The sequence below is a fragment of the Phragmites australis genome, chromosome 15 (assembly GCF_958298935.1).
Source record: "Phragmites australis chromosome 15, lpPhrAust1.1, whole genome shotgun sequence".
NCBI lineage: Eukaryota > Viridiplantae > Streptophyta > Magnoliopsida > Poales > Poaceae > Phragmites > Phragmites australis.
Window position 1 is genome coordinate 6,034,783 of NC_084935.1, and position 71,394 is coordinate 6,106,176.

General features: G+C 42.5%; 6 protein-coding genes and 1 pseudogene across 12 annotated transcripts; all 7 read right to left on the minus strand.

The window, feature by feature from the left end:
• Positions 1-473: 473 nt before the first annotated feature.
• On the minus strand, positions 474-1,661 carry LOC133892600 (uncharacterized). Its single transcript, XM_062333470.1, has 2 exons — positions 1,538-1,661; positions 474-1,440 (listed from the first exon to the last, which is right to left on the minus strand). Exons 1-2 carry the CDS (start codon positions 1,543-1,545, stop codon positions 756-758), a joined length of 693 nt encoding a protein of 230 aa, XP_062189454.1. The 5' UTR covers positions 1,546-1,661; the 3' UTR covers positions 474-755.
• On the minus strand, positions 1,576-6,221 carry LOC133892598 (adenylyl-sulfate kinase 3-like). 5 transcript variants are annotated; one of them, XM_062333466.1, is made up of 7 exons: positions 5,804-6,221; positions 4,492-4,638; positions 3,502-3,651; positions 3,249-3,367; positions 3,076-3,160; positions 2,409-2,455; positions 1,576-1,985 (listed from the first exon to the last, which is right to left on the minus strand). In XM_062333466.1, the coding sequence occupies exons 1-7, from the start codon at positions 6,159-6,161 to the stop codon at positions 1,887-1,889; spliced, it is 1,005 nt and encodes a 334-aa protein (XP_062189450.1). In that variant the 5' UTR covers positions 6,162-6,221; the 3' UTR covers positions 1,576-1,886. The 5 variants fall into 5 exon arrangements, with proteins under 5 accessions (XP_062189450.1, XP_062189449.1, XP_062189451.1 ...); XM_062333465.1 differs by having other exon boundaries at positions 4,492-4,641; XM_062333467.1 differs by having other exon boundaries at positions 1,576-1,998; positions 4,492-4,641.
• A 1,386-nt stretch (positions 6,222-7,607) lies between these two features.
• Positions 7,608-8,664, minus strand: LOC133893382 (uncharacterized). The gene has a single exon (XM_062334387.1). It carries the CDS (start codon positions 8,563-8,565, stop codon positions 8,029-8,031), a length of 537 nt encoding a protein of 178 aa, XP_062190371.1. The 5' UTR covers positions 8,566-8,664; the 3' UTR covers positions 7,608-8,028.
• A 10,407-nt stretch (positions 8,665-19,071) lies between these two features.
• On the minus strand, positions 19,072-20,106 carry LOC133893209 (small ribosomal subunit protein uS15z-like; annotated as a pseudogene).
• Positions 20,107-23,095: 2,989 nt separating this feature from the next.
• On the minus strand, positions 23,096-26,302 carry LOC133892370 (probable serine/threonine-protein kinase WNK1). Of its 2 annotated transcripts, none has more exons than XM_062333098.1 (7): positions 26,015-26,302; positions 25,870-25,907; positions 25,559-25,786; positions 25,195-25,388; positions 24,903-25,060; positions 24,354-24,795; positions 23,096-24,257 (listed from the first exon to the last, which is right to left on the minus strand). In XM_062333098.1, the coding sequence occupies exons 1-7, from the start codon at positions 26,087-26,089 to the stop codon at positions 23,302-23,304; spliced, it is 2,091 nt and encodes a 696-aa protein (XP_062189082.1). In that variant the 5' UTR covers positions 26,090-26,302; the 3' UTR covers positions 23,096-23,301. The 2 variants fall into 2 exon arrangements, with proteins under 2 accessions (XP_062189082.1, XP_062189081.1); XM_062333097.1 differs by having other exon boundaries at positions 25,168-25,388; positions 26,015-26,301.
• Positions 26,303-42,070: 15,768 nt separating this feature from the next.
• LOC133893458 (O-fucosyltransferase 36-like) lies at positions 42,071-46,059 on the minus strand. The gene is made up of 3 exons (XM_062334483.1): positions 44,740-46,059; positions 42,625-42,874; positions 42,071-42,527 (listed from the first exon to the last, which is right to left on the minus strand). The coding sequence occupies exons 1-3, from the start codon at positions 45,960-45,962 to the stop codon at positions 42,351-42,353; spliced, it is 1,650 nt and encodes a 549-aa protein (XP_062190467.1). The 5' UTR covers positions 45,963-46,059; the 3' UTR covers positions 42,071-42,350.
• An 18,903-nt stretch (positions 46,060-64,962) lies between these two features.
• Positions 64,963-66,653, minus strand: LOC133893654 (uncharacterized). Of its 2 annotated transcripts, none has more exons than XM_062334743.1 (2): positions 66,248-66,653; positions 64,963-66,156 (listed from the first exon to the last, which is right to left on the minus strand). In XM_062334743.1, the coding sequence occupies exon 2, from the start codon at positions 65,932-65,934 to the stop codon at positions 65,083-65,085; it is 852 nt and encodes a 283-aa protein (XP_062190727.1). In that variant the 5' UTR covers positions 65,935-66,156; positions 66,248-66,653; the 3' UTR covers positions 64,963-65,082. The 2 variants fall into 2 exon arrangements, with proteins under 2 accessions (XP_062190727.1, XP_062190726.1); XM_062334742.1 differs by having other exon boundaries at positions 64,963-66,163.
• Positions 66,654-71,394: the final 4,741 nt, after the last annotated feature.

Sequence of the window (71,394 nt, forward strand, 5' to 3'; positions counted from 1 at the left end):
ATTTTTTCTTTTTTCCTGAATAAAATAGGATTTTAGGCTAATTTTAGCCCCTTTTATAGAAGAGACCGGAGAGGGTGGAGGCCGAGCGGCGCGGGCGGGAAGGGCCCCTACCCGCCCCCTGAGGGGACGGTAAGGCGTCGGACACAGACGGGCAGCCCCTAGCCGTCCTCAGAGGGCGGTTAGCTGGCCTAACCGCTCTCTCAGAGGGCTGCAGCCCTCTCAGAAGGTTGCAGGTGTCTAGTTTTACAATTTTTTATACGGAGAATCTATTTCTTTAAATTTTTAATCCAAAAAATATAAAAAAAAAAAACTCAATGAGTACAATGCATTTAGCCTTTTAACAGGCATCAATTGGGCCTGATGCTTTTCTTTTAAAAAAAGGGACCAGATACATACGGATTGCGAATTATGGCAAAACCATGAATCACCCATGCAAACTTAACCATACGAGAGGAAAAAATCATTTAAATATCTAGCTGACATGGATATAAAACTTTTATTTTCGAAATTCTGACACATAGATATGTTACAAAGAATTAACCGATCAATTCTATGAAAAGATACATTGTACTCACTCGTAAACGGTGAACATACCCCGGACACACCGGAGCCCTTCCAAGCCCCCTAAATTTTTGGCATTAAAGAGAAAGAAGGGAAGACAATAAAGAAGAAAGTAGAAGAGGGAGAACCCCTTAACCGGCGACTCTGGATCTGCCAGAGCTGCAACAAACAATTACAGCTTTCTTGAGTCCTGACTAATAGTAGTCCTCCTCCGACGAGGACATCGACGACGTGTAGGATGAGGACGACGACGAGGAGACCGAGAACGACCTCTGGTAGGTGTACAGCGCCGCGCCGGGCACACGCGCCACCCACCCACCGCTGCGGCCGGACCCTGGCACGTAGTACTCCGGCAGGGGCAGGCAGAAGAAGGCGACGAGGCAGTCGGCCAGGCGCCCGAGCTCCCGCGCGGGCAGCAGGAAAAGCGCGCGCAGGACCTCGTCCGCGCGCAGCCTCCGCCGCCCCGGCCGCTGGCACAGCTCCGCCGGGACGCGCGCGGCCGCCGCCAGCCACGCGCTGCTGAACACCATCCCTTGATTAACCAATCTTCTCGCGCGCGGTGCTTCCTTCGCCGGTCGCCGCGCCGGTCGATCGGTGGCTTTCGTGTCGTCGCGTTGCGTGCGGTGCAGTCTACTCGGGTTTTGGTTGCGTGGAGTGCCGGCGCAAGGAAGCCGGTCTCGAAGTGGCGGGGGTGGGGCAGCGGTGCTTCGGGGGAACACGATTACACGAGCGCACGGGAGCACGTTAAAAAAAAGCTGCACGTTTCGGCACACGCTGTCATATAATACTATCACGGGTAAACCGCTGATCCTCTTACCATTCTCTAGTATTGAGTCAGCGTAGTTTCTGAAAATACAACCATATAGTAGTACTGGTGACCTGCCACATGCAACACACAAATGTCTCGATGTGTCAATATCCAATTCCGGAAATGGTACTCATGATCTAAAAAAATATAATTCCGGAAAGGGTATACCTACTCATCACTGCAAAAAACAATTGAGCCGAAGATGCTTCTCTGAATATTTGTTGAACCTTCCTGACAATAACTGCCACATCGATACTAGATACCACCCTATGTGGCTAGATTGCATTACAAGTTAATTAGAAGTCAATCAGATTAGGAACCTTCTACACTATTCTGAATGCCATGGCACAAAGCTTTGTACGAGGGCGGGAGAGGTAGGGGGGAAGAGGAGATATAGGTAGCTAGATCAATGCATGCGAATCATTCTACACAAGAACGGAAGACCCTGCCAGCGGTTGACTTATTTCACACTAGTATTAATATAAATTCCCCTCATCGACCGCCTAATGGATTCCACCTACTGATGAAGAAAGCCTTTCTCCTCAAGATAAGTAGCAACTTGACCCGCCATGTCACAAGGTGAAGGGCATACACCATCCACTTCCTTTATCTCAATCTGCAAGAAAGCACTAGAGTCAACGCTTCTAGGTCAGAAACACTGTTAGCTTGATGGCAAGTTAGAAGAGATATCATATGATGAACCATGATTTAGTTCTTATACACAGACGTATTAGTAAGACTACTACAAGGATGGTCAATTTAGCTGTCTTCCATTTGTCGAAAAAAATTAGCTGTCTTCCTCAGCAGTAAATTTGATAATTCAAAATTAGGACGCGGTATAGATACTAAAGATCATCCTATCCATTTGACTACTATCCATCCAGGCAAACATCCACCTAGCATATATTATCATTCTCTATCCCGCATGTCAAGCAGGCTGTTAATTCTACATGATTGATTGTGTTGCAATAAAAGAAAATGATCCTTAACGACACACACTTTGAACATGTGAGACAACAAATCTAAAATGATGATGTACCTCGCAATTCAATGGTGGTTCATAAGGGTCATCAATTCCAGTAAAACCTGCAACAAAACATGATTAGAGCTTGATGCATGACTGAACTATAAATGATTTAACAAAGACATGCTGAGCCAAGTATCGTTAAGACTATTGACAGAAATAAATGGATAATTAATTGATTCCTTTCCATTTCTCAAAGAGGACTCCTTAACCAAACTTGCAAATGCACATACTGACACCCAAGACAACTTTTACACTCCAAATAAACCAGTTCAACTCTTTTTGGTTTAGCATTAGACATAAGCCACTAACTGTGCAATAAGAGCATAGTGACAGAATTTAACCTAAAAAGGATGCTCACACACTTTCTAGGCATAAATATTACACAAGGAAGTATATGGGAGAACCTGACCACTGTAGATAAAATCATAGTCACCTGGGCAGTATGTGCATCATCAAATTTTGACCATTGCCGCAAATGCAACTACAACTTATGGAATTGACAATTTTGATACTTGAGAAATGGACATGTTTTGTTTCATATTCAGGTGTTGCTTCCTTAAAACTAGTACAATATAACTCAATTTGATATTTTAATTATTCAAGTCAGACTGCGATTCTGAACTTACGTGAAACACTATTATTTCTGTTTTCGACATAAAGAATTATATGAGAATCTCACCTTTTATTTTTCCTGCACGTGCAAGCTTATAAAGGCCCTTTGGATCCCTTGCTTCACACAACTCCAATGACATGTTCAGGAAAACCTATAAAAAAATACACAGGTGTCAGTTGGTAAAACTCATGACATAGCCCAGTTCATTAAAGACCAAACTAAAAAGAAGGATCACTTACTTCAATAAAGCTACCATCTGACAATAATGCACGGCAAGAGTCACGGTCTCTCCTGTATGGAGATATCAAACTTGCAATACATACAAGGCCTGCATCCGCAAATAACTTTGCTACTTCACCTGTTCAAAATAATTGAAACTAAATGTCAACTACAAATGACTGAACAGCACAAGCATGATTTTGTTTATCATTTGTTTACCTTCATGGGAATTTACTAAATTATTATAAAATTCCTGTGTCGGGAGAGACTTACCGACTCTCCGTATATTTTCGGCACGATCTTCAGCTTTAAAGCCAAGATCCTTGTTTAGACCATGTCTTAAGTTATCGCCATCAAGAACATATGCAAGCTTCCCTCTTGTGTGGAGCTCTCGACCTAATGTACATGCCAAGGTACTTTTGCCTTGACACGGTGTAAAATAACACGTAATTAGATCAAAACACAATAAGGCATCATTAAAACTAAAAAACTTGATTGAAATATGTGTGTATCATGTAGAAATTGTCCTTCCAAAGAAGGGGAGATGGAATCTGATTTATTGCAAATTTACAGTGTTAGGTTTTGAAGCTAGTGTGAAGAGAGAACAAAATAGTAGTGAAAATAATGAACATCGACCATATAGCTAAGTAAAAACATTATATGGCAATGATCTTGGAAACATTGCAGATTTGTCCTTCAATAAACTGAAATTTATTTGCTAGAATTCGTGGCAAGTGAAAATAAGTTATGCCAAACAATTTGTCCAAGCCAAAATAAATAGGTTGTTTATTTACATTACTGACACACACATACCAAATTGACTGTTTAGAACAGAGCAAAACTGTTTGAACAGAGTGAAACTGATTTAAAAATAATGTTTAATTGAACAGTTGAATAAGATTGAATCCAATTTGACAAAGCGAAAAATATTCAGAGGTTACCTAACAGACAATAACAGTATGAACCATTCAATAACTAAATTGTGAAGGCACTAAGAATTTGTATACTCTAATATGATTGAAACAGTAGTCATAACATTTGGCTTAAAGTGATTTCTAGTGTGCGTCTTAGGGTGTGTGTTGGTGTGCGTATGTAGGGTGTGGTGTGTGTTTGGACGTGCATTCAGATATTACAACTTGTACTCTAGTGTTGAGGCTTAAAAAAAACATTTTGCCTAAAGTGATTTGATAGGACTTAGCAATTGCACTGACAATCCAACAAGCACACAACACAACAGTTTGACAGAACGTAAGGTTTACTTACCTGAACCACTAAGGCCTGTAATCCAAACAACACAACCTTTCTGCTTGATTAGCTTCTGACGATCAACCTTGCCAACTGGGCAATCATGCCAGAAGATATTTGATGACTTTGGCACAGTGGACGTCATTTGTGAAATTTTATCCTCAACTACTATGTACAAATACCATCACTCAGACAACAAGGCTCCATAAAAACAGAAAGTTCTTTTGAAACAAACGGAAGCTAATATATTGTCTTCTTAAATACTAGCTGCTCTTTATTGAGTTCCATGAAGAATAACAAAACAGGCTGTGCAAACGATTGACGGGGCACATTCCAATTCCTCGGTCAAAATTTACCGAAGTACAATTACACCACATATTATATTCCTGTTGCAAGTCACCCCTCGGACGAAGAGCTAAACCTATTAAACAGGAACCTAACAAAGTATACGTATGTGTAATTCATAAACCACCCAAAGCTATAGCAGAAACAAATTAGTTGAAACCACAAACCAGGGGTAGAGGGTAATGAAGACCAAAGTGGGTGTCACATGGCGAATCAGTTCAGTTGAACCAACCTTGAATTTGAAAAGTAAACTAGTAGAGGGGATTTGGATTTGATGGCTCACAATGCCACAAAGAAAGGGAAGACCAGAGCAACACTAACTCAACAAACAATCCATCCGAGTAAGCAAGCTGGGGCTTTGTTGCCATCAAAAGAATAAATCGATCCAACTCCATCTGGATGTTCACTTCCAGTACCATCGGAGGGGTGGAGGAGGACGGCAACAACTACTAGAGAAGAATTCAAGGTGATGTGCTTCAGTGGAATGAGATTCAGAGATGTCCTCCAGCTCCCTCCGTCCCATCCTTCTCTTTCCCTACTATCGCCACCTCCCTCTCACCCGGCTACTCTGCCGTCCTGTCCGCCTCTTTGGCCCAGCTGCATCCCAACTCCGTTATGGCCTTGTCTAACGAGCCAACGGTCTGGAGACGGCGGCAAGGTGAGCGTAGAGCGCTGACAACGCAAGGGCACCTTCCCCGCCAAACATGTTCGCCGCCGTCGCGATCCAAATTGAGGCCGAAACCGGCGAGAGGCGCATTTCGCCGCAACTAGAAAAGATAAGTGCTAGGAAATCGAAGGAAGAAAGGAGGCAGGATCGGCTCCACGACTCCGCAAGGGCCCGCAGAAATGGGACGGAAATCCCGGCCCACGATTACACGCATCGGCATTCCTTCGTCGATCAAACAGCCGGCAGCCGCATTGCATCAATCAACCAGGAGGAAAGTAAAGCAAAAGGGGAGGGAGACGGATACGTGCCTAGACCGACCTCCTCCGTGCCTCGAGCGCTCCTCACGAGGTGGGCCGCCGCTGCATTCGACGACGAGGCGGGAGCGGAGGCGGGGCGAGCGTCCCAAACGGCCTCTGTCGCCTATTATCCTCCTCCAAGCGGGTGGGGATGGCGACGGGCGGTGGTTGCGGAGCGGATGCAACCCTAGATTCGCCGGGATCCGGTTCCGGGGCGCGGCCGCGAGACGCGGGCAATGGCCAGGGGAGGCAGAGCTATACCCACCGCTCGAAGCGGCACGAGGGTCGCGAGGAGGAGAGCGCCACGACCACCGGCACCGGTGCGGTGAAAGCAAAACGGGAGGAAGGCGGGGACACGCGAGGCAATACGCTGCTTCCATCGGTGCTGACTGGTGGGGTTCACTGAATGATGGTTACCACGTGTTTTCAGGCTTTGCTGTTCTGACGCCGCTGGCAACGGTGTCCGCAGGGCTGCTCCAGCTTTTATCGATAATGCACCAGCATTTCACACACGTGTCAATTTAGATATAGCAATCTAAATAACTAAAAAAATAGAATAATAGAGAAAAAAATTACATATACCATCTAAGAAATCCGACGATGTATGTGAAATATGGGAGTTAGCGTAAACTCTGGAGAAACCCACGATAAATATATGAAAAGAAAATATTAGATATTTAGATATGTGAGATAAATAAAATGAGATTAAATATATTTTTAGAATATATAGAAGACAAATATTATATGTCTAAGTATGAAAAATAAATAGAAAAGTTTAAATATATTTTTGAAATTTTTAGAAGGAGAAATAGAATTCAAACTTTATATGACGACCACTTAATTAGCTTGAGTAGACAAGAAATATCGATTGAATCTGTTAGGTGCATTTTATATTATCCATCACGATGTTGTCAAACAATTATAAAGGCAATAAAGTACAGATTGAGAAAAATGAGATCATTCCTTGTTCCATTAATTCGATGTTTATTTATACATAACGAATCGACATCCGTTTCTCAACAGACGGGCATAACTGTCTGCCGGTTTCATCATCTTGGTACTAACACGAGGCAAGTTTCAACCTGGCCGACCGCGCAGGGCTCCCAAAATTAGGGGGGCCAAAGTTTAGTTTGTCTGTAATTAGTACTTAGTAGTAATTGATGCAATTAGCAGCACAGCTTAAGTGAAGGAACAGTGTAGCAACGTTTACACCCAATCTCTCTCTCCACACATCCCTTTGGCTGCTCCCTCTGCTCAAATTCAGTTGTTTTACTGCCGAACACAACTCTTGATCCTTGGATTTATCCTCTCATCGGTGGCAATAGAACCATCGATTCCATTTTCATTTATTCATGAGTATTATCATTTGTGAACTAATATGCATGATTTGTTCAGTTGGTTTCTATGCTGCCACAGTTTTTGTGACAGGCAAATTGTGTGACACAATTGCGACAAGTGAAGCAAGAAATTAGCATCTAACAACCTGAACCCATGAGAGAAAAAGTTGGGTATACCAATGATCTAGCAACAAACCAAACAATAGCTACAGCCCTCAAATTGTCTGCCTAACGTTTTTGACAGACTGTGACCACGAATTAAACACGCTCTTAATGTTTAAAGACCGCCTTTACGTATCAACGCGAACATAAAATTTGTATTGTTAGAAAAAATGATCTTATAATTACATAATTAAATTGAACAAATATTATCGTTGTTCAAAATTCTCAAATTTAAGGCTTAATTTTATATTTAGCATAGGCTCCCAAATTCTCACTTACAGGCCCTGTCCTCCATCATCTGGTCCAGTAGCAAACAAGCGAGCCGACATTTCTGACCGGTCAATACGGACTCTGATGGAGCACCTACTCCTGCAGGAGAACGGTAAAAACGCGACGAAGAAATTACTGTGGGAGACTTGCACTTATTACACCACACGATGACGCTAGGATGTGCCACCCCAACATGAACATGTATCATCTGAACAACAGCAAAAAAAAGAAAAAAAAGAGCGACCAAAGCAGATGAAACTAGAGCAAGAGCTGGCGTTGAGCGTTGATCTCTACGCTGTGCAATGCATTCGTTTCTTGCCACGCTGGGAGGATTACCGACGCCCGCTCCGTGCCCTCGCCGGCCCGCCCCGCGCGCGCGAGCGCGACGTGCACGCGCGTACGCCGCCCTGATCAGGCTCTGCAAGCAGTCCGCGTGAAGGAGAGCCGCAGGCAGCTGGCTCGGCACGCAGCGGCGTTGCTACTCGGCGGGGCCGTGGTCGAAGTTGAGCGCGTAGCTCCTCGAGTCGTAGCTGAACGCCGCCGCCTGCTGCTTCCTCCGCCGCGCTCCGGTGCCGCCGCCGCCCTTCGCCATGATCTCCTGCGCCGCCGCCTTCCACCGCAGCTTGGCCCGCGCCGACTGGGCCGCGCGCTTCCCCTCGCCCTGATCCCCCAGAGACCCGTACTCCAGCCGGCTCGACGACGACGACGCACGCGACAGCGAGCGGCCGAAGCAGGTGAAGCCCTGCGGCACGAACTCTTCGTCGCACTCGTAAACCATCGCCGTCGCCGGCATTGACGCCTGGTGCAAGAGGCTTGCCATGGAAGCGCGATCAGGAGAGCGAGAGCGATGGAGAAGAGATGTTTCAGAGAACCCGCGAGATGCAAAGACCGCTGCTTGCCAACTGCTTGGACGATCATGAACATTTATGCAGATTTGCAGGGCTTGCAAGTTGTTAGATTCAGGGATATAATACTCGGCGATGAACTGTCCGATCAGACGGCGCCATGGCAACATGTCCTGAGATCTCTTGTTTATTCAAGCGCGATCCTTAAAGAAATGGCGAGGTGTGGCATCCAATTCAATACCATGGCAAGTGTACAAGAAACGTCCTTGTTTATCCTGCATTTGGCGGCATCAGGGAATTCTTGCCCGGCTTTGACCGGAACATGGAAGTACGTTCTCAGTTATTTTTCTCCATGAGACCACATCTGAAGCAAAGCAGTAGATGGCATCTCGATCCATCGACTTGAGATGAACAGCACACAAAAACTGCCCATCGGATCGGTAACATGTGCAAGCATGAGTGGTAAAGCATTCTCTATCAATAAGATGAAGTATCAAAGCCATCTTCAGCGATAAATTAAGCCGACCCGAGCAATCACACGGTGATGGTAAGCTAGTGGTGGTCCAATGCCCAGAATTATGTTGGACAGCATCTCTCCCTCAGAACTAAACTGCACATCCAGTACCATCGATATACGATTATATGTAACATACTCTACCAACTATCCAGCTTGATTGAATCATTCAAGTTGGATAGCTGGTTTGAATGTAACAGTTCAAACCAATTGAAACCAAAGAGCAAATGTAGGCCCTGTTAGGAAGAGTTTTACATTCGACATTAGCCTCTCAAACGAAAAGAAAAGAATGAATTACACAAAACTATAAGTATTGTATCATTTTGTAACATAAAACCATAAGTATTGTACCTAATAACATAAAACTATAAGTATTATGCACTAATTTCACACAAAATCCGATTTTAATTAGATTAATTCAAAAATAGTCTTATATTTATCCAAAAATCCTAGATTTTTTTACGTATTCCATAATCAATGTGCAACCTATTTTAATTGGATTCACCCAAAAACCTTATGTAAATTTAAACTAAAATTCTCCAAAAAGACTAATTTATAACCTCTAACAATTGCTAGGGCATAAAATAAAATACCAAAAATATAGGAAATTCATTAATATTCTTATTATATGATGGAATAATTTCTAAAATTAATTTTACCCTAGGTTATATAGTGAAAAAGTGAGTTCCTTTGTAATGCTATATTTATATGCTCCATTATATACTTACAAAGGAACTCAATTTTTGACCATATAACATAGTTCTAAAAATAATTTTAAAAATTAATCCATCATATAAGAATAATATTGGTGAATTTTCTCATATTTTTGGATTTTATTTGGGACACTAACAATTATTAGGAGTTATAAAGTAACTTTTTTGAAAAATTTAAGTTTAAATTCTACATAGGCTTTTTAGGCGAATCTAATTAAAATAAATTGAACATGGATTATGGAACACGTACAAAAATTTCTAGAATTTTCGGAGAAATATAAGACTATTTTTTGAATAAATCTAATTAAAATCAAGTTTTGTGTGAGATTAGTGCACTATCCACAATACTTTAGTTTTGTGTTACAATTGACACAATCCTTATAATTTTGTGCAATTCACTCAAAATAAAAGTCATTCAGTTAAGCTATAAAGCCAACTTTGAACAAGACAGAATCAGTTACCAAAGCAGTCCAAACACTAACACTTCGAATCCCTGTCGAACAGCTTTACACATAAAAGAATCACAAAGAAATCCACACAGCAAGTGCAGACGATATCTGAAATCCATCCAAATCAAGCATCCAACTGGATTAAAAATCATGCGGCATTATTATGACCAGCGGCGTACATGCGACAACAATTTCCAGCGCCACAAGCACCAGCCAACAGGCCGTCCACATGATAAAGCGTCGTTGCTTTATTTGATCAATCATTGTAAAGCATGGATGGGGTTAGCCTTTCTAATTGGTCATTACTATTTATATTCAACCACTAATATATGCACAAACAACTAATGACAAGATGTCTGGTTGGTACATGTGAACTAAAGGGATTGGGCATCAGATTATCAGATCTTGTTTGGAATATAATCACAAACCACTGCTCAATCTAATTCGGTGCTTTCTTCCAGATCCTAAATCATTATGGGCCAAAGTTCACAAAGGAAGCAATTTCACCAACAACTCCTAGTGAGATGTTAGCAAGCAGAGATGCCATCTGTTATAAGCAACATGTTTGCTGGATCCTTAACAAAGGAAACATCACAATCAGGAAGTAAACCTGCCCTGGGCATGGATAAATCACTAACCGGAATACCTCATCACAGGAACTCACCAGGTGACCCTTGGACACTATGACATGAAAGCCAGAAGCCCAAAACAAAGAGAATTAAAATCTTGCCACCCAGTAGTGTTAGCTCTACAATGCAAATATGAATGCTCACTCCACATCATCATTCAAAAAAAAAATGCTCACTCGACATTGCATTATCATCTGTCAAGGAAATACCACCTTTCACGATCACTAAACTAAATTACTCTTGAGACAGAAATAACCATTGCATGATCGCCTGACATGGACCTAAAATTAAGGGCACAGACAAACAAACAGGAACAGAACCACCATTAATCTGAAAACTATTGTCTTTGGAAACTCCTTACTGGTGCCCCTCTCACACGATGAACAAGAGTTATAGTTCACCAAAACAAAATTCAGTCTTGTACTATTTATTTGTGAGAATGACACTGAGGGATAAAATGCAAACACATCATTACCTAGTTGCTGCTTCATCGAGATGACAATACATAACTAGAAACTAGGGACCACTACCTACCTACAAAAGATTAGTTGGAGGCATTTCAAATCCATAAGATTCAGTACAAATTGGGACTAAATCCCAAAACCCCCCAAGGAAAACACCCTCTTTCGCCCCTGAATGCTTGTAGAACTCCTAAACCAGTACTTCAAGACGGACAACAAAACAGTACACATTGCACAGATCATTTGAAAGTCTGGAGTAACAAAACTGACAATCCTAATTCTCGATATCCCTTTAGAGGCTTCTCACTTAATACTGTCGAGATAACTACTGGATAACTACCATATCCGAACACCTCAGAGTTTTCTACAATTCTCGGGACATATCTCTATCTCTGGATGAGGAATCTTTAGATGAAAGAAAACTATCCGTAGGTAACCAAGGGATCCCGTAAACAAGAAAGTTTAACTTCAAAAATGAAAATAAAGACTCCAAAAGACGTACGATGCCCCAAAATATATACGAAACCTGTAGCAAGGTTTGAAAATTCATTGATTATTGGTTGATAATTGCGATTACCGAGCTTACCGGTCTGCATCGTTTTCATAATGCGAACACTTTTCGAAATTGAATTCAAAAAAAAAATCAAAAAAAACCTAAAAAAACTAGAGACGATTCTAAGCCTTTCTGTGGAAAAAAAAATCATAATGGCGTTTGCATCATATTCTATAGGGAGAAAGTTGAAACTTGCAGCTCTTTTATCAACTTATGTTAAGAAAAAGCTTAACATACTAGCACTTTGTGTAGGGCGTACCTTAAGAGGATATTTAAAATTAGTTTCACTTTATTTAGAGTTTATTAATTTCTCCATGATTTTTACAAAGTTCACAAACAGAAAGTGAATATATTAAGAAACAACACTGTAATTAATTTTTTCATGTCTACCATTATTATTTCTACATAAAGCATAGTATAAGGAAACTAGTAAAAGTGATTTCATTAATTTTGGAGGTGTTATGGATTAGTTATGAATTAATCTAGTTGCAACACATTTACACAATCATGCATATTACAATAACTATTCACGAGTTCATGTATTTTTAAAAGACGTAGGACATGTAAAAAGACTAACAAATTTGGTTTCATGATTTTTGGATTAGCAAAGAGTTAACTATGCATTTAACTAGATTTAGCAAATACATTTTCTCACATAAAATATTTAACTTTTTTATGAGTATAAATACTTTTATTATGTAGATCATGTTACAAGGAAACCAACAAAATTTATTTCACTTGATTTAAAACTAAGATGAATTAGTTATTGATTTTACAAGGTTAAGCCATTTTTTTGGTTTTTTGTTGAACTTCACCGGTTAACGAGAAATGCGCTCGGTAAATCGAAAAATTCGATCAGTTACCGGTGAATGCAGTCAATGCGAGAAATGCGAAAAAAACGATCGATAAATCGGTCGGTTCCTGGTGGAGTTCAATCGGTTACCGTTTGATCGATTCGGTCCAAATTTACCTCGAATTGCAAATTTGTCCAAATTTTGACCGGTTTTCGCGGTAACCGCGCATTTCCTGTTACCGCCGGGGACCGATTTTTGGGGTCCAAACGAATTTGTGAACCTTGACATGGAAACCCTCTGGAGGAGAAGACACACCCAAACGAAGAGATAAAAGCCTAAACAAGTCGAGACAGGCAACACAAAGTCATTAGAAGCCATCAAAATTCAAGGAGAAAGTCACTAACTCGGTTTAGATCCATCTAGACTAGCAACATTCTTCTTGTAACAAGCTCAGATCAATACAAGACAAACAAGACGTCGGATTATTATCCTCCAGGAGGCCCGAACCTGTCTAGAAACACATATATACCGCTCGTGATTCGTTTACTTAAAGCATCCCTTAATTCTTCAATAAGTTCGTTAGATCGATGATTCAACAATCGTTGATAACTAGCGTCGTCCGTGGGAATCATGACAATAGGCATTGAAAATTCTACACGGAACATGTCGTCGATTTCGCGTGCCGAGGACCAATTTCCCGGACAAGGGGTTCTACAACAACTTCACCCCTCCCACTGACGAACCGGCGATCGATCAGGTGAACTTCGATGAGGAACTTTCCAGTGACAATTCTAGCGATGATGTAAGTCGCTTTATGGATCAATGCGTCAAAGATTACGACATCAAATTTGAACCACTCAGCTGCCAAGACAGCTGTGAATGCCTTATTCACCACAAGCCGGAATCTTCCCCCGCAATTTCCGACAACATGGATTGTCGAGACACCTATCCAGAGCAATTAGATGAAAAAAATTATGATGGCTCTGCCATCAAGCCAGATACGCAAGCCTTCCACGACATAGTACTTAAATCTTTGGCCACTCCTATCAGCCAGATATCGCTCCCCGTTACCTTCAGGAAGCATGACAACTTTCGGACAGAAAGATTTTGTTTGACGTGGTCGACTTTGAGACAGCATACAACGCCATTTTGAGAAGACATACTCTTGCCAAGTTCATGATAGCCACCCATTACATGTACCAATGTGTGAAGATCCCAGAATCCGAAGGTGTCATCACTATCCAGGATTGCCCAAAGACAGATCTCTATTGCGACAAGCGAAGTCTCGACATGGCATATCAACACTAAACAAGTAACCTAAGAATTCATGGATCACGTTAAACAAGAAGCCTCAGTCGTATCATGACCACAACGCCTCGAGACACAAACCCAAAAACTCATGGGCTGGGTTCCACGACTAGTTCGGAACTCATGTAACACCACCTACGCTATCCCGAAGTAATAAGGGTCATTGTTTATCGACTTAATCTAGTATGTGTCGTTTAGGTTTAAAATTTTAGATTACAATAGCTCGTGGGTTATCAATAAGCTCTATAAGTCACAAGCGTAAGTACTAAGAGGACATTCATAATAATAAATATCATATTGCCTAGAAAGTCGATAGAATTCATTTCATGCCTTACTTTTCTTTCTGTGCATCCTCATGTCCGACAATGGGATAAGCCGCTTCTCGGGTTCCACATCCCAAACTCGCACCCGGAGCGACAAAAAGCTTTTATAGAACCAAGCGTAATATGATCTCTTTTATCTTTATTGTGTTTTCTATTTAGACTACCTACCCGAAAAATTCTTTCGGGCAAATAGTCGAGGGCTTAACAAGTACTAGGTGCTGAAAAACGAAAGCGATATATTTTGCACCCTCTAAAAGCAAAATCCAATGAGAAGGGAATGATCGTTACGTTGCGAATTCGAGTTACGAAAAGACTCCTTATTGTGTTCCACAAGTGACCGAAGGCTATGATACCTCCCACTCAAGCGAACCTAAGGCTAATCATAATAAGCGTTGCGATTAGTGATTAACACGTCTTGAACTAATCAAAGGAAGAAGTCAGTAAGGAGATCACGATATGCTATCGAATGCATCCAGTACGAAATATTCCCGTCAAATACAAAAATCGTTTAAATTCCTACAAGTCTAACAAATCTCATTTAAATTCCTACAAGTCTAACAAATCTACCAAGTTATTTATTACAGACTGCAGGGGAAAGTTTTAGAGAAATTCTACGATTTGCCATCGAATAACCACCGATTCTACGATTTGCCATCGAATAAATTCCGTTTACTTCTATACTATCGAATAAATGATTTGGTTCCTTATCCGCCATCGAGCCATCTGAATTTCGAAACTACCCTCCACGGGACTCGTTCAGCCCATTATAAACAGTACCCGAGAGCTAAAAAAAGTCAAAAAGAATATATCGATTTTTGTGCACGCTCTATAATTCATAATCAACCCATTTTAACTGTATTCACCTAAAAATACTGTGTAGAATTCAAACTAAAATTCCTCAAAATGTGCTACTTTTGTAATACTGTGCATTTGAAAAAACTCACTTTTTCACCGCGGGAGATAATTTTAGAAATTATTACATCACAATAGAGGAATATTAGTAAATGTTCTCAGATTTTTTGTAAATTTTTGTGAGGCTTAAAAATTGCGATAAGTTACAAAAGTAGCACATTTTGAGGATTTTTAGTTTGAATTCTACACGGTATTTTTTAGTGAATGCAGTTAAAATGGGTTGATTATGAATTATAGAGCGTGCACAAAAATCGACATATTTTTTGTGACTTTTTTGAGCTCTCGGGTACTGTTCATAATGAGTCCAGCGGAGGGCAGTTTCGAAATTTTTTAAAAATCAGATGACTCGATGGCGGATAAAGAACCGAATCATTTATTCGATGGTATAGAAATAAACGGAATTTATTCGATGGTAAATCGTAGAATCGGTGATTATTCGATTGCAAATCGTAGAATTTCTCAAAGTTTTAAGGCAGGACGATCTCAATGTCCTTGAGAAAAAAGGATGAAAGTGCTGATAAGATCGACGTGGTACTAGCAAGCTCTACGATGCTACCACGACCAGAACGTTCACAAAAGACCCTTCAAACCCAGAGATCTGGTTTTACGACTCGTACAAAACCAGAAAATCAGCAACAAGCTATCTCTGAAGTGGAAGGGTCTCTACACAGTGGTCGAATCTTCTCGTCCTGGGTTTCTTAGCAATGGAGGGTGGATGAGTCTTCAATAATTCTTGGGACGTCGGTCAACTCCAAAAGTTTTATGTGTAAGTATTAAGAGTCAGTTTACACTAGTAAATGTTTATATTTCTTGTAAGGTCGTTTGAATCTCTTTGTGCTCTTTTTTGTCTTCCCTAAACTCAACGTCTAGCACCCGTAAGACAGGTAGACTGGCAATAAGCTGCAATCCGGATACTTTTACGTATCGCGCACACCAAGATAAGCCCGAACAAGGTCACATGGGAATCGACTTTAGGAAACTCTTATTTCTACGACTAAAGGGGAAATATGAGTATTCAATTCTTTTCTCTTACCCTCATCGGCTAATTCATACTGGTCGGACGATAATTTATCTTATTATCTCTAAGCTTTCTTCCTAGATAACCAGACGAGGGCTGGATGAATATAGTATACCAAGAGCTAACGACAACATATTGTGTGTGTGCCAAAACGACTTCCTTTGCATAGGGATGATGTTCTAGGGTCCCATCGCATTTTCTGTTCGAAATCTCTTCCGGCGCATGCGGGGGCTGTTGGTACAAAAGACCATGAGAGTTAGTGCACTACAGCGATAAATGCGCTCAGTTTCTGATCTTTTGCTAGAAAAGGAGGACAAATAATCTCTTCACCATGTAAAACTTTCGCTGCAATGGTTCAACTTTCGAGCCTAGCCAACGATGAGTCTTATCTCCCCAGTCCTTTCGTGGGGATGGGAGGATATTTTTGGGCTAACTGGAAACCCTACTCAGATGGAACACCTTCTCGAGAACTCGAAGGCGTTCAAAACCATGCTTTTTAAGGCGTTGCCGACACCTTGGCATCTGGACGGGCTGCAGCCCTAGGCGTTGCCCTCGCCTTGTTGTCCGTAGGTATGGCGTCCGCCTGAGCGTCCGTGGTGGCACCTAGGCACGGTATGGCGTCCCTAGGCATCAAGCGGACGCCATTCAACAAGCCAACGTAGGTGGGCAGGCGCGTGCGGGAATGGTACAGACACGCCGCGCGGGAAGAAAAGGGAGGGACAGAGGAAAACTCAATTAGAGAGAGGGAGAGAGGGGAGGGGGGAAACCAAGTTGCGATGGCGTAACTTCAAGAACTTGGAGGCGGCGGCGGCTTTCCTCCGGTCCTTCGTGCGCTCCGCTCGGCGGGTTGCGCGGCGGATCTCCTCCGGTCCTTGGCGGCAGCGGCTCTACTCCGATCCTCAGGGGCGGAACACGTCTGGTTCTTGGTGGGACCTAGAGTAATTATAGGTTAGGATGTGAGTATGGCATTGCCTTCCCACGCACCATACTCGCCTAGGCGGCTGGAAGGGGGTGGGTCACCTCACCTCGACTTACCGCCTTAAAAACCATGTTCAGAACCCCGAGTAGATGATCCCATAACCTAGAGAACCCGGTTTGACGCATCATCCTAGTCAGGAACCTAAGTATTACTCGATGATACAGTCGGGTAGAATGCTTATCTTTGCTGGCCAAGCACTTGACCCATCAAAGCCTCATTTCAAGTATTGGTGAGAGGTTTGATGATAACTACTGGATAACTACCATATCCCAACACCCCGGGATTTCCCACAATTCTCGGGGCATATCTCTATCTCCGGAAGAGGGATCCTTGGATGAAAGGAAACTACCTGTAGATACTCAGATGATCCCATAAATAGAAAAGTTTATCTCCAAAAACGAGAAGGAAGACTCCAGATGACGTACGATGCTCCCTATATATACGGAACCTAAGAACATTATGGAGGAGAAGACACACCCAAACAAAGAGACAAAAGCCCAAACAAGTCAAGACAAGTGACACGAAGTCATTAGAAGCCAAGGAGAAAATCACCCACTATGTTTAGTTCCATCTAAGCTAGCTACACTCCTCTTATAACAGGCTAAGATCAATATAAGACAAACATGATATAGGGTTATTATCCTTCGAGAGGCTCGAACCTGTCTAAAAGCCCATGTGTGTTTTCCTCATGATTCGTCTACTCAAAACATCCTTTAAATTTTCAACAAGTTTGTTAGATCGGCGGTTCACCAATCGCCGATAGCTGCTCTCTAGCATCTTCCCAATCAATGTAGAATAGCTAACTAGCAAAGTTATACCAAAAACAAATTATCTTGTATTGATCGTGCAAACACGATAAAAAGAGGAACAAACGCAAACAGAATACCCAAGTCTCATGCTTTCTGAAACTTTGGATAAGCATAAGTCAATTAAAACTTTGCAAGAATTCACAAAGGGAACAACTTACCCAAGAGATCCTAGTGGGCTATTAGTGAAAAAGAGATATCATCTATCATATGCAACCGTGTTCGCTGGATCCTTAGCAAAGGAAACACCCCAATCAAGTAGACATCCTTTGAACATGGATTTATCACTAACCGAAAAACTTGACCATAGGAACTCACGAGATGACCTTTGAACACTACAACATGATAGTCAGAAGCCCAAAACAATGAAACGTCAATTAACTCTACAATGCAAATATGAATGCTCACTCCACATTGCATGGTCACCTGACATGGAAATGCCAACCTTCAAGCTCACAAAATAAGTTATACAACTCTTGGACCTAAAATTAATGGCATAAACAACCAAACAGAAATGGAACCACTACTACTCTGAAAACTAATATCTTTGGAAGCTTCTTAGTGGTGCCCCTCTCACACTATGTACAAGAGTTTAATTACACTAAAACAAAAGCCAGTCTTGTTCAAGAGTTAAATGACAGAAGTTAGGGATAAAATGCAAAAAGATCATTAACTAGTTTCTGCTTCATGAGATGACCACACATAACTAGAAAATAGAGAGCACTACCTACCTACTACAGACTAGTTGGGGGCATTTGAATCCGAATGAAATCCATAAGATTTAGTTCAATTTAGGATTATATCCTAAAACTCCCAAGGAAATCATGCTTGTCTGCACCCGCACCTGAATGCTTGTAGATCCTAAACCTAACAGTTAAAGTTGGACAACCAAACAGAACACATTTAAATTTGTAACATTGCACAAATCATTTGAAAGTCCGGAACAAGGAAACCGACATTCCGAAGTCTCAATATCTCTTTGGAGGCTTCTCAACTAATGCCGCCCTTCAACCTTTTCGCAATCAATGTAGAGTAGCTAGCTAGGTAAGTTATACCAAAAACAAACGATCTTGTATCAATTGTGCAATCACGACAACAAAGAGGAACAAACACAAACAGACTATCTTCCCAATATAGAATAGCTAACTAGCTAAGTTATACCAAAAACAAACTATCTGATATCAATTGTGCAACAAAGAGAACAAACACAAACAGAATACCACCAAGTCTCTTGCTTCATTCTGATTTTCGATAAGCATACGTCCATACAGAGTATTGCCAACCTACTCAAGGTTAAACCAGACTCCAAACCATTTTGAATAATCTAGGTCCCAAGAACTGAAACCTGATAGTCCAAAAAACTTTCAAGACACTTCTCTCTATATACATGAGGTAGATTTAACACTCTACATATCAAAAAGTACTATTACTTAATTTACTTAGGATCAAGGAAAACTCCAAAGCTGTCGAGAATCAATTCACAGGAACCGAGAAGCTCAATCGAACGAACCCATCACTTACGCCACCAGAGTGCTCGCGGCGAAGGAATCGTACTTAAAGGTGGCAGGGATCTTCTTGGTGAGGCGGTAGTAGCGGGCAAGGCGGTGGACCCTGCTCTCGGCGAGGATGAGCCGGAACTTGGCGTCCACGTCCTTCCTGTTCCTGTCCAGGTGCTTCCTGATCGCGACGTTGACGAGGGAGTAGAGGCCCTCGGGCAGCTACGGCGCAAGCCCGCGGGTCCTGAGCACGCGCAGGATCTTGCCCCCGGTGACGGCCCGGGCGAGCGGCACGCCGTGCACGTCGCGGAGCAGCGCGCCGATCTGCGATGGCATCCGGCCCTTCTTGGCGGCGCGCACGATCGCGCCCTTCACCTCGGCCGCGGACGCCCTGGCCCAGCCCGGGGCGGAGCGCTGGTAGTGCAGTACGGAGGAGGACATGCCCTTTCTGGTGCCGTACATGCGGCCCATGGCGGCGGACGGCGCCGGTTGCGGCGGGCGGTGCGCGGCGGCAGTGAGGGGTGAGAGCGACTGATCGAGCGAGCGGCGGCGGCGGCGATAGGGAAACCTAAACAATGGGCTAAAAGCCCACCCGCTTGCGCTGACCGGTCGGAATTTCTCGGGCTCGGCCTACCCAATGTCCATCAATCAACGAGTAAACGGGCTAGGCCCATTCAACTGCCAGCCCAATATTCAGCCCAAGAGGAGCCCAAACAAATGCCTCCTTTCCTCCCTGTGGACTGGAGAAACTTCTTGTTAAAAAAATGTACTGTTCAAATTTCTTTTCTTCTTTAGGTATTTTAGGCCTGTTTGTTTTTTGCTGTAGATTGTCACAATCTAGATTATATGGAGAAGCTCACTCCTTATATTGTGGATTGTGAGATTTCGTAGTATAACGTGGATTATAGATTGTGAGAATCAATTTTTAGATTGTGACTATTTATTTTTGCTTTTGATTTTGAGGGTTGAATCCATAATTATAATAAAAAACAAACAAGGTATTAAGCTTTCAGAGACTGATAAATACGTATATATTATATTTGTATCCACGTGAAAGTGAAACTGAGCCATGGCAGCAGTAGCTTTGCTGGGTGATGCAGAAATTTTCCTGTTAAACATTCGGCCGTTCTTACCGAACCAACGGACTTTACACGCCCGAGCCATGTCATCGTTACATATCGATAACTAGTGTGCAGGTCTAAAGTTTACGGCCAATCGTGTCAGCACGATCAAGTGATGAGTGACGAGGCAAACTTTGCTGAAAGCAACTCGGCACTGCACCTTGGCTGGTGCAAGGATGCATTCCAGCAAGCCAAGAACTCATGCTTTCAGCAGTGGAGTTACACACACTGAACTTGCATTGTGTTGGTCGGTAGCTTCCCCTTTTTTTGCAGAGATACAGGAACAGTGTATGGGCCGGTGTGACGAGCTGCATCTCGCATGCCTACCTTCTTATCCTCTCGTGGCATCTCTTGCTGCTTATATCTATTTCTTCTTTCGAGACAGATTATATCTATTTCTTCTTTCGAGGCAGATTATATCTATTTCTGAAATGCAGGTCTTCTTTCCGTCTCGGAAAAGAAGGCTTGGTTAGGTTGGGCACAATGCAGGTGTAGGTAACAAACACTAGACTCTTGCATCTTGATTCCATCTACCCCTGTATCTAGCAATTCGGTCATTGCATGGTTGTTCTCAAGAAAGCAACCTCCTCATTTGCATTTCTGGATAAGGTCATAGCCTTTCCATGGTCTACTCCTACGTACACTTGCTTTTGCATCCGAGGAGCGAGTTAGTCATGGCTGCATAAACAAGACAGGTTATCTCTACAGGCTCATGCTTCTAGTAGGTGCATTATTCAGCTGATCGGATCAAACAGCCTCTACTTGCAGGACTTGAACTTAGCTGCCAATTTATATTTTCTTTGCAGAATTGAAGCATGAAAAAAGGCATCTTGGGAGACAACCATGCAAAGTTCTGTATGATCAAGTTGTCTTGTGAATAAATTGATGGACATGGAGCAAAATTGTAACACTTAGGGCCTGTTTGTTTTAGGTTGCTTCTGATTTTTGTTTCTATCAGAAGTTCAGAAACTAGAAGCCTAAACAAACGGATTTGCTGAAAAATGATTTTTGGAGAAGTCAGAAGTCTGCTTCTGAGAAAATAAACTAGAAACTGAGAAGCTAACTGAGAGTAGTTTTTCTGAGAAATCATGTGCTGAGAAGTCAAAAAATTATTGTAAAATCCAACAGCTAAAATACAGAAACAGTTTTTTTTAGAAAAACAAAAAGCACATCTTTTCAGAAAAAACAAAAACAGAAAACTAAACAAACAGAACCTTAATCTTTGAATTGGGCAGCACAACAACGTGTGATGTCCCCAAGCAGCCAGGCAGGAGAGCCGCCCCCTGTTTCCCCTCTTAGAATAAATGGATTTTGGTGCAGGATTACAGAACCATGAGCTGAATTATTCATATTATTCAATGGAAAGTTAAACGCCAGTGCTGCACCTTGCGGTCTTTCATCTCCTACCACCCTCAACCTACCTACCTTGGTGCTTGTCTACCTGCTTGATGCTTATCCTATCTTCACAAAGTTGCTTAGCTATAGGAGTACTTATTAGCCACTTTATCAGGATCTCGGAGTTCCTTAACTGACACTTTTGACTCGTCTTCAGATGCACATTTTAATCGCCGCTTTTCATGAGCGTATAATTTGCCCATATCAAATGGAGGAACCACTTTGAATTATGGGTCAAGTAGTTGTAATTCATTTGACTTGATAAAATTTCAGGTTTTTTCCTAGCTAAGACCAGTTTTCAAATGCGACGAGAAGTTCTTCGGATCTGGTCTTGTTAATAACTAACCCACATAAACATAAAACTGTAAGTGACCTAGGCACTGTCAAAGTACTTCAGCTTACGAGATTGCAGCAAACACAGAGGGAGGGGAAGTAAAAAGATCTTCTAGAACTCCAAACAAGAACACCTAGTTTCCTCCATTATCTCCATGGACGGAGATGTCCCCTTTGTCCTGGTCCGGCCTCCAGCACGCCAAGTTGGCAAGTTGCACGCTTGCAAGTCTCAAGATGTGGATCGATGCATTGCATCGTCTCCTAGCCATCTAGATCTGGCAGGTGAATTATCAGGCAGCATGTGGTGAGCATCCGTTACTGGACTAAGAATGGTACATCCCAAGAAGTTTCTATAAGAGGCTATCTCCTGTGATGCTCAAATATCTGTCTACACTAAAAATATTTCAATTTTTTACGTCTCAAGAGAATGACATATTTAACAAGAAAAAAAGGTACGAAACCGTATCTCTTTGTGTGTAGTGTGGGGCTGCCAAATGCCAACTGATCAGGATGGAGTGATCTCATGAAAGGATCATTTTTTTAGATAATGGAAAAGAAAGGATCAATTGGTAAGTGCAGCATCATTCATGAAGGCAAAAGCACAAGTTGGCATGTCTGTTACCTTTGATACAGCTTTGATGTATTCAACTGCAACTAAGAGAGATGGATGTCCATTTCATAGGCATTATGTAGTATACTAGGCAAAGGACAGAGTTCCAGCTCCTGATTTTGGTCATGTGATTCTGTTCTGACACTATGCTTTAGCCAACCTGCTTTCTGCCAATTAACTAACAAATTTTTTGCATATATGAATATGCAAAAGAAAGGAAAAAAACATTCTGATCCAGTTTGCTGGATCATGACCCTCAGGAAGAGGCTAAAACATATTGTCTCAGTGAGGCAAATGATGAAGATTGCACTTGCACAGCCTAAAAGAACCACTCTGGATTCACAAGGCTTTAAGTTACATACAGCTCAGGCTTAATCCACAGACAACCCCAGTCACATTCCAGTCTCTTGCCTACCAGCTATATTTCATATTGCTTACAGAAAGAACCAAAACAATGCACACTCTATAAAATTTACACAGCAATAAAGTGTTTCAGGCATCGACAGCATTTAAGGGTACAGATTTGGTTCTTGGGAGATTTTGCGGCAACTGAGCTCCGGTATAGTAGCTCCTGGCTGTAAACATACAATCTTCATTGCTTTCGGCGTCGACCTCACAATGCCGGGCCCTCTGGGCTCCCGGACCGGGGTGACTGCGCTGCCACACTTGATTGTTCATGTTTGAGTGATGATTGGCGCTTCCTGCGTCTGACCTTCGCTCGCAGGTCGGTACGCGAAAATTGTTGTTCTTTCCAATATGAAAAGATTGCAGCTTGTTCAGTGAAGGTTTCATCCTACTTAATCCATTTGCGTTGTCGAAGTCAAGAGATGGATGAATAGCTCTCTTAAGCTGTGCCATTTTCCGCGCTTTGTACTTGGCAATCTTTATCTCATGCTTCATGTCGAACCCATTCACCTGATGGTTAGTGTCATTCTCATATTGATTAAACGAACAGGACTGTTCTTGGAATGAACTGAAGCAAAGCTGATTAGAAGGACCTCTTCTACCCATCTGTACGAAGCCATTCACGAGAGTGGACACCTTGCCTTTGACATAATGCTCCGTTTGGCCGCCTCCATCGTCGTAGCTCCCTTGAGAATCCTGCAAATTACACTGCTCTCCATCGGCTGGGAACGTGATCTCCTCAAACCGCCCATGTAGCTCCGCACATTGGCAGCCTCGAGCAGTTGATGACATGTAGGCGTAAAGTGAACCACACGACGACACATTGGATCCACAATTATGGCAGTATGACTTGTCCGGAGCTTCCTCTATGCCCGGACCAGGCCTCCAATCTGGCACCAATGCACTGACCTCACCATCGATCATGTCAGCTATTCGAGTAACTTCATGGTCAGTTATATCCAGCTCAGCTACCATTTCAGTTGCGACGCTTAATGCAGTATCAGCCTCAATGTCAAAAGGAAAATAGATGTTCCGCACATGTCCTGCAATATGAGAAATTAGCTTTCACATAATACCTAAATCAATATCCGTATATTGAATTCAACCTCAGAATTTAGTGCATTAGACATTGGGCATACCATCGTTATCAGCAATTCGTAGTCTGAGGAAGATGCCTCCATCCTCACTCTTTCTCCCTTTGATTGTGATATCCACATTGCCAAGAGGCTCATCTTCGTGCCCGTTGAACAAGTTGATGCTATATTGGCCTTTCATGTCATCATCCTCACAGTCCCATCTATCTTCAGTCGGTGTATCTTCATCAATGCTTTCTGAGAATCCATTACTCATCATAGAGCCATTGCTATAAGCATTCCCTAGATAAGAAGGCTGCTGCAGGAATTTGCTCGTTTCGTTGTAATCCCCATCCTCCGAAGAAAAAGCCATGTCATCACACTGTAGGAAGGGGTCCTCGAGCAACTCTCTCGCGGAGAGCCTCTGCGATGCCGTTGCTAAGCACTTCTCAACAAATTGCCTCACCATTGGATCTTTCACCTTGTACAAAGCTTCAGGCTTAGTACCCTACCAACCAAACCACTAGCTGAAATCAGCAAAATCATTTTCGGATCTGAAACACACTAGGATCACAAGTGCTGCAAATGGCTAAAAGAATCCAGAGATCTTCTTACAGATATCACTTTCTTGTAGATCTGCACCGGGTGCGTGCACTCGCTGTACGGGTACTCGAAGGTGACCATCTCGAGCACACACATCCCGAACGAGTATATGTCAACCAGCTCATTGTACTCCTCCTCGTACACCTCCGGCGCCATGAACTCCGGTGTGCCTACCAAAACAATCCGACACCTCCACTGCATCAAATCTCCGCAAAACTATTGCCATTTGGGATCAGATAACATCATTTTGGGCTACTGAGCTAATCAAATGGCTTACCTACACAGTGGACGGCATGGGACTTACGGAGGATGGCGGCGAGGCCGAGGTCGCCGATCTTGACCTCGCCCTGGTTGCCGTTCACGAAGATGTTGTCACACTTGAGGTCCCGGTGGATGATGGGCGGATCGTGGCTGTGCAGGTACAGCAGGCCGCTGAGGATTTGCCGGCACCAGTGCTTCACCGCCCATATGTTCACCCTCATGTGCTTCTGCCTGTACCTAATCACCACCAGACGCACAACCACAAGAAATCAATCCAAGAACCAATTAATCACACACACAAATGAAGAGACTTTTGCAACGGGGCAGGATAAAAGACTCTTTGCAATTGGACGTGAAAAGGCAACAACTTTTAGGTGTCACAGATGCAGAGAAGGTTGCTTGCTTACTGGCGGAGGGTGCCGGAGGTGAACATCTCGGTGATGAAGTTGATGTTGCGGCGAGAGACGTCGACCCAGGAGGTATAGAACTTCATGATGTTGCGGTGCTTGAGCGTCTTGAGGAGGTGGATCTCGCAGTAGAGCCGCTCCAAGTCCTCCGGGCTCTGCAGGAAGTCATGCAGCTTCACTTGGTTCCACGCCACCTCCATCCCCTGGTACTCGTCGAACGCCCTGTACCTGCACCACCGCGCACACACCTCGGGTCAGGGGCAAGCAAATCGAAAGCACGCAGCTTTGGCGAGAAAAGCGCCGAATCTTACACGGTCTTGGACGCGCCCTTGCCAAGAACGTCGTTGAACTGCGAAAACAGAGAAGAGGAGTAGGCAAACGTATCAGCGGACTGGTGAGCAAACGAATCAAGAAACGGTGATAGGAGGAGCTGCAGTGGTTGTGGCGGTGCCGTACCCGTCCGTACCGGCCGGTGGGATCGACCTCCGCGTACTCCGGGCAGTCGGCGGTGTTGGCCTTGGTGCTCATCATTCTAGCTATTCTAGCTAGCCTACTGCTCGCTTCCCCCCCCCCCCCCTCACCAGCCGCTGCTACTCTGCCGCCGGCGAGAGCCTGGCTCTGTGCGGCGCTTTGTCAGGGAGAGCGGATGGGGAACGAGGAAGGGGAAGGGAAGGAGAGGACTGATGCAGTCGAGAGAGACCTATTAAGGGGAATCTGGGCACACATGGTGTGTGGGCACAGAGAGAGAGAGAGAGAGAGAGAGAGAGAGAGAGGAAGGGGACGGTGATGGGGATGAGAGGGGACGGAGATCAGATCGATGTCCGCGTGATGCATTGGAAAAGCCGGGAAAAGCCAGATAATTTTACTAGATCTTTTTACCTGAGATTTACTAATATATTTTAATTCTGCTATTGCTGGTAGGGAGCTTGGGATTCTAGATACTGTGGGTAGTTGAGTAATTATTCAACTATGGCACGGTCAAATTAGGTCCAGATGTTTTTAATAACCATCGAGACATTGCCGGTCGTTTCAAGCAGACTATTTCATGTAGCTATAAAAATGTGTTATTGCACACAATATTGCAGTACATAAATAATAAATAATTTCGAAGGCGATTGTTTCAAAGCTGGGGAGCTATTTTTTTTTTTTTAGCATTAGACTCGACAGCTAGAAGGATGTGAACTAAAATGATATTTCGGCATAATTCAAAGTAATTGTTTTACATCTGTCAAATCTATGGTGAAAATGGTTGCTCACTCGAAAACAACAACTCAGGGAGAAACTATTAAAGGAATGAAGCAATGCCTTTATCTAATCACTTTTACCAGCCAACCTTTTAAGAACGAAAATTCTTGCAAATCCAAAAAAAAATTGTACCAGCAAAACTGTGGGCCCTTTCTTGTTGACTCTTTGTCCTTTACGTAGCAAATCTCCTCCTAGCTTGAGAAAACAAAGGGAAAAACCTGCCTTGTGCTGAGTTGGAGAGGCCCCTTCGTTTGTCAGCTCCTTGATGGCGAAACCCTAGTAAATAAATGCTATGCTTCCCCCAACAAACACAGTTGGGCCATGTGGGTACATGCATGGTGGTCCATTCATATCCACGGAAAAATAGATGCAATACTAGTAATAGCCATATGGCATGTGTAATATGGCATGACCCATGTTCTACAACTTGGCCTTTTTCTCAGATTCTTTTGGTCGATACCTCCAAGCAGTCGAGCAAATTCATTAGCCTAATCACAATTATAGGTACAGTGAATAAAACTATCAACTTTTCTTATCTCACGATGATTTAAGTAATTACCTTTTGACAATAACGTCTTTTCACTAAACTAACACATACTGGAAAATATTCACGCGTTTGTCTTGTCCAAGTACGTAATATATCTCAATGGTAAATTAATGAAGTTTTTTTACGTTTTATAAATGATCACGAGAAGTCACAAATATGGACATTAACATAGCACCCTGAACATCCTACTAGGTTAGTTTCACCTTGGTTCATCAATATTGTCTAATTCCTAATCCAGTAGTCCAAATTATGCTAAATGACACGGTAATATAAATTCAGTATAAGGTGTATATACTTAGTGCATCCGAGTGCTGGCTCGGTTGGCCAGGACGGCGAATGCAAAGCGCTGGCTCCCGAGCCAGCTTGCGTTCGAGCGCGTACGCTCGCGTGAGCATGCATTCGTACTTGTCTCCAACAAAGACCGTGGATATAAATCTCACTTTTTTATAAAAAAAAAAAGGTGTATATACTAGTTCTCCTTTGTCTTTCTTTTGGGACGGCATTGTGATGGCCGTTTTGTCCGGTCATATTGGTCAACAGACGAAGGTGAGTTCAGTTGAAAATAAGAGTTTTTCATTTTTATATTTTTTAAAATTAATATTTAAATAAATAATTTTTTATAGAAAAAATTATAAAATAGACGTCTACAGTTATCTCACCGGAGCTAACAGCCCCGACTATTACTAAGCCGGATGAATAGTGTTTCTTTGAAATCACTATTTCCAATAATATTTTTTCCTATCATTTTTTATATAAAATTATGGTCTTCTATTGCTCCAAAAATCCTAAAACTTTTTGTATGTATTTCACAATTCATTTACAACCCATTTTAATTGGATTCACCTAAAAATAATGTGTATAATTTAAACTAAAATTCTCCAAATAAGACTACTTTTATAAATTTTAACAATTGTTAGGACCTCAAATAAATTTCCAAAAATCTGGAAAAATTCACTAATATTTATCTTATGTGATGGAATAATTTCTAAAATAATTTCTACCCTAAGATATATGGTGAAAAAGTGAGTTCCTTTGTAATGCTCTATTCACATGAAATAATAAAAATGCATATAAATAGAGTATTACAAAGGAAATCACTTTTTCACCATATAGATTAGGGTAGAAATTAGTCCATTACATAAGATAAATATTAGTGAATTTTCTCAGATTTTTGGAAACTTATTTGAGGCCCTAACAATTATTAAAATTTATAAAAGTAGTATTTTTTGGAGAATTTTAGTTTTAAATTATACACATGCTTTTTAGGTGAATCCAATTAAAATGAGTTACAAATAAATTATGAAAGAAGACCACAATTTTGTATAAAGAAGATAAGAGAGAAAAATAGTACTGTGAATACTAGCCTAACCTTCCGATCATAGGGCAGTAGACGTCTATTTTTATAAAAAAAATTCTATCAAGAGTCTATTTATTTAAATATTAATTTTAGAAAATATAAAAAAACCTTGAAAAATAACTATGTGAGACTATCAGATTGAGGCTCCGATCCAAATCGGGTTCAAGACCAGAGCTGTGTTTGCCCTCGTGGGCCTAAAACAAGCTAGACAACCCACAGACCCAACCCACGTGCACCGCATGCATCGCTTGACCGCACGCGTGCCACTGGCTGGCCTAGTTGTGCCCTAGACATCTGCCGTCTCTGTGCCCCAGCCACATGCCTTCGCCACCGTCGGGTCTCAGTTCCCCACGGGGTAGGGGCAGGGGTGAGGGCGGGGTTGATTTTGCACCAATAAATATTTCAGGATCAGATCAAGTTTATAGTGTTAGGTTTTAAATAGTATATGTTCTCACTCTATCCAATTTTGACCCGCACCCTTGTCACCTTTAGTATGACAACTTGTTCATATATGGAGAGCATATATCTCCAATGCGAAAACAAATGATTTCTGGTGGCTTTTGTTGACGGATCACTTGACTGAGCCAACTTGACATGTTGCTTCTTATCCTCCAATCCTCTTCACGTGGCATGCTTCAGTTTTAGGATTTATAAATGTATAAATCATGTTTGCTTTAGGACTACAATGCGTTTTTTATAATTTAAAATTATGCCCGAATCAATTTGCTTTCGCATAGATATTACTTCATTCAATTATAAAATAAGTATCATTTTAGACATCGATATGATCTTAAAACACATATTTAACTATTACTTTTTTAGTGTAATATGTTTATCTAATATAACAAAGTTATACTATCATGAAATTTCTTTTCGAGATAAATCCACTCATATCATTTTTAAATATCCAAACTCAATAAATAAAGAGTAATTTATAGTCAAAGTTTAAAAATATTGACGGTACATAACCAAAACAACACTTATTTATGATTAGATGAGTATTATAATTCTACTTCAAAATCTTATCTAAAATAATGCTATACGTCGGTTTCAGCATTTCTGGACTTTGATACACGGTTCAAGTTACAAGCTTTAAACACCCCTTAGTCGTCACATTTGACCAATGTGTGAAGTTTTTTTTTTTGGCAATTATAAGATGACAAATACGTATGCATCACTGTGCATGCACACCACAATCCAGGTGCGCCCCTGAGGTGCATGATTTGATTCGTGTGGTAGCCTTGGGCACATCGTGTCAGTTTCAGCATAGCTGGGGTTTGAACAAGGTGGAAGCTACAAATCTTACCATACCCCTTAATTGTTAGCCCTCGCATCTTAACAATATGTGAAATCTGGTTGATTTGATTCGTGTGGTAGATGTGGACAACGTATATCAAACCAGTGAATAGTCCTTGTCCGATGAAAAGCCATAGGTGTTAATACTCGAGTTGTTTAGTTTGAGTTCGTGGTTCAGGATGTTAAAGCCGCGAGTTCCAAGCTAGAAAAACTTTGTTAAATATCATACACCCATGGCAGGAAAAAAAGAGAAAAAGTGTCATGGTCAGGAAAAAACAAAAGACATGTTTGGTTTGTGACACAGAAAGGATTGGCCAAATCTTGGTCATGTCTAAGTGATTTGGCTACCGTTTGGTTTAAAACTAAAATTTAATCACGTTTGAAATTTTTTGGCTGTGCTTAGCTACTGTCAATTAGCAGCGGGGTTGAGTTTTGAGTGATCAATTTCATCAGACTGCTAAATTTTAGTTTGATTACGAACCAACGATTATTTTTAATTAAATTTTAGTATTATTTTGACTTTGACTATGACCACTGTTTGGGTTGACACTCCCACGCCCCGAAGAGCCTCGTAGAGCAGGCACGGCACAGTCGCGCGGCAACCCGTCCCGCCGATCCGCCGGATCAATCCTATATACTAACGGCGACGGAATCCCCGAACGTCAGCCTCTCCTACTGTAGCAGGGCTCAACCACCATTGTATACAGATACGTATATGGATATGTATGTATATAGATATGTATTCATATATGTATAATATACTTTCTATTTTTGATAAATACTAGAAAAATGTGAAAGAAAAATTAGTTATATTGATAAATCGACTGAGACAATCTAAAGTGCAAGAAAAAAATTAAAACTAAAAAAATACAAAACAAATTTTGTTACATCCGTATTACTAACGTAACTACTGTCCACAAATATATTATGTATATATATAAATCTATATAGATGTAAATATATATTTATATTTATATATGTATATTATATATATGAGTTTAAATGAATTCAACATCCCACTTCTGATAAATATACTAACACTGGAAAAATTAGTGCACTAATACGAAACAAATTTTGTTAGTTTCGTATTACTAACGTAGCTACTGCCAAGCAATATATTATATGTGTATATATATTACATATATGAGTGTAAATAAATCTAGTCTTCCTTTTCTGATAACATATTCTTACGATAGAAAAATCAGTACGTTTTATATATAATTAATTAAAACTATTATAAATCACGTAACCTTCAAACGTAACATTTATTCGAAACGGACACAGAAAGCACGCCAATCTACCGAGATCTACCTCGTTCAGGCAGACAGGCTCAGCCGCGAACACCCGGCAGAAAACCACACGCCACGCGCGGTGTTTGCTCGTCGGGCCGGTGCAGCGCGCGGGCACATGCCCGCCTCGTGGCCACGCTGGCCCCGGGGGGTCGGGTGGGGTGGACGGGTGGTACACGCCATCTGTACGGAATCCCCAAGCCTGTACGGCGACGGCAACCCACGCTGCTAAAATAATTGGCCGCGTGACCGGCGACCACTCCAAGGGAAAAAGCCGAACGTCCCCGTCGCGCACGACGCGCCTATCGACGCGGCAACCCCCGGCCCCGCGTCACGGAGGAGCCTTGGGGCGGGATGTGTTAAGAATTTAAGCTTAAACCGATTGGGTCTTAACTAACCTAATAATATAAACATCAAATTATATTACCAAATCGTGATTAACTTGATTGGAGTAGCTCTAAAGCCACGAAGACCCGCCTGTCTGATGCAAGCGTGTGTGAGATGATTTTCGACGTAGATGTCACGTATGTAGCGGGTGACTTTGGCACTGGGATGGCCAACGGTCAGCTTTGGCGTTCAAATCGCTGCCCAGCTACTTTTGACTGGTAGAGAGACTATGAGAGTTAACTAGCTACCCTCTCCATCATTAGTCACCTAAAGTATTTTGGCCTCTCTTCTTATAAGCTGGAGCGATCTGAGATCAAGTCAAAAAGAGTCGGTTAGAGCCCATCTGTCGTAAGCATCTCTCAATCAAACGTGATTCCATTCTTGCAGGTGGCAGTTAACCGAGATCATAACCAACATTCTCCTAACTGATCCAAAGGCTAACAACATAAGTACACACTCAACAAACAACACACCAAGGTAACGTATTGTAGCAGCCGGTAAAATCATTGTTGAACCTAGTGTATTATTACATTTTGATAGGGTATATATTTATTGGGAGATGGTTTCTACTCTTTTGGTCCTAAATATTCAGTTTGTTTACACTCATCATCATGTGTACTTTTAAAATAGAAAATAAACTTCCTTATTTCTATAATCGAAGTTTGAGATCTCAATTTTCTTTGAAGTATAGGCTGTTAATAAGTTTTATATTGGCACTAATTTTGAGATAAGTTTTTATTAGGGAATCATTAGGTTAAATATGATACATAACACTTATATATTGAATATAATATTTAATCCTTATAGGTTGAACATCAATAATTTTAATTTTAGATTATATCTTTCACAACGTCATGTGTTTGACAACATCACTTAATATATTGTTACTTAAAACGATTGCACTCTTGCATAATAAATCCTGGAATAGAATCTTAAGCAAAAAAAGTTTCCTTACTATTAAACCTCGACGGCCTATTATGATTTTCTTATTAACTAATAGCCTTATGACATTCCATAAGTCACCTTGTCTCATTAATAATATCTTAAAAGATTGATTAGAACTATTTGTGAGAAACAATGACGTTTTAAGAGAAAAATAAATTATAACAATTAGAAATCTAAACCATATTGACTTAAAAACTTTATAAAATAAACTTATCTTAAATACCCGCCTTGCCTGCTCGCTAGCTCCACCGGAGGCCGGCGCGCCGGCGGCTAAAAGAGATTTCGGTTCGCTTGACGAGGAGCGCGGCCGTTGATAAGCGGAAACGTGGTCTATCTTTGACCGGCGTTTCGTTATCTAGGAGTGATGGCGTAGCCGATGATACGAAGGAGCACGAGTGAGCCTTGTATGGCTGATTTTCTTTTGCTGCTCTTTTGCTGCTATCACTCTAGTTTGAAGTCTATTTAGGACTTGCCATTCATCGTAATAATATAAGTCCCGTACGTAATGATCCCTTTTTATTTCTTGCACGTGCATCATACCTCCGCTTCTACAAGAGAGAAACAAAAAAAGATTGAGAAAAAATAATAATTATAAGGGTAGTTTTTTCCACTGCGTTGCCACTCGAGTTTGAAGTCTATTTAGGACGTGTCTTCTCACAGTACAAGTTTTAAGGTCTATTTGGTAGAGTTTTAGTTTCAAAAAAAATTGAACTGTTTATCTCTAGCTTCAGGGATTTTTAGAGCTCTAGCTGTAGATAGAATGAGGGGTTTGATTGAGCCATTTTGTTCTTATTTGAACTAAAAACAAATGTTTAAAACTACTCTATTTTATTATACAACTCTAAATATTGCATGGATCTCGAATTGTAACTCTGCCAAACAAGGCTTAGTCTACCTTGTACAAAAATTAAGAATCTTCATAATATTCCTCCTCCCTCTGCATGTACTGAAAGAAACTTAAAGGTGAAAAAATATGGATCAACATTTACTATTAAATATGGTCTGAAAAATACTTTCTATTTTCGAATGGAGATCATTCTAGTTCAAGTTAGAAAGGCAACAAAAAAATCAGTCTCAACATATTCAAGTTTTGATTCAAGAAATCTGTAGTTTCAGCTGGGAATATCAACTCCAGCTCAAAGATATACGTTCACCATGAAGATATCAGGCTGCCAACTTTTAACTCGGCACATCTATTTCCCCACAATTCATCTGAAATATCGAATTTTCAAGTTGTCTTTAAAAAAGAATCCTTTCTTCCAACAACGGACTTAGCGACTTTAGCATAAGTATTCCGTCACCTTTCCTACATGGCAGTGAAGGTTAGCGAAGGCAGTATCATTGCGCCCTTGTCAACGGCTGATTGTGCCGCAATGGACGTGTGTGACAACTCACGTTAGATGTAAATCCATGATAAAGTAGCCCAAGAAGGCGCTTAACACATCTTGGTGGTTCATAGACAGTCTTCCCTTGCCACCAACTGCCACGGAGCCATTGGCTTCCATTAGTTGAAAATCCCTTCAAAATCGTGGTGGAAGTTTTCTGATGTGGTGCTTGAATGCTTAAAATTTTCGTGTCGCAAGTGCTAACTATGGGTTCGAAGGTTGGATTCTTTTGTTTGGAAGTTCAGATTTGGTGGAATTTCAAGCTTGGAAGTTCATATTTGGCGATCGAAAGTTTTAAATTTTCTATCTTATTTTTAGAAATTTCCATTGAAGGTTCAATTCGGTGTCTGAAGTTTGAACAATTATCGCCGAAGTTTAGGTAGCTGACGACCGCTTAATATGTTATCATGTTACGTGATGCTATTTTTTCCCCCACAGTTAGCTGCAAGTACAACCCCGTGGAGTTAGGTGATGTCTGATTGTCGAATGACCAGTTTCTTCACGGAAGAGTTCAACTCATCAGCAAACCGTCCAGCAGTGATAAAAAAATCGGCCCATTAGCTGATTAATCGTCCGATTAATCGGTGCTCGGTGGTGAACCGTGTAGATTAGAATGAAAATCGGGTCATTAATCGGTAGAACGATTAATCGGGTTGTCAGACCGATTAATCGGGATCCTAAACGTTATCCTCTTGCGCTCGCGTTTCCCATCCACCGTACTCTTGAGCCGACCATGCCTTTCCCCATCCTCCTCCTCCTATGCGCCCACCGTCACCCCACCTCCCCTCTCCAGGTTCGTTGCCGCCACCCCCTTCATGACACTACGGTCCGTTGCCGTCACCCCCTTCACGACACTACCGCCCCACCTCCCCACCGCTCCCTCACGACGCTGCCACCCCACCTCCCCACCGCCCCCTCACGACGCCGCCTCCCACCGTCCGCCTCGGTGATTCCCCACACAACGCCACTGCCCCACCTGCCCACTGCCCCCCTCTAGGCCTGCGGCCATCGCCGCCTCCCAACAACAGTGCCGTCGCCTAGCAGCATGCCGCCGCCCCTCCTTGGCTCCTCTCGCCCAGCAGTAGGCCGCCACCCCTTCTCGGCTCATGTCGCCAAGTATGGTAATGTTAGCTCCGTAGCAGTATTGCAATAGCATCGTGAGGAACTGAGCCTCCTTTTTGGCTGGGTGATGAACTGAAACTCCTTTTTGGCTTTTGAAAACAGGAAGAGGAAGCAATTAAGAATAACGGACACCAACAGTATTGCAAATGTTAGAGTCCTTAAGAGAAATTCAGATGACGTAGGATGGAAATTTGGATGCTTGATTGATACAAATAATTTACAAAGATTTATCACCTTCCAATCACATTTATCATCAAAACTACAACATCAAGCCATCAAAATAACACTTTGTTGTCCTAGTTATTTCTTAGCATCTTATATATGTTTACATAAGTACTTTATACCAACCGATTAATTATCAATCGATTAATTCAGTTAATCCCTAATTAATCGATTAATCTCTACTCTTCGACCGGCCCATCAGCTACCGATCAACAATTTTTTTAACATTGCCGTCCAGAACCTCCAATGTGCCTTTGTTGATCTACTACTAATCATGGAATTATATTATATTATACAGGGCAAAAACATGGTTAAGTGATAAGCAATGTAGGGCCCGTTTTATTCCTGATTAATTTCGCCACATATTATTACTTAAGGTTAGTCTTGCCATTTAAAAAAAATATTAACTAACTAATCTTAGACAAACTTTATTAAAATATTGTATCTATGATAAGTGAGTCATGAGACTAAAAAGTTAGGCTGTCTAGAATGGTAACAACAAATAAACATTGTCTAACAAAACTAAGATTGTATGAGCTTAGATGTGACAAATATAATTACAATCCAAACATGCTATACTTTTATTGCCTTCTTCAAAGCAAATTAAATTTATATATGCACCTAAACTTATGGAGTAGCAAAGTTATTCTAAGCTTTGTGAAATGGTTTTCTCGGTACGCCCCTGAAAACAGAGACGAAGCTATAGTATTCCACTTGAGTGCATGCACCAGGGAAAAATATAATCTCAGTTATTAGTAATTTAATTTTATCCTTTATGTACTATATAGACTTAGATACTTTGAAGTGTGTATTGGGTTTTTAAGTTCTAGCTTCGCCTCAATTATTCTAAGCTTTGTGAAATGGATTTCCCGGTACGTCGTTGAAAAGGAACAGGAGGCTAGTTTTTTTCCCTTTATTTTTTTGAGGGAGGTTGAATATCAGCAAGCTACGTTGACCACGTACATGTATCGTACAACTGTCTTGTTTTTGCTAATAGTGGCAAAAATATGATTTTGTATAATATACGTGACCGTATTTACTGAAATAAACAACTATTTGATTTAGCACATGTATTCGGCGCACGGTGTGCCGAAAACGAATTTTCGGGTGTGCTAAATTCGTAAATACGGAAAATAGTTGTCCATTTCAGTAAATACGATCACGTATATTATACAAAATCATATTTTTGCCGCTATTAGTCTATTACAGTAACCCAATACGACCTGCATTTGTTTCCAATCTCTTGTTTTGCTATTAGTTTGCAAATATGGTTGGCTGTTACGGTCCATCTGACGTTGCACTCCGCTATAGTCGCCAACCGCATGGACCAACACTGTTGCCGTGACAAGGATATCACCATCACCACCATCGCTGTTCCAATTTCCGACATTTCACCCTGTGCAGCAATAACACATCTAATCCAAAACCCGAATAAAAAAATCTAACCCAAATCCAAATCACCTAACAAGTGTAAAATTACTTCCAGCCTTGAACCGATGGGAACCCGTGGGTGTGACCTAGACGTGGAGCGAGCGGTGGTGTAGCGCTAAGGTAGGTGGGGGTGGGTAGGAGAAGAAAATTTTACGAGACTCTTCACCGAAAAATTCATATAAAAACATAATCTATATTATTCTTTCATAATCTAACAGTTGATATGTGAAATTGAGAAAAAGAAAAAAAAGATACGTAATATATATAAGAGATGATCTTTATGTAATATCAAATCTTATAAATTTTTCTTCCGACGTTGACCGCTGGACGGCTAGACCCGCTTGTGTTTTCTAACAGACCACTCGTCCACTCCCTTTCTGAGTGACTGTGGGCGCCCGTGGGTGAAAAACTATCCTCATTCTGACCCGGCCTGCCTGCGGTCCATGGGGGTTCAGGGCGGGGAAAGCAGACGGGGGTGGGGTGGCGGGGCCGCGACAGGTCGCCCGATTGATTGGTGCCTGGCGGGATCCATCCATGGATTGGTCTATTCGATTCAGATTTGATTCGTGTGCTATGGAAAGGGCGAGAGGAAGATGTCCGGAGGGTGTCAGGGGAATCGGGAAGAACTCGTGGCTTCCACGGCGCTGCCAGCGACCACACGGACGGACGCGCGAGCTGGCTCGCCGCTCGGCAAGCCATCGCCACGTACGCGAGACGGCGAGGCGAGGGTACCAAGGGCGATGGGATGATGATAGGGGAAATGATGAGAGTTTCATGGGCCGAAAAGGAGCATCGGTCGAATCGTTGCGTGCATGGTAGACCCATCGTGGCCATCATGGTCTTGGCGGTCCGTTCTTCGTATCCTGCGGCTGCGAATGGAACTCCGGCGTCGTACCGTCACGAGCATGTATCCTGACGAGCTAGCTGACCCGCTGCGTGCCAGCAGCTCAAAATGCTACGCGTCTGTGCGTGCCCACCTGACTCCTCGACATGCTTCTCGGAACCAAACAAAATGTAATGGCGCAGCATTGCGTAGTAGTGTACTCTGTCCTGTACTGACTGCACTGCACTGCACAGAGCTTGGCGATTGCCGGACCAAACAAGGGCCTGTGACTGTGAGCATGAGCTATGGACTTAGGGTTCGGTCTGTACCATGTTCAAGGAAATTAGGCCCGGCTTACTCTGTTTTTGTTGCATCTGGAGAACACACACACGCGTAAAATGGACCAAGCACGTTTTGTCGTGCCGATACAGGCATGTCTAGCTTCTTGTCACCGATCGACCACCGACGGAGCCAGGAGTACATGGCAGCAGTAACTATGCAGGGCCAAATTAAACTACCGACAACATAGCGTCACGGGCTCACGGCACTTCACCGCCCTGCATGTCTAGTGTAATAGTTTTTCTTACTATTCAGTTCAGGAAAACAGGCCTTGTCAGATCATTCATTATGTATTGCTTAGGATAGTTATCGACAGTTAAAATTGTAATATAAAAGTTAGATATACCAGTAGTTTGAAAAACCATGTAGTTTTATGAAAAGCTTTCTGTATTAAGTTTCTGTCACATCCTTCGCAGTGATGGCTGTCCCGAAGCCACGCATGTTGTGAGGATTGCACGCATTCTTTTCTTTTTCATTGAAAAAAAGTTCCGTTTTTTTCAACGCTTGATGCATATGCGTCTGATTGGTTAACTGATTCGATAGATACGTATAATTTTATAAAAAAATATGTTAGATTATTTATATATACTGTTTTGATTTGATCTAATGAATATAAGTTCCTGTATCCATTTATACAATCGAATATATTTATCGATATTACAAAATTATATTCATACTATCAATTAATCAAAATCTCAACTTTTACGCTCGCTACATCATTTCAGCTCATAGTTAAATCTTGGAATAAAATGAAAACGTAAAAAACCCTATAAATATAAATCATCGATAATATAGTCTTAGTACTAAACTGTCGCTCATTTTTAACGAAAAATTACACAACTACCATCATACTTATATTTTCTCATTCGCTTTCCTGCACACATTGAACCAACCAAAAGACAACCCCATTAATTTGTTGCTAATAACATGCATAATCAAATATTTAATTAAGCATCCTCCAGTTAAATCAATATATATACATATATCCTATCATGTTATATTTATTATCAGATAATTATTATCGACATTTGAGATTTAGCCCCCCTATTATCCATTCTGACTCCGCCCCCTGCCGTTAGCTCTTGTTGCTTCCCTCGAGCCCGGCGGACTACGGAAGTTGGCGCCGGCGGAAATCGAATCTTGGCGGCAGACCCCTGCAAACTCCGACCTGCCTGCTCCCCCACAGATGAGCCCATCCCCACCTTCTCTAGCAACCAACGAGCCCGTCCCCATCTACTCCGGCCATGGCCATCGTCGAGCTAGTTACTGCGAAATCAACTTGCACTGTCCCCCAAGTCGAGATATAATCGAATGAGAAATTGAGCTGCACCACCCTCAAATCGAATTTCTGACCTCTCGTCGTCGCTGCGAAATCAAGCTGCCCAACCCCAAATCGAGCTCCCAGCCAAATTGAGACCGAATCCAGCGGCAGTACAGCTTCAAATTGCTTGTTTCGTTTGTACGCGGCTTGATTTCTTCATCCGCGGCTTCGCTTGTTCATTTGCACGTGGATTAATTTTCAGGTCCGGTGTGGCAGAGCTTTACGGATTTTTGGAGGTAGATATCTCCGGTTCAAAAAAATTATGAAACTAGAGCTGTTAGGAAATTAAGCCACGAGTGGAAGCAACAAATAGATCTACCGAGATGATATACACGATCATAGACGACATCAGAGACACGATATTTGTTAACGAAGTTCAGCCGAAGCCTACATCTTCGGTACATGACTACGGACGCTCCTCCCCAACTAGCAACACCGGCCACTTCCCGAGGTTCCCGCAGACTTGCTGCTCCCTGCGAACCTGTCGCTATGCCGTCATGGTTACAAACAGCAATCCTGCTCTCATATTTATAAGGAGGTCTGGAGACAGAAGTCCTACTAAGATTTCACTATAGTCCTATTAGGATTCCACCATGTATCGCTAATACAATTCTAAGTCCTATACGTAACCAACTCCGTACAATTATTCGACACATATCCAACAAACTCCATCTTGGTGAATAATTTACCATTTTGAAGCCGTCATGCGTGAACCTCCATATACACCGGACTTGAGTTGTCGCCTTTACCGCTCAACGAGGCTACAAGATGAGTTTTACTCAGACTTACCGCCTTCCAGACACTCTGCTATCCCTGCAACATCAGACTACATGACTCCACCTGCAACTGAGCACATTTATCTTCTATCAACAAAATCTCTTTGAGCGAAATTAGATTCCTCTTTAGCCTTGACACATGCCTGACTCCCCGAAGCACATAACTTTATTATATATCTTGATTTTGATAGCACCTACTCCAACAGCACGGTAGCCCGCGTCATCACATAAGTAGATACAACTAGAATCACCAAATTTTATGAAGAAAACTGCTCTCTGATGGGCGTCACATGGAAAAATCAACTGAATCTGACATCCATACTCTCAATTGACTGTTTCTTGATACTGAGAACTTCACTGTTACTTTCTAAAATTGACACATTAGCATAGTCCTATTAGGATTTCACCATATATCGTTAATACAACTTTAAATTCTATACGTAACCAACTCCGTACAATTATTCGACACATATCCAACTAGAGCTACAGGTGAGTGTTTGGATGAGATATCTTGTCTCTATTTTGGAATATAAATAGAGGTTTAAATCACTTTATATTACTCTATAATCTTCAGATTTGAAACGGAGCTGAGAGCTAAAGTTCTGCTAAACAAAACATCATATGTAGCTACTGTCTAACACCACGGACGGCCTTGCAGTTTGGGAGGAGGGAGGAACATGAAGAAGAAGAAAATGGAAGCAGCTTCGATCGTTTTGGCCAGAATAAACGTATCGTTTTCACACACCGTAAGAGAGACTGCAGGGTCACCTCTATCTACCGATCAACGCCCGGCTCTTACATATTTCAGCGCGCGTGGCGTTTCTTTTATGGTTCCCATGTTTCAAAGGAACTGGTCGCTGAACGGTGCATTTGAGGTGAATCAAATCTTGCTGGGCGAGTCGCGCAAAGGATCATGCCAGGGCTAGGAACGGCGCGCGCCAGTTCTGACGGTTGAACGGCACCGCGGCTTGCAGTCGCCAGCCGCCACATTTTCCTGCCCGTACGTAGGTAGGGCTTAATCAATTTTCTTCTCTGGAATCGTCCGTCGCCATCTGTTTTTCGCTAGCTATTACGTGAACGTGGTTTATGAGTGTTTAGGTCCTGTTTGGTTAGATTTTTTTGACTTTTTATCAGAAGTTAGAAGTGTAATCAAATACTTGGTTGAGAAGCTAGTTTTTAAAAAGCTGAAATGCGGGTTTATAATGAAATGAATTAAAAGCCAAGAACCTGATTGAATTTTTTTTCTTCTGATTTTTAACGTACTGAGAACTTAAAAATTTATTATAAAAATCAATAACAAATAACCATCAACCATCCGCTAAAAACTCCTCAACCAAACACAGCCTAAGTGTGTCTGTGTTTTGTACTCGGGTTTAAAAAAATCGGTCACGCTTCCCGCTTGGCTGCACAAGCCGACACGCGTTTCTTCCGGCCACCGCTTGGTACGGCGCGAGAGCTCACTGCTCAGTGGCCGGACGGCGGCGGCGCCGCGCGGGAGGCTGGGCCGCGAGATGTGATTGAGATGGGCCAGCCCACGGAATCTCTACTGCCCGGGGTGCGATCGGTGAGCGGGAAACTCTCGGGCCTGAGAGCTCAGCCCACGGAGTACTGGGCTCTGTGTTGCTGAGCACGTGTGGTCCGAAACGAAGCCCATACATGCCTCAGCTTCACTTCAGGTCGGGCACCTCGCGGCCTCGCCTGACTTTGACCAAAACATGCGGATCGCGTACCCAGAAACGGAGAGGTCCTTTTTCTCTTCTTTCGGATCTCTTTCCGAAGTAGCAAAAAGGAAATGGCCAGGTTTGAGTAAAGGAAATGTAACTTCGCATGTTCTTGTACTACACCCTATCTCGACCATCTATCTTCTCTCACTTAATACTTATTAATATGAATCTTATCACAAATGAACATCTTGAGCCATGCGCCCACATGCCCTAGTGAAAATTTCATATTCCTGAAGTAACTAGCTAGTTACACCATTTTAATCAAGTCACACTGCATGCTATTATGCTATGTATGCTTCACCATACCAAATATCCAAGCCCCACTTGCAAAACAATGATTAACACTGCACCAAGGCGCCGAACCAGCGTCATTTCAATGGCTAAACACTACACAAACAACAAAAAAAGCTCCCAAAGCTCTTTGTATTACCTAACAAAGAATAGCACCGAACAAATCAATGGAGGGCACCGATACAGGGACCACTCTTTCACACTAGATGTGTACACGCCAATTTACAGAATATATCGACAGGGCAGGAGTTTTTTTTTTGGCAGCAAACTGACTTCCTAGGATGTTGCTTTCTCAATCTTGCTCTGCTATGTAGTTGGGTAGCCCACCCTGGCAAAGGTACTCGTCACAATGTGACGCCGATCCCCAGCCCCTCCGCAGCCGGAAGATGTCCTCCGTAAAGGTGGAGTCTGGTGATCCTATGAAAACGTTCGACAAGGCGCAAATCGTCTTGTCAAGCATGGCCTCGACCTGAAAAGGTGTTGCAAGCAGGTAGCAGTTTAGTAAAACTGTCGCCCTCGATGTGAGAACCAAAAGAAGGAAAAATCGGATGCGGACTCATGTGTACCTGATTATCTCCGCCCATGTGGTTTCTGTATAACAAGGCATCCCATTTCTCTGAACTGTGGTGCTCTGGCCTCCTCACTAGAGGGACTTGCCTGTCATTGAATACAACCAAGGATTGTAGAAGATTTGTCTCGCTCTCAGCAGCATCAGTAGATAAATATATCACTGGGGCATTAGCCTTCTGAATGATTCGCAGAATGCATTCTGCTGCCTGAGGGATGGGGAAAAAGCAGCTCTCTTTCTTTACATTACTGCAGGAAGATCAAGAGAATATTAGTCAATGTACCACAATAACAGTTTCCGCGGGGTCAACTGATAATCATGCACAAACCACAGAGACTTGAGCTAGCATACTAACATACAACTTCACCAGAGTATGTGCTAAATGTCATGTCCAACCAAGTTATATCCAAATATCAACAAGATTTGTTCGTAGTTACGATGTACCAGGTACTAGTTTCAAACACTCGTAAACATTAACACAGTATACAGGCAGCTAATTATAGCACAAAACTGAAGTGTCTAATAACCATGCCACCACAAGCAACAGCAAAGAACATAATGGATGGGAAATCTTTAAGGCATAGATCATAGATCTGTATATCTAACAAAGGATGGAAAAAGTCACAGTGTATTCAATTCACAGCACTCAACCTGATTGAATAATCCAAAAGAACTAGAAATAAGAATTTGCATAACTTTTGTCAAAAGAAACTTTAACTGAGTTAATCTCAGCCTTTACTTCCCTGGTTTAGTTAAGAGATAATGAAACTATGAGCCAAAGAAGATGGCCTGATTCAGTGACCAGTACGGAATGAGATTGACCAGCTTGTTGCAAGGGCAGTTAAAATTTCAGATATGAAATAATTTGTAGTGCCACCAGAAACTGTTGAAAAGAAGAAATCTAAACATATCGATATATCCAGCAATGCATGACTGCTATTGAAATTCATCTCTTCGTGAGTCACTGTAAGGAGTTGACTAGTGCCTACTGCTCTAGTCAAAATTTATTATTGATATATTATTTTGATAAATATCTATGCCATACATCATATACTGCTCAAGAACGTGAGGAAACAAAGTGCAGCTACCAGTTCAAAATTGGGCAGTAATTTTAAAGAGTTTTTCTTTTGTAGTCAAGGGTGATATGGGATAATTTAAAACCTAAGCAGAGATGGTTGTGATCTTTGCCCACACCTCGTGACAAGCTAAGAGTAACTAATGGACGCTTCCATAATGTTAGTAGGGTATTGAAACATTGTTATAAATTATTGAATATAGCACTGCTCTGTTGTCAGTCACAGCCCGTAAGCAGCAAGATAAGTTGGTTGAAAATGTTCAATCACAACATGACTGTTTAAATTTTGCAAGCACAAAAATGCCGAGACTAGTTCAGGTATCATGGCAATAGGCATATTCCAAGAGTCAAACTGTTACAAAGAAAAAAAAAATCAATATTGATGTAAGAAGTATGCCTTACAACTTCTCAACAACTGAAACATTCTGTAGAATCATCCAAGAAAACAAAGCCAACTTACAAGGCTAACAAGGACAGTATTTCAATACAGTAGTTAATGCTGGAACATATACCATAACTCAACATCACAGAGAAAACTATAAAAGTATTCTATAGGAGTATACTACTCCATACAACAGAAAATGTTAATTTATTATTAAGCAGGCACTTCATTAAATAGCTAAATTACTAAGCACAAAATGGCCCTTGTCATTTTGATTTACTGTACAGATGTCAGAAGTTGACTTGCAGTATAATATTTTACCTAGATCTAAATGAAGCATCTAAAACCAAGTCCAACCATTCTTGGTCAAAACATGCCTGGTTTGGTATGTGACTTAAGGGGACAAAAAAATGTACTGTCCAAAGCAAGAGCAATCATAGAATAACTAAAAGAGGATATGGTATTGCCTACCCTAAGAACTCCCAGGATGTAAAAAAGGATAAAGCCAGCTACTACTAAAGCCTACCAAACATAACCTCATAAAACTAAATGCAGCCATTCCAACATGTTTGTTCACAAATTTCACAAACATATAATAATGTTTAAAAGATCAAAAGATGGAGGTAATTGAGTGAACAAGAAGAAGGGTATCTTACCAGAACTTAAGGAATCCATGTCTTCGAAAATGCAAAGCAATATAGTTTCCTCCCAAGAAAGTCTGGACAAAGCGCTGAGCACTGAGCATTATGAGCCTGCTTGGCTGGATCAAAGTCTTGCATTTGTGGGCTAACGGACCACCAGGCTGATTGACCCACTCATCCTCGACAACAGCATAGAACATGTCACCAATGGCAAGGACCTCGGCATCTGTTGAAAACTTTGGCATAATATCCCCCACATATTTCTTCTTTGGCTCCTTCAGCTTTGCATCCTCTGGCCAAGCTGCCTCAATCTTGCCCAGCGAAATCCCCAATCCCTTCAACCTCTTAATATGCTCCTCATCAAGAAAACACGGTGGCGATGCGGCGTAACATATGAACTGATCAATGCTCACTTTCTTCCTCTTCTCTGCAAACTCCTCATAGGAGATTACAACCTTCCTCCCAACGCAATCATTAACGTGGTTGATATCAAGCACTCGATCGTACTGGTAATCCACCTTCTGGCTGGGCACCACCAAGATCCGGCCCAGAAGCGCCGCCATGAACATGTGTTTCTCCAAGCAAATCAAGTGGTTCGACATTTGCCCAGAGAGGCAGATGGCTAACAGGAATCGGTCTTTCTTGGGGTTCCACTCAATCGTCCGCCGGTTGGCCGGCAATTCCCTCCTCCTGCACCCGGCAACAGGAAGATCGAGATCCAGGCCGTCCTCCGTCGCATTGCCGGTGCCAGAGCGGTGCGCGGAGAGGAGCGCCGCCTGGATCTCGCGGTTGATCTTGATCTGGCTCTGAAGCGCGGACTGGAGATCGGTGAGCGAGACGGGGGTGGAGGCGGAGCCATTGGTGGCGGCACTGCCGTTGAAGAGGCTGAGGAGGCCGGAGAGCTGGGAGCGGAGGAGGTAGAGGGCGTGCAGCTCGGCCTCGCGCATGCGGGAGGCGGCGGGGTCAGCGGCGGGTGCGGCGGAGGGGAGGCGGATGGAGTCCGGGAGGCGGAGGGAGGAGGCACCGCCAAGTGAGACAAAGAGGATGAGGAAGAGGAGTGGGAGGGTGACGAAGAGGAGGAGGTAACGGCGGGACCAGAGGGCGCGGGCGAGGGAGGCGGCGGAGGAGGGGAGCGCGTGGGGAAGGGCGGAGACGCCGAAGGAGGAGGGGGGCTTGGTGTGGTTCTGGGGGACGAGGGTCTCTAGGTCGTCGTCCTCGTCGGAGGGGTCGCGGTCCATGGTGTCGGAGGGGAATGTCGGTGCGGGAGTGAGGAGCGCGGGAGGGGTGGAGTGTGTGTGGGGGGCGGATGATGGCGCCTATCCAACGGAACGGTAGTTGCTAGTGGAGTAGTTGCTACTTAAAGCATACCGTACCATCATTATTGTTTAATCAGAAAACCAATTTCACCTCGAGGCATCTAACTACAAAAGTTACAGAGCTAATAACTAGAATGAGTGCGCCGGCGTTGGCGCGACGGGAAGGAGTTCCATTAAGATTATCTCTAACTATATTTTTTTTGTTTTATTTTTTTTCTATTTTTTTTCTTATTTCTAATAACTTTTTTTCGAAGTGATTCGTGAAGAAAAAGAAAAGAGAATACCGTCCTAAAGTGAACGATCTTAGAAATTCTTTCATGAACAAGAATCATAAAAAAAAACCGTTGAAACGCTGAAGAGATCAAAAATCTCTTCGTAAAGAGAATTTAGTCCCTAACAGGAATTCTTTGGAGATGGTCTAATGTAACTGCACCGTATTTAGTGCGTGTGTCAACAATTATGTCATAGTACAGTTACATCGGAGGGACTATTTTTATACGTAGTTGATATGTGATTGACTGGTGATGCTCTTTCTAAGTATTAATTCATATTTTAAATCATTTTGAAATCTAAATTATTATTTTGAGTATGTAATAGGTTGCACATACGAATCTTAAGATTGATTATCTGTGTACTATATATATGGCTCAGGTACAGTCATTTTGAATCTAAAAGAAATCAGCCATAAGGTGTCAATCATGAATTCGTTGATCTATTCTTAGGGTCCTGTTGCAAATCATATGGATTGCCCAGTTGCAATAGCAATAGTCTTTTTTTCCCGACAACTTGCACTCACTCACCAATTCAATTGTTTATGTGCTGCATGTTCTTCATGCAATTCAGCCCGGGATAAATTAGTGGACTGCAAATCAGAAATAATGATGCTCACAAATTAAAAGATATTCACTCTTATACAGTATGAGCAAAACCACTAATTTAGTGCATTAGGAATCATAACATAGTGGTGCTAACAAATCACCTGCAATAATATAAAAGGAGTGGTAGAATTAAACTGATATACTTCATCCGGTCATAAATACATGACTTCGAAATATTTAGTTTTAAAATATAAAAATTATATATATAGATTTATCTTTAAAAAAACTTTCATAGTATTATAAACTTATTCAAATATATTTTAGTCGAAAATAGTGGTCAAATGTACGTATCAAAGATGTGCCATATTGTAAAACTGCTCATTCTCTACAACTTTCCAGGCGTTTGTTAAACCCAAGATAAAATCTGTAAGAGGAAAGCATAAATGAAAACTCTAGAAAATATTTAATTGTGTAGATGAATTACAAAATGTTAGAGAGCAGCTCTTAACAACTGAAGCAGCACATTTACTGCAGGAGAACCAGAAAGCGGATACACTTGAACAGAAAGAAATTATGTAACCCAAGGCATAATATATGGTATGCCCGAATGCAATAGTGCATTATTTTTGCAAGATGGGATGCAACAGACTTACGATGATGATGCACACATCAAAAGTTTAGATCAAATATATTCATTTTTAGGATAAGAAAGTAATTAGTATGGTGTGTACTTTTTTTTTTTGCTCCAGAAGTAATAACGTATCAAAGGATTAGCGCCGTCTACAGAACATGAGATCCATACTTTTAAATATTATGGAGGATACGTCTGACTGGCCGGCATATTCTTTTATCAAAGCTTTTGCTGAAAGGTATATGTTGATTCGGGTAAAACAAAGATTGTTTGTTATCGACAAAGGCTCCTAAACTTAGCACAAAAGCTTAGAATTTAGAAATCGTAGACCAGAAAATCAAGTTTAAATGCAATACAGGGTCATCTATGTATAGGATTTAATTCGATTGTAGCCAGATCCTACACAGAGATGCAGCTAATTCTAAACTTTCCCTTGCAAGCAATAGACATACGTATGTGTACATCTCATGTTAATTTACTTATGAACAGATACCAAATGTTCATACACATCTTTAATTCAAGCACTCGCATTATCACTGGGGCTATGCCTAATAATGCTGTTATAAGGTCATCTCCAAGGGAGTCCTCAAATCTCATTTTTCTTGTGCTACAGTGTTTTGCGGTTTACTGTAGCACTAAAAAAATTCATTGTCCCGATTGGCTGGCCAGCGCTACAGTACTGCTACAGTAGAAAAAGATGCTGTAATAGTATTTTGAGGATGAAAATTTGAGATCTGTTGAAGATGGTCTAACATTACATTAAGGGGTCCTTGGTTATGATCTCAGCTTCAAACTACCAATTCACTCCGCGCATAGTATTTGACACACATTGTTGTGCTCAGTAATTTTGTTCGTGCAAGTGATAGAAGCATAAAAAGTTAATGCCGCAAGCAAACCACCCACCAAACAATTACCAAAACTACCAAAGTAAAGTCATGTTTTTTTTTTTGCATTACCCAATCACTCTAGGAGATTTTATTCTGAACTTACTTCACTGTAGGCATGAAGCACAATTCAAAAGCATCACAATGGACATAAGCATTTCAACGAACACATGGAAAGCGCTTGGCAAGATCCCTCACAAAAAATAATGGAGTTTGTCTGCCGTAAGAGGAGTGTGCCCACAGTGATTTTGTCCTGTGTGCAAGGAGATATGCAACAATAATGCACGATCGGAAGTTCCTCCGAGCTACCGAAGTCAGAGGCCGCAATGGTGTCGTATCCATCCAGAGCTTCTTACGCACCTTAGCAATGACCACACTGCCACAAGGCCAAGGCCCTTCCCAATCGCCAGCGCCGTTGGAGGAGAACCAGCACTGGAAGCCAGCAGAGTGGCGAGCTCCGAGGGAGCAATTAGCGCTGTCGTGCTGGGTGCGCGTGGAGCATCACTAGCAGGGGTGGAGCAGGAATTGAACTTAGAGGGGCCAACTCACCAATGTTGACAATATTTATTATACAAGAAGTATGCCATGACGGTATATATGCACAAATATTGACTAATATACTAACTCAACAGGGGATTTCGACAAATAAATTGAATAGAAAAAAATGAATGAAGTCAACAAAAGCTTCAAACTAAATGAGTTGTTGGCACTCCATCGAAACAAACCACATGCATGAGTTGGAACACAAGAATGCAAGCCTCTATGATATTGATCAGTTTGAATGAAATGAATCATACATCAGGCACACATACAAGATTAACACTAGTACGAAACAAAGCAAGGATTACAACTCGGAACGAAACATATTTACATGGAATCATGGAATCATCTGGACTTACACATTGCCTAGCATCATAATTGAGTATCCCATGAATGTAACGAGTGTTAAAAATTGAGTGTACCAAAATTGTTGGATGGATTAAATCAAAGCAAACAGATAGTAGCATCGGTAGAGTGAGAATGTTCGGCTGACCTTGAGGAAGGCGGGGAGGAGTGCGAACTTGTCAACGAGCTTGTTGTAGGGATCGGTGACATCTTAATAGGGGATGTGGTGAATTAGGATACTTAAAACTAATTAGCTCCAAAAATTTCATAACATAAACCTATATTAATTTATATCTATGCTCTGAGTTTATCTGATGTGTCTACTCTACCGATAAAAAGAGCTCGTAACCTATCTAGGAAGGCAAATTGCAAGTATATAAATGCGAAAACGTAAATAAGATAGAGAGAACAAACTCGATACAAAGATTTTTATCCCATGGTATCGATGGTATGAATGCTACCTCTAGTCCGCGTTAGAGTTCCACCAATGATATGCTCCCGGTTGCTAAGATTCTTCTAGTCATGACTCTTGAGCCACCAAGTCACAAAGACAAGGTCTCAACCCGGATGAGCTACAAAGGCAAGATCTCACCACTAGTATTTCTCCCGGTCACTTGTAGCTGTCTTCACTTCAGAGCTTGAGTCACCGAGGCAAGAGTCTCCGTGTCCCCGTACAAGCATCTTACTGCCGCTTCACACCAAGTCGGAGGGTCAACAAGCTTGAGCAACTCTGGCTTAAGGTACCAGTGAGTTACTAAGACTACAAGGTACCGGTGTACCACTAGGTACAGGGCAAGATCACTCCTTTATCCACTTTCTAGGCAGGAACACCTAGCAACTCTTCTCTCTAGGCCTATAAGCACTAGTCACTTACTAATCTTGTGCTTAATCGCCTTGGATGATCACTTTAAACACTTTGATGTCTTGGATGTCTTCTCAAGTGTGTATGAGCTTCCTCTGGACTCCAGCCCCCTCAAATGACTGAGTGAAGGGGTATTTATTGCCTCAACCCCACGTACTAACCGTTGCCCCAATGGCTCAAATTCACTGTATACGTCGAATGATCCGATGTAGATAGCATAATACTCACATGACCATCCGGTGTGTACATCTTCCAAAACTAACCATTGGAACTCCATTCAAAGTTTCTATGAACACCAGACTATCCGGTGTGATCTTCATCTTCATCACCAGACCATCTAGCATGTGTACTTGAGCTAATCTGAGCCACTGACATCTTCTCTGCACAAAATACTCTGGCGTATTGTATTCAATCCATAGTGTTGGAAAATACGGTGTGTTGTTTGATCTTCTCTTCTGAGCAAAAACACTCCAGCGTGCACTCTCTTCATTCACCGAACTATCCGGTGAGGAGAACTTCAATCTTCCAGCCTCTGCCTCCTTCTCTACAAGAAATCCTCTGGCGCATTATCTGGTGTGTACACCTTCTTCTCCTTCTTCTGTCAGAACACACCAGTATTTATCACTTTCATACGCTGGACCATCCAACGTATACTGTTTTTGTTGGCTGAAATATTCCGACGTGTGCAAATGCCTCTGCGCCAGACCTTCCGATGTAGTCAACTTCTGTGAGACTTCTTCAATGCAATCAAACTTTATCCTGACTTCGGTAACTTCTTCATGTATTACACCTATGAGACCTACTAAACATATACTTGACAAACATATTAGTCTCATTGGCTATATTATCATTAATCACCAAAACCACATACATACCCTAAAGTAAATGCTACAATCTTTCTAAGATTATGTTTCCTACACTTGCACACTGGCTCCGCCAGCGACTAGTACATTGGTGGTGGCACCACTTTGGCTGTCGTTGCTGCTGCATGAACCCAGAACCGCCTGTGGCAGTGCAAGGGAGAGTGGAAGTTGAACCGGCGAAGACGCGATAAAGCAAAGTTGTGAACTAGTACATCTGGCTGATTTACTGTTGTGGGCTTAATCTCTGCTATTTGCCTATTGGGCCGGTGGTAGGCCCCTGTGCGCCCCCTTTTCTCTGCCCCTGATCACTGGACTCTTGTGTAAGGGGAGAGAGAGGGTGTGTGGAGGTAGATGTGGAGGTGATGGTCATTGAGGTGATGGAGGGCCATTTGGGGTGGCAGGGGTGGAGGCCATCACACACGGGAAGGAGAAAGCAGCGGGAATATCCGTCTTGTGCGGGAGAGGAGGGCAGACGTATGGGAGACGATAGTGATGGCGGGAATGGGCAAGGAGGTGGAAGGGATGGCAACCAGATCAACTGGTTGCACACATCCGCTTTCCGCTGTGCACTGCCATTACCCACTCCCTCCACCTTCCCTGGCGATGATGTTATCGCCTCCCTTATGCACGTCTCTCATCCACATATGGTCCGCGACAACCTGTTGCTCATGTTGGCCATGAAGAGGGAGCAAGACTCCATGCGCCCCCAGTACGATGACAACGGTGGAGACGGAGGGGCTGTTGGCAGAGCGGATTGGTGGGAGGGGTGGGGGAGACCATCACGTGTGGGGGATAAACAACGGCGGTCACATGTGGGAGAGGGGTACATGCGCGATGGACGTAGCGACTGAGAAGGACGGGGAGCCAAATCCAGCAATGGTGGCAGTTGAGCAATGCATCAGGCAGGGGAGCCAGGCATGCGAGAGAGATTGAGGAGGGCAGGAGGGCTGGTTAACAGGTTCGCACCATATGACCCATATCGGACCGTCCATATTACCAGATCAACAAAACCAACAACATTCTTTAGTGAGTTAATTGAACGATAACTTACATAGTGCGGGTAGTATTAAATATTAAAATGTGCATTTAATATATCACATGCTTAGATAGAAAAAGGAGATATGAAATATAGCGACATGAAGTTCGATACAACTGACCGTACATATCAAAGTCTGCAATTATTATATTTCAATATAGATAATTTGTTCTTCAGCATCTAACGACATAGTTAATACTCCCTCCGGTAAAAAATAATTGACGTTTTGAACACGACATGGCCTCCAATGTGTACATTTGATCACTAGTTTTTACTAGAATATATTTATAAGATCCAATATATGAGTTATGAAAGTATTTTGTGAGCCAAATCTACCCATGATTTTATGGTTTCAAACCAAGTATTTTAGAAGTTATTGATAGTCAAAGTTTCCAAAATTTGACTGGATCTTATCCAAAACGTCACGTATTTATGATTGGAGAGAGTAATACTTATTGGAACCTAAAGTGCTTGTTGGTAGCCAAAAGTGATGGTCATCGTTGTTAGATCAAAAGTTAGCTGCTAGAAGAAATCACCGAATATGCAGTTAAAATCCAATGTTTGATATATTGCACAAGTACAGAAATATATCTATCCACAACTGAATTATATCAAATTGATGTAAGGAAATTATTAATAAAATAATTCTTGTCTACTATTAGTATGCCAATCCAGAATAAAAGTATAGGTTGATATGTAATAACAATTATGCAAGCAAGTGTGATATAGCTGATCTGTTATAAAAGTTGTTTAATCTATTATGTTCTTGGTAGCCTCTCTTGAAAATTAGATCATCCACTCAGCTATGAACTCATCATATTTTCATGAAGAGTGCATAAATGTCTCTTTTACAGCGAAATAACTGATTGGACAATTATATTGTAAAAAATACTTTCTATAAAAGAGACATTAGTCAAATCCATATCTAACATAGGTTTGCATATGACATTATTAACACAACTGAAATCAATCTATAACTGAGGCCCTGTTTGTTTCCCCTTGGATTCTGGATTCTGGATTGTGGATAGTGGATTGTAGAAGCTCACCTTGAGTGAATTGTAGATTGTGCCATAATCTAGGCATATATTTGCAGAATCCACTTCCAGGATCTGGCTGTTTGTTTGCAGAATCCACAATCCACAATCCACAATCTAGGGGCAAACAAACAGGGCCTGAATCTAGCGGTATGCTATAATCTTTAGCTTCACAATGGTTTAGAAATTACATATTACATTACCTCAATCTATTGTTTTCCCCTGTAGTTGTGGTGTTCAATCAGCTGCTGTATCAGTTTGGGAAAGGCTTGGAGTCAGAATATGTTCAGGCTTTGGCATGTTGATATCGAGAGATAGAGCAAAGAATTCCATTTCAGACATAGAGATAGAGATAGCTGCTCTCAGTTCACACTCATTGCCTTGACACCGTTTTCATCCTAAAAAATGAAAAAGTTCAGACATGACAGGTTACTACTTGCAGTTGCAGTACATACATGGTGCTGCCTCTTAAGCTTTGACAGAGAAGAGAAAAGTTAATTAATTTTAGTTTATCAATTGCAACATCATTGAAAGAGAAACATCAAGTAAGGCCATAAATTATGGACTATGAAAGGTTATTAGCTCAATCTGTGAGGATCTGTGTGGTGCTAGAGGTACATCAGATGTGATGGTAGGGACTGTGAAGTGAAGTGTAGCCCCTCCCAGAACCAAAAAAATCACATATATAACTTGTTATTATTTTCTTGATTTAAAGCTGTTTTAAAAGCTTTATTACCAGGTTATCTTGTTTTAAACTGTTTCAAAAACTTTGTTACCAGATTATCTTATTTTAAACTGTTTCAAAAGCTTTATTATTAGGTTACCTTTGTTTCAAAAGGTTAACAATAGAGAATATAACTAAATACCTGCATAAAACCCGCTTTACGCTTAAAACTTTACTGTATAGTCTTATCCTTGAAATACCTTATACATCTATCAACCTACTTGAAGTAGTATAGGACTTGTTGAGTACCTTTCGTATTCAGTCTTGTTGCTTTCAGATTATTGCCATGGAGATCAAACTCAACCCAGATGAAGTTAAAGAAAAGAAGTTTAAGGTCGTGTCTGCACCCAAGTTGCCTGTGGCATTGGGTTGCATCGTTCGTTTCGCTCTGCTGTGTTGTAGGCTCTTTTGCCTAGCCGATCTACTGTGTATCTTTGTCCACCAGACCATCTTTTGCGTCTTTTAGGTAATTATTTTACTTTATTTTATTTGAAGTATGTATTTGATTCATTCTGTTAAATTTTATGTGTATCAGCTACTTGATCCAGGGACTGATACAGGAGGTGCAGGGAACCCGAGGTCGAGGTCCTAACAACGAGTCATAGAAGGAACTTGCACATTTATACATGCACACACAACTGCAATATGAACAAATGAAGGTGTCGTAAGTGCAGGAGGAGGTGTTGCAGTCGATATAGATGTAGTAATTGAAGATGCATTCTGTACCAGCAGGTGCACCAAGATCAGATGCATCATCGCATTTTGCAAACTCAAATGCTACAACATGTTGAATTTTGCTTGTTCCCATTTTTCACAGGTCTCAAGTTATGTTCCATGTAATGTTTTTTTTCTCAAACACGCAGGAGAACTGCGCATCATTATATTAAGAAGAAAAGGAGTCTAAGATGACTCAAACACCCCCCACACACAAGCGCCCATTAGGGTCACACTAGTTACATGAGAAATCACCGGAAAAAAAACCCACGACCAAACGACCACACTAATATTGGCATCGTAACCACAAAATACTAAGATCTTTGGCTCCTACCAAACACCATAGCTTAGCTTCATCTCGAATATCTTGCAAGATGATGCTAAAACTAGATGACGCACCCCTCAAACACACATCTATTTCTTTGCTTCCATAACCACCAGGCAACCAAAATGACTAGCGAGTTAAACCCCTTGCCTTGTTGCCTGGGAACATGTGTGCAGTGCTTGGCGCCACCATATAGTGAACGCTTGGTCCTCTGGTCCTAGTGCTAGCAGCTGCAGGCCAACAATTGATAACACAAAGAACCAAACCTCCCTTGAGAACACACATGATATGAGCAAGTGTTGCACATTCTCATCCTCCTGGTCACAGAGGGGGCAACTGTCAGGATGGTCTAGACCCACGATGGGCAAGCCGGTTAGCAGTCCAACATCAATTTAACGAGGCCAACCACAAGAAGAATTTGCAGCGAGGTGGGGCCCATGTTCTCCAGATCTCTTTCTGAGGTTCAAATTCGACAACTCCCATAAAGAAATGGTGGTAGGCTGATCTGACAGTGAACTCGCCCGTGGATGAAGGTGTCTAGATGTGTTTATCATCCGAACCAGGTGAGAGCTCAACTCCCACTAAAATATCCCAAAGTTGAAGGTATTCCAGCAATGCTGTTATCTGCAGCCCACCCCTAGTGTCATGGATCCAAGTGTTGTTTGTCAATGCTTCCTGAACCGTTCTTCGTTTAGCAATTCTCCTTATCACTAGTGCACACAATGATGGAGCAAGATCAAATAGGGTTTTACCGTGCATCCATCGATCACTCCAGAAGAGGGTCATGCTCCTATCGCCCACAATGGAGGTGACCAGGATGGAGAGCATAGCCAGTTAATTAGGATGTACTTGAATGTCAAGGTTGGCCCATGAACAATCAGGTTTGGTTTTTTTAACCACAACCATCTTTCCAAGGTTGTTCCATGCAATATAGCAGCCTGGAGTAGCTTCTTTTTCAATAAGGTGAACTAGTATGAAACATCATGTTTTTTAACCATGTATCCAACAGTAAAACTAGTGCTGATTCCTTGTTTTTTTTAAAATATATCAAATAATGTGTAGCAGAATGCTAAATGGATTAGTAGAATGCAGAACTTAATCTATTTATCATTTTCTTCCTTAGGTTAAGTCATATGTAATGAAGAGTTACATATGGGAGAAAGCAATTCTGGAGAACTCTATCATTTGAAGAGATAGTAGTGATAACATGTGTTCATCTTTTCTTTTTTTTCCTTTTTGTACTTCAAATTGTAGGAAAGGGTATGTGATGTCTGCACCTTGTTGGTAGCAAAACAACAAGGCAAATTTGACTATCCAGGATACAGTTTGAAAACCCTGGTGAAGTCATGTACCGTTCTTAGGAAAATTAAAGCATATCAGACAAGAATATTAGAGATGATCAGATGTTTATATTTGATGCATATCAATTCAATAGTTCAATTGATCTCCCAGAGTAGGCAAAATATTCTACAACTGATCATCTAGGTTAAATGAGCATACGGTGTTACAACTTTTTTCCCTATATAGCTAGTATTGAACTAGACATCAAATGAGTCTAAACTAATGTTACAATTCTAGCAAATTTATGCAAAATTCTATATGATCTACAGTTCTTTTCAATCCACCCTTTTCTTTGGCAAAAAATGCATAAGCAAAAGCAGACTAGGGAAGATCTTTATAGAGATGATTGGATGTCCTAATGTGAATGCGTGCTTGTTTTGCTTGTTCCAGGGTAGCAATAGAGATCAGTGGTGGCACGACGGCACGTGCGTGAGAGCGCGCGTGGGAAATAGGTGGGCCTGGCATTTTGCATGCCTCCTCTCGGGCACGCTTACGCACAGAGAAGTAGGCAGGTTGGCCAAAAGTGGAAATCCTTCCTTTGGTGCTTTCCTAATGCAGGTGGAACGACTACGGCATGCTCGGTCGGAGCGTAATTGCGTCCAAAATTCACTAAAGCACAACCCTCTTGTTTGTTTGAGGGAATTGATTTTTTGCCACCACCAAGAAGTGGCTTCGCTTATTTGCCATTCTAATCATTGCCTCCGCTTATTTGCCACTCAAAAGAAGGACTCTTTGATTGTGTTGCCATTATCCCATTTTAATTCGTTTCCTTTTTCTTTTCCTCTCTCAGGCCAACTAAAAAGACCAGATTGCCATAGGCCCATCTGAGCTATATGTGACTGGACTAGGTTGGGTCCAACCATTTCGACACTGTGAGCTCATCCTCCCCCCCCCCGTCTGCCCGCCGCCTGCCCTCCTCTCTCCATGCCGCCTTCGCCAGGTGCTCCCTGCAGTTCCCTGGACTGCACCTTCGCTAGGTGCTCCTTAAGGCCAACATGGTCGTCGTCTTCCACGAGCTCGCTGCAAAGGGCGAAGCCATCCTGGCCTTTCAGGTATGTGGTGCTATGTGTATTTCACTGAACCGAGAGCAGAGGGGGTTTGTCTCACTGCAACCTGATCATGTGGTGTGAGCCGTGCGGTGGGAGAAGCTATTGGGAATTGTTTTGTTGGCTGTTTGGGCACTTTTAGGCAAATTCCAAGTCGGATTGTGTGATTCGATTGCCCAGGAACGATGTTGAAGCAAGAGGTGTGTAAAATTGCGATTCTCCATGGTAGGTTGAACCGTGCCATAATATTTTAGGAGCTTAGGTTGTGCCCAAATCCTAGGTGTGCTAGTGATGGTTGTAAAGTTAGTTATAGGGATGTATGTGTGCTTTTGCTATGTAGAGTCATCATTATTGATGTATTGCCATGTTCATATCAATGCAAAATGCAATGATCAGACAAAATGCAAAATGCATGGGTTTATCAGAGCTGATGTATGTTCTGTCAAATTATCGGATAATGCAAAAGTAATTGGTAATCACATTCACATAGTTGATAAACCACATAACCACGACCATCTACAGAGAGGGTACCCTTATATGGGGAAGCAGTGTTACAAGCTCCAAGTACTGCACGCGTGCAAAATTAACATGAGAAAAAACATGTGTATGTACAATGCGTCTAATTCGTGCTATACGGAGCTAGATAGTGTTTGGTTAGAGAGCGAGGTGAGATGAAATGATTCCATTCATATATTTAAGGATGTGATGATTCCATTCATATATATATATATATATATATATATATATATATATATGCTTATTTGGTGAGTGGGATAGAACTAATCCATTTTATTATTTTGGGTCTACTGTCAGTGTCACGTTCGAAGTGGGACGGCTGTGTTTCACCCTTTTTTTTAAACGGCTCCGTCCCGAATCTTTGAAGAATATTCTCTAATTTTGAACCATTTCATCCTGCTACTTTCCATCCAAACAGCTAAAAATAAGATGGATCCGCTCCGTCCCATCCCGTTCCACTAACCAAACACTACCTATAGCTAGCTAGATTAAAAGTTCAAAATACAAACTTAAACATGATAGAGTGTAGTCTGGGATACCAATGCAAACACTGAGCTGGTCAGTATCAGAGCACGTCTCAAGTAACTACACGGCGATGGTTGACCAGAACTCTTCCCCAGGCAAGTAAAAGCAGAGATTAGCCACCTGCGAGTCGCATCCACTGTCTATCAGCAAGCTCAGGTTCCTCAGGAGGCTATTGGGCCTGCGGCGGGGCAACAGGAGGAGAGGAGGGGCGGTGGGAGGAGCACGAGTCTGCCCAGAGGAGGACTTGGTTCGACCAGACGGGTTCGGCTGGATGAGCTAGGGGCAATTTGGTCTTTTTAGTTGGCTTGAGAGAGGAAAAGAAAAAGGAAATGAATTAAAATGGCATAATGGCAACATAATCAAAGAGTCCTTCTGTAGGGCAAATAAGCAAAAGGCAATGATAAAAATGATAAATAAGCGAAGTCACTTCTTAACGGTGAGAAAAGATTAATTCCCTCATTTTTTTAGGGTAAAGCACAACCCTCCCCCACAAAAATTTCTCACACAATGTTGTTAGGGTGTTGTGAAATCTCTGTAAATGTTGAATTCGCCTTTTTGGACCACTGGATAACTTTTGGGCTGAAATGGCCGTTCCATCCCCAAAATTTTTCACATCTTGGACCTGTCGGCCTAGCTTGCTGGTGACACACGCTCCCTTCAATTTTTTATTTCTATATTTTTATTTTCAATAATTATAAAAATATATGTTTATTTTAAAATATTACAAATCTAGATTATCGTCATTCGTTGATAGTCGACATCTTGTAAGGCACTAAGGCCATGGCGCAAGGATCACAAAATAAATATCCTAACTGATGTGACGTCTACATCAACATGTCAACAAGCCTCGTTGGATGCTGTCCATGTCAACATAACTTTTTTTTTCACCCGTTAGATAGAAGATAAGTCTCTGCTAGGTCTACTAAAAATGTATCTTTTATTTAGTGGGCAACACCTTTTCTTACACATATACGATTTACAGTGCTGTTGCAAAACGAAAAGTATACATGCAACACCTTTTCTAGCTTTATGATTAAGAAAGATCAAAGCGAAAAGTACATGAGCCACGTGTGTATAATAAAAGATGTTTTTCTAGTGGGTCATAGGTGATAGCAAATGTGTTCCTGCTAATTAGTTGATATCTTAACGTGGATGTCATATCGGTTAAGATATTTAATTTTTAACTTTTACGCTAAGAAATGACACCTTATTATTGTCGTCTTTTCAACCGGCAACGATAGTGTAGATATTCAATATTTTGAAATGTTTTATAAATATTAAAAAAATAAAAATAAAAAAAGCTCCGCTCCCGTCGGCCCGCTCTAAACAGAACGAGACTGCCCTGCTCTGTTCTGCTTCCCTCAGCTCGCCGCGGCGGGCACGACGCACCCATCACGCGACGGCGAAGTGGCTGCGACCGACGCTCCTCCACCCAACCAACCACCCCGACGTTGACAAACAAACGATGCAATAGCGCCGTCGAAAGCCACCCCCACCGGACGGATCTCGATCGCCTCGGCATTAACCATGCCGGCCGTGCGAGCGCCCGCCCGCGCCACCCGGGGGTCTCGCGGCGCACCCACCCACACGTGTGCCCCGGAGGTCAACCACCTTCCAATCCAAACAGCAAATGCACGCGAACCACTAGCTCGCAAAAGCCATTTTCTTTTCTCATCACTGATCACTACTATTATATACACTGATTATTTTTCGTCTTGCCTTTTTTGTATTTACAAGATACCGGCACGCGAGGCCCATTGACCGTGCTCACGAAACCAGCGTTACATGTGCCGTTCCTTTTCCAAAAAGAAACGAAAAGGAGAAATTAAGAAAATAAACTTGCCTCGCAGTGTCGGTGAGGGACACCTGCGAGAGGAAGAAGAGGAGCTCATCGCCTATGCACACCATTTTCCATGGCTCAAAGGGAAGCGATCTTTTCTTTTCTTTTTTTTGTTCTTTTTTCCGAGAAGCAATCCTATCATGAGGTGAACTACCACTCATCTTTATGTACACCGACAGTTGCTCCTCCGCCGTGTCGGTAGGACGAGCCGCTTGCTCTCGCCGTCGGTACGTTACTGCGGCCGGTGCGCCGTGCTCGACGGACGGGACGGCGGCATGGCCGGAGCCCGGTCGATGGATCAGTGCCTGAGCCGCAGCGGCGGCGGGTGGGACTCGACGAGGATGGACCAGAGTATCTGCACGTCCTCGCACGGGCACGACTTGACGTCCTCGTACAGGATATAGATCCCCCTCTCTGTTCATCATCACAAAACAAACACATAAATACACAATCCACACATCCCGGCAAACAAAACCAAACATCAAATCGACAAATGATCTTAGAAACAGCTAGAACAGCAACAATCAGAACACCCGCGATGGATCAAGAACAGCAGCAAGCCTTCAACGGAAAGGAGAACAGAGTGCAGAGTGGCGCAGGCACGTACTCTTCTTCTGCGCGGAATGCATGCGGATCCATAGCTTCTTGAGCGGCGAGAAGAGCGTCTGGAGCCAGCCCGAGCCCATGGTCGGTCGGTCCCAAGTCCCAACCCTCCTCCTCCTCCTCCTCCTCCTCCTCCTCCTCCTCCTCCTCCTCCTTCTTCTTCTTCTTCTTCTTCTTCTTCTTCTTCTTCTTCTTCTTCTTTCTTACCACCTCCCCATGCGCCGATCAACCGAGCTCAAATAGGGATGCCTAGCTTTGCAGAGGGGTTTGCGAAGTAGAAGAAGAGAGTTGCTTCGAGGCCGGGTGAAGTCCTCTGCTTTACTACCACTATTCCTACCGCTACCATCACGCTGGGCTCCCGTGCATCTTAATCACCGGCTCTAAAAATCTCGGTGCCATGTCACTGTCCGCCCATATTTCCTGCGAATAAACAAGCTGAAACGCGCGCGGGAGCCTTTCGCATGGCGCTCGAGAAAAAGTTTCTCATAAACGGAAGAGAAAAAAGCTGCACTGGCTCTGTTAGGTCATAGTTAAACCTTTACGGCGGCACTTGCCTACCGTGTCAAGAACACAGGCCACGAGTCGAATTGGCGCCGATGGCTTCTTGCTTATCTGGGACGGGTCGCACTAGTATTTAGCAAGCCGTTTCTGTCGGTTCGTGATACCGGACGATCTGTCTCCGATCCGCCCCCGTGCTGAAATCTGATCAGGTGGTTGAGGTCTGCGTGCTCCTATTATTAGGTATTACTAACATAGGAAAATGCAACTACACGTGAATTCATGAACAATGACTTATTTCAGCCATCTATTGGCCCTACATAATACAATTTCATCTATTATTTTTTCTTATCTACCTCATGCTTCTTTCCATCTATCTCACTAACTTGAATCTCAATGTAAATGAATAATCATGATAAATAATATGTGTATAAGGACTAGTGGAAATTTCTCTTCATACTAACATAATATGTTAACCGCTGCTACATTAGTTCAACAATACATGGTATTTATGATATTTGTAAGGCCTCCTAGTTCACCTGTTTTCCAGATGTGTATACGCCGGGGGGGGGGGGGGGGGGGGATCGCCGCATGGGCGTGGAGGCAAGAGTATAGTGCCATGTTTATGGCAGATCAAGCTTCCATTGCTGAGTGGTGGGAATCATTGATAAGCTCGGTCCCGAGTTCATTTAGGAAGACACCTAATACAATTTTTATCTACGGTGCTGGAATATTTGGAAAGAAAGAAAAAAAGAACTTTTCAAAACTCAAGCCTCCAACCGCATCCAGTCTCCTTTTTTGCAAGAGAGGAGGCCGTTGCAAAAATTGGTGCTCTCGAGTTGATCACAAAGTGTAATATCTTTCCTTGTTTGTCGGGGTGTTTTGTCAACCATGTAATAAGGCTAAACCCCTGTTCATTTGTTGTTTTATTCCCAGTTAATCGGTGTGCTGTAAACTCTTCCTCTCTTCTTTAACGAATGGAAGAGCTCATGCCGCATTTTTGAAAATGATGGAGAAAAGATTGTAAAATTGTCATATTATGGAGATATTTTTCATGATAATCTGATTATACGGATCCAAATAATCCTAGTAGTCAAGGGTACAGAAAGGACTGACTCCGGAGGGGGGCAAGCGAGGCGGCCGAACTCAGGGTGCCCCTCCCATATAGGAAGCAACTTTGAGGTTATTTGGCATGACGTTTTATTTGCTGTAAATACTATGAGCAAGAGATTGGAATCACCATCCATGTGTAACGACTCTTCCTTGCAGTAAATAGAAGGTATAATGAATTACTTTGATAAGTATAGAAATGAAGGGTTTGTTTCTAATATGATCATTGTCATAGATATTGCATCTGAAATAGGTATAGAGCCACCATTTTCAATGAAGTATTGTGCTCTTAGGAAGAAACAATTTGATAAAACTAATTACAATGAAGAAATTCTACGAGCTGAAAATGCTTTTGAAGTTAATTATTATTTTTTGTTATGGTTGATATGGCAGACACATTATTGAAAAATAGGTTTGAAGAACTCCAGACATTCAAAAGTATATTTAGATTTTTAGTGAGCCCAACAACTTAAAGTCATTAGATGATATTGAACTGAAAGATTGTTGCACCAAATTTGCAAATACTTTATCTCTAGATGGTTCATATAATTTATGCTAAATGATCTAATATATGAGTTAAGGTTATGCAATTAACTTTACCAAATAGACCAATGTCTTCTATAAATATTTTTGAATATATCATAAAAACAGATTATTATCCTAACATTTCTATCGCTTATTAAATCTTATTTGTTGTGCTTGTGATTGTGGTGTCAGCTGAAAGAAGCTTTTCAAAATTGAAACTATTGAAGAACTATTTGAGGTCTATAATGTCTAAAGAAATATTAAATGGTTTGACAACTTTATACATTGAGAAGAAATTACTGAATGAGATTGGTATTGATACCATCATTAGTGATTTTACATCTAAAATGTTAGAATAAATTGTTTAAGATGATCTCTATAAAGGGTTTAAGGTGAGCGTTATTTTTTTATACTTTAAATGTTTATACAAATAATTTTTAATACACCGAATATTATCTTTATAATTTATATATTAATTAAATTTTGATGGGCCTGTTCTTTTTTCGCCCCGGGCCACCAGATACAAAGATCCGACTCTATCATTCTCAAGACGTCTTATATTAACGGACTGAGCACTGAGGACGAGTTTAATAACGACATTTCCCCTCGGTGAGCAGCGTGTAGCACCAGTGAGCCACGAACATGTTGCCTACATGGTCTGCTGCAGGCCCATCCAAATTTCGCGGCAAGCGAAATCAACAGGGCGTCAGTTAGAACATCGCCATTGCACCGCGAGCCAATTGGAAAGAAGAATTCCCTCAAAAGGAAGACGAAAAGGATATGCGTGCGTACGCACTGCGAGTGGGACGGTTTCAGTATATTGAGCGATGGCGAGAGGGAAACTGATTCAGCAGTGACCGGGCGGCCCTGTTTTCGATTGTTGCCGCCTCGCTTTCCCTCGGCTCTCGCCGAGAAGAAGCCTCGCCGTACCGGCGATGACCCGCAGATCTCATGGACCTCAAGGGGAGGAACCGGTGGAATGCCAAGTCAATCTGTCGACCATCCCTGCCCTCCTCGTCTGGGATATTCTTTGCTTCAGCAGATGAGCACCTCATGCTCATTGCTATGTAACAACCAACGAGTGCTTCTAGAAGAATCCCAGGCGCCTTATGTGTGAGAGAATTCAAGCAAGTATTCTTGTGTTTGAATTTATCGTGGCATTAGAGGTTACCATGGCTTTCTTTCTTTTCTTTTCTTTTTTTATGCATCAAATGAGGAAACCATGAGTCATCACAAGTTGACAGCTGCATTTCCTGCCGTCGATAAGTATATTTTGGCATCATCTATGTAGTTGTAGGCGTACAGAGCAACTTAGCACTTGCAGATTTGCAGTGCATGATATTATAGCATAGCAGTAACGATAAAATCAACTGAATTCACGAGTCTGTGGACCAACCCAAATTGGTGGACCTCAGAGGGAACATCAGGAGAGGAAGAAGAAAAGAAAAGAAAAGAAAGAAGTTCAGCAACCAAATTCAACATTTTTGTAACATTCAGGTATCAACCCTGTATTTTTAGCCAGTAGAGAAAAAAAAAAAGATACGGCGTTGCCAAATATATACAGCATCAACCATCTAACTTTAACAAGGATGTGATTTTCTATCACTGATCTAATTAGTAGGTTTTGGACAACTCTCCCACCAGTGATCTAGTTAAGTAGTTATTAAAGCTCATTAAGATGATCATCCAATAATGTGTAACACACTGGGAGGGAAAGTGCCGCATGTGCAGAGTTACACACTTATGAAATAACTGATCACCATCATAATGCTTCGGCCAAAGAAAATAATGGAATAGAAAAGAAAGAGGAAAACACCATTATCTTTAATAATGTTGCTAACTCGGTACAAAATATGGCAGCAGATTTGCATAACTCAACGCTCTCTGTACTTCACCTCATTTTAAACATGCAAGGCATAACAATTGCACAGACTGCAGAACTGTCGACATCATTTTTGGTATTCTATCAAGGACTTTTGATCAAAAGGTGTAAAGCTGAAAGACATGGTAATAGATAAATTGAGCACAAGAACCCCCCATCCTATCTAAATACCTCTATTGATATAGCAAAAATCATATGTTTCAAAATCTCAACTTGTTCACAACCGCTAGGACAATATAAGTAAGGAACATGGAATCCTTGCACAGAATTTTGTTACATTTGCTACTTCGCTAGACCCTATATTCCTACTGTTACTATTCATCAATTCAGAGTAGAGTTGGTGAGTAAACCCTGCTATCATGTTTCTGCCAAGTGCCTACTCAAATCTTCCACGCATGAAGAATCAAAGTGAAACCAAAACGATGTGCTTGAGCCTCTTTTTCATTCTGTGAGCATGTTCTCAACAAGAATTTTTCCATTGATTGGCCCGACTGAAACAAAAACACAGCACATCCATTCGACGAGCCATATAGCCAGTCGTGCACATCCCAAAGCACCTCCACTGGAAGTCCATCAACATAGATCGTCTGGTTCCCTCTGAACTTCCATGCCAGTCTCTTCACCTGCAACACTCTCTTCTTGCCAATCCTGATTTCTAGGCTAGGATCCCTCACCCCTGCCGTGTCGCACTCTATGGCAATCTGATGCAGCTGACCAATGTCCAAAAACCGAGCCTTCGCCGAATACACCTTCTTCGCATAAATGTGCTCCTTCCTGGCTATCATGACTGCACTAGAATGTAAATCATCCGACGAGACCCGGTGATCCACCTCCTTGCGCATGTCACCGAGCACAAGGACAGTTTCACGATCATAGACCAGAGCAACATAGAAACCTTCAAGGGGCTCCGGCCCAGCTGTAAACTTGGCGGAGGACAGGTCCCAGATGATCTCCAGATTGCCACCGTCCACCTCCATGACCTTGGAGCCCTTCCTCTTGGAGAACAGCCATGGCTTCACCTCTGTCTTGCAGAGGCAACGGTTCGAGTAATCGTCAATTGAGATGGCCAGAGCCTGCCCCATGGCCACCTTGCTCCAAGTGACAGTAACCCTGCAAGGCTTGCCGAACAGACGGGCCAGGTAGGCGCACTGCACCATGTTCTGGCCACCTGAAGAAGAGGAATGTGCAACTTGAACACTGCTTTGACTGAGGCAAGATGCGAAATCCCTCATTTTGACGATGGTGATGGTTGCAAGCTGCAATCCCTTTTTTGCGGCTTTTCGACGAACACTACGTGCACACCTGCCCTATTGCCCAGAAGACTAGTTTCCACATTTGGATTCAGAACGTATGCTTCCTCCAGAGACTGGAGCAGTAGTGGAACTGATCCATCAAGATCTCATCTTTGCAATAGATATCTCAAGATTCCCCTACCAAAAGCACGCGTGTTCGACCTGAAATCTAAGATGGCGACAAATCAAGAACCCGGCGCAGAAAAGCACAGCCTTTAATCCAAAACTCCAACCGAGGTAAGAAAAACCAAACCTTTCCTGGAGGAATCAAGAACCACCAGCAGGTCAATCCCAATGGAGACTGGAATCGCCGAGCACCAACGAACAGCACCAAGAAAAAGGAGGAAGCCTGGGACCTCAAACACCAGTGGACAGACCAATCCGGTGGGCGGCCGTTTTCACCTGGTCCTCCCCGACCAAGAACAACTCACCTGCTCCACAACAGCGTGTTTGCTCGCTCCCTCAGGAGCAGTACAATACTGTAGCGTCGCTAGAATCTCGCCCTTTCCCTTTCCCCATGGTTTAGCTCGTAGTGGCATTGGAGCAACCAAAAGCAAGCTGGTGGAAAGAAGAGGACAAGGTAGCAGGACGAGGAGCCCAGCGCGAGGGCGCCCACTGGTGTCCGTGGCGTTGGGGAACGTGGGCAGCAGAAAAGACGCGGATGCAGCACCAGGCAGGCAGCAAGCTGCCGACTTGCCGAGGCAGACGGGTCCTTGGGTCGGGCGAGGTGCAGCTGCACTGTCCCATCACAGGGAGAGGTCGCCCTCCCCGCGGACATGTGAGCTCCACCTGACCCGCGTCTTCCGCGGCGGATCGTGGCCGTTAGAATCGAAACGCAATCAAAAAACACTAGAACGCACGCGAACTCAGCGGAGAGACTCGGCTAGATTGTGCTGCGACTGCGAAGCTGCAGTGTTTTTTTAGACTCTATCTCTACTATTTAAAAATCTTTAATAAGTTACATGTTCATTCTAAATCTCATATCTATCTTAAGTCCTACATCTATCTGAATCTATGCACAATCCGACGGCTCAAGTCCATTCAACGGGTTGACATCCCCTTCATCCGAAGGCCACTGCGTCTCCTGCCTCCACGACATGCCCTCCGCATTTTGTCGTCCCACGCCCCTCCCAAATCTCCGCGTTCCACCTTCGTTGCGTCTCGCCATCGAGCCATCGTGCACGCCGCTAAACGGGTCGACCACGACCTCCTTCGTTGATGTCTTGTGCACCATGGTCATCGTGCGCCTCATGAATCGCGTTGATTTCTTCGCTTCCCTGACGGATCCAGCGACGATTGCGGTATCCAAAGCTCATGACTGTCACTCCTGGCCCACCACCGCCACACGCCCTGCTGGATGCCAGATACCCCGCTACCTTCAACAAATTTGCACGCACTGGGATCCACCAGTGGCTCCGTTGTCACGCGCTGGCCTCCACCCACGTTGCCTCCTCACGCGACCGCCTCTTGCCTCGGAGCTATGACCTTCCATGTCCTCGGCGACACGCGCGAGAGTCCCGATGTCGGTGATATGGGATTCGGGGGTTCCCGAGTCTCGAGGCCAGGTCAGCGCAGTGCCATATGGCGTCTTCCCTCGGGGACCACCTCCCGTAGGGCCCGAGGGAAGCCAGGTCCGGAAGGGGGTGCTCGGGGCCAAGGACAGTTGGTCCCCGAGTACCCAGAATTCCCCGAGGACCCGAGAAGAGCTACGTCCGGGAGTGGGCACTCGGGGCCAAGAACAGTTGGTCCCCGAGTACCCGGAGTTCTCGAGGACCCGAGAAGCCCCATGCCGGTGGACCCCGCAGGGACTCCACGATGAGGTGTCGATTGGTGGGAGGCCCGATGCTGCATTTAAGGGGGAGCGTGGACGGTCATATCTAACCACTCTCCCCCACACCTATCGTATTGAATATGTCAACCCCTGCCACCGCCTGGCAGGAAGATGTGGGCACAATTAATGCGACGGGTCCCATCGCATGTCCCTTCGCGGGACCCATGAAGAAAGACGGCTTGAAGATATCTTCGATGGGCTTGAGGCTTATCGCCTATCGCCCCGTTGCATCAGATCGTGTCAGACTTACTCTGACCGGACGGGCATGCGAGAGTACTCAGAGGCTGGCCGGTGGGCGCCCCTGCACCTGCTAAAGTTGGGACGTGAAGACCGATGAGACCGTCCGAGGGATGCATTTTCAACCCTCTGTAACATCAACTGTAGACACATGATGATTGTTTTTTATTTATTGTTTACGGGAATTTGTGCCCTCGTTCTGGGCACTACCTGGAGGGCCTCCCCCCGGTAGATAAAAGGGGAGGGGAGCACTTCGTAGACCAAGAGACCTGACTTGCACACAGACTAAGAGACCTGGAAAACAGCCCCAAAGCTCGAGACTTCACACAGCCGAAAGATAGGTCCCCCAACCTTGTAACACATAGAAAAATGAGAGTGCTAGAGATCCAGAGAAAGGCATTCGAAGAGCATTGATAATATACTAGACACATATGAGTAGGGTATTACGCCTCCATGCGGCCTGAACCTGTCTAAACCCTTAGTGCATTCAATACTACTAGCCAACGACGACTCATCCCGCCTAAGTCCCACACGTATTAACTCCACGTACGAGGTAGATCCAGAACCAGCCCCCCGGCCGAATCTCAAAAATGGTCCCTCAGGATCCCTACTTGCGGTGTTCATCCACTGACACCCGCCATCATCAATAGTGCCGAGGTTGACGGGCTCGCCCGCTTCGTCGTCAACGAGCACAAACAACGGAAGGTGACTGGTCTTTGCACTTCCCTTCCCTTTGGTAGATTCTGCCCTCTCTCTCTCTCTCTCTCTCTCTCTCTCTCTCTCTCTTACCTTCAATTCCCAATTCGAAGTCTAACCCTGCACTGGTAGGCGGCGGTGGCTGCGATGTTAGAGGGTTCCTTGCGGCGGGGGCAATGGCAGCCACATCAAAGTACAACCGGAGCAACCTGGCGGTGAAACAAATCCTACAGGAGGTTAAGGAGATGCAGTCCAACCCCTCCCCTAACTTCATGGCCCTCCCCCTTGAGGTCCCAATCTCAGCCCCATCCCTTACCTTTACCGTGAGATTTACCCAATCTAAACTTAGTTAGGTCTTAATCGAACGTCAGTTGAGCAAGACATCTTTGAGTGGCAATTTGCTATCCTGGGGCCACGAGAGAACAAGTTCGAGGGCAAAATCTACCACGACAGGATCCAGCTGCCCTTAGACTATCCATTCAAGCCGCCATCCTTCATGCTGCTCACGGTCTGCAATATAAGTGTTCCAATCTCGCTTTGTAAGTTCTGTATCTTGTTTGTGAGCTATTACTAACCTTGCTACGTTTTTTTAATCTATGTGCTGCAGCCAAGTGGATGATTTGAGATTCAGAAGAAGATATGTTTGAGCATATCTAGTTACCAACCTGAGCACTGGCAGCCATGATGGAGTGATGAGTAGCCTTAGGCCATTTGTTTGTAAATACCTGCTGAAATGCCCATGGTAGGTTCTCTAGAGGACACCTCTAATAAGCCGACAAGCACCATTATTTATAGTCTATGTTGATATGGTCTTGTGGGTTATATGGGCATTGTGCAAAAGAAAATGTCTTATTTCTTTTTTGCTCTTTGTAATTCCCATAGGGGCAAGCACTTACCCTATGGCTGGGCTAAAAGTAATCATGCATTTCTTCTCGTGATTATTAAGATGGATATAAGTAGTACGGTTTGGTCTACTAGCGAGCAGAGAAGTTTTTATTGCTTTTTTTTCAGTGGAAAGTTTTCGGTGCTGTTACATGAGAGGCATCGGCCATGGATATGTGTCTCAGCACTACAGTTGATTCTTGTCAGTATTGCTTTTCTTTGGTCATGTATTCATTTGAACACCTTTTTAATGTTGCTGGGTATGTGTAGTAGGTGTATTCTATGATAACCTCGTGTACTACAAATCTTTTGTACATACACGTTATAACAAGACCAGGAATAGCAATGCATTTTCTGCTCCATATGTTGGCACCATCTTTTCGTATTGTACATACACATGTTATGTACACTAATATGAGCATGGTGCAAAATAAAATGATTCTTTTATTCTTTGAGGAATTGTCATGTGGCAAGTATTTATCCCCATGACTAGTCCGAAGGAGCAACATGTACTTTCTATGCATTTTATGTCTGCTTTTAGTTGAGAATCAAATGCATGTTGGAGTATGCTGTAAATTCCCTAAATTAGTAGTACAAACCTATTTATACAAGGGCCTTTGATTTTTTGACATTTGGATTTCAACTGAAGAATGTGGCAGAAGATGTCTTCTAATTTATTGAACGTGTAAATTTGGTATGCTTCTTCATAGCATGGCATTCTGTTTTCAAATCAATAGATTGTTTAGCATTATCGGGTTGCTTTCTAGTTGGTCAATGCAGATCTTTTCTTTTTGTCATGTATGGATGGTTTTTCTTTCATGATTTTGTAAATATGGGCCTTCGATCATAGTAATTGAATTGCCATAGTAGTTTCTAATTAGGGTTTAAAGCATATTTACATCATTACGTGCATCAAAAGGTAGTATTAATCATTGTTTCTGTTGCCAGATCTGTAACTTATAGTGGTTTCCTGCTAATTCATCTCCCAACATAGCTGAACTTTTGATTACTGCCTGTAGATATTCCTGTCAAGAGGAAGATTGAGAAAAAGAAAGAGAAGGTTCTTTACCACGAGAGTGTGTTGAAGAGGAGCCCATTTGTATAGAGAATCTCATCTTCTGTGGTGTCCAAGAAAGATAAGATGGCAAACAAGAAGGAATTGCAGGAGACACAGGAAGAGATGTTGCAGAGCCACTGAAACTATCATTTCCATTTTTGCTTTTGTGATGTTTGCTTTTTCAACGAATGGTCATGAGATAAGGCTGGTCCTATGGAGCAATCACACATCGAGTTTGACACTGAATAGGTCCAGTTGCTTGCCAAAAAGGAACCAATCATTGTTGGTCCCGTTGCTTGGCCAAAAGGGACCAGTTATATTTGTCAATACTTTGGTGAAACTCATGAATTTTCTCTAAATTTTAACTTGCTTGAACTTTTTTTCTCCAGGGCCTAAAGCTTTCACCCAATCATTTTGTACCGCACAAGTTATGTAGCTCAGTTGAAACAATGCTATAGTGACAAAATAGACTCAGATGAACCAATCATCACCGGTTAGAAAATGGCTCCAAGTGTCAAAAAAATTCTGCTGTAAAATTGAATGTTTCTAATGTAAAATTGTAATCCTCGAACTGGTTTACTTTTCGAGAGTAACATATTGTGAATACGCTTAATTTAATATTTATTTGTAATCATGTTTAGGGGAAAATAATTTGGACTACCGCTATGTTGTATGCTATTTTTTTATTGTCTTACTA

Coding starts and splice junctions, on each gene's coding strand:
- LOC133892598 (XM_062333465.1), bottom strand. CDS start 6,161: ATGGAAGCAGCGTATTGCCTCGCGTGTCCCCGCCTTCCTCCCGTTTTG. Junction 3,652..4,491: donor TACAGGCCTTAGTGGTTCAG/GTAAGTAAACCT, acceptor CACCGTGTCAAG/GCAAAAGTACCTTGGCATGT. Junction 3,368..3,501: donor CGAAAATATACGGAGAGTCG/GTAAGTCTCTCC, acceptor TATTTTGAACAG/GTGAAGTAGCAAAGTTATTT.
- LOC133893382 (XM_062334387.1), bottom strand. CDS start 8,565: ATGTTGCCATGGCGCCGTCTGATCGGACAGTTCATCGCCGAGTATTAT.
- LOC133892370 (XM_062333097.1), bottom strand. CDS start 26,089: ATGATGAGCACCAAGGCCAACACCGCCGACTGCCCGGAGTACGCGGAG. Junction 25,908..26,014: donor CCACCGGCCGGTACGGACGG/GTACGGCACCGC, acceptor CTGTTTTCGCAG/TTCAACGACGTTCTTGGCAA. Junction 24,796..24,902: donor TCTACAAGAAAGTGATATCT/GTAAGAAGATCT, acceptor TTTGGTTGGTAG/GGTACTAAGCCTGAAGCTTT.
- LOC133893458 (XM_062334483.1), bottom strand. CDS start 45,962: ATGGACCGCGACCCCTCCGACGAGGACGACGACCTAGAGACCCTCGTC. Junction 42,875..44,739: donor CATGGATTCCTTAAGTTCTG/GTAAGATACCCT, acceptor ATCTTCCTGCAG/TAATGTAAAGAAAGAGAGCT. Junction 42,528..42,624: donor ACATGGGCGGAGATAATCAG/GTACACATGAGT, acceptor ACACCTTTTCAG/GTCGAGGCCATGCTTGACAA.
- LOC133893654 (XM_062334743.1), bottom strand. CDS start 65,934: ATGAGGGATTTCGCATCTTGCCTCAGTCAAAGCAGTGTTCAAGTTGCA.